At 40.7% G+C, this 71,816-nt stretch overlaps 3 protein-coding genes and 2 non-coding genes across 7 annotated transcripts; 3 read left to right on the plus strand and 2 right to left on the minus strand.

Annotated features, from left to right (window-relative positions):
* The first annotated feature begins 27,293 nt into the window (after positions 1 to 27,293).
* Positions 27,294 to 38,395, plus strand: LOC127571650 (eukaryotic initiation factor 4A-II). 2 transcript variants are annotated; one of them, XR_007956497.1, is made up of 12 exons: positions 27,303 to 27,521; positions 28,208 to 28,256; positions 28,344 to 28,476; positions 28,891 to 29,030; positions 31,950 to 32,118; positions 32,484 to 32,593; positions 33,165 to 33,308; positions 33,417 to 33,554; positions 34,147 to 34,236; positions 34,491 to 34,570; positions 34,802 to 34,996; positions 38,287 to 38,395. XR_007956497.1 is itself a non-coding variant. In XM_052018230.1 (11 exons), exons 1-11 carry the CDS (start codon positions 27,496 to 27,498, stop codon positions 34,944 to 34,946), a joined length of 1,224 nt encoding a protein of 407 aa, XP_051874190.1. In that variant the 5' UTR covers positions 27,294 to 27,495; the 3' UTR covers positions 34,947 to 37,073. The 2 variants fall into 2 exon arrangements, 1 of the variants encoding a protein (XP_051874190.1); XM_052018230.1 differs by lacking the exon at positions 38,287 to 38,395 and having other exon boundaries at positions 27,294 to 27,521; positions 34,802 to 37,073.
* Positions 28,604 to 28,677, plus strand: LOC127572169 (small nucleolar RNA SNORD2). Its single transcript, XR_007956598.1, has one exon. It is a non-coding gene; the product is annotated as a small nucleolar RNA SNORD2 (small nucleolar RNA).
* On the plus strand, positions 32,701 to 32,867 carry LOC127572168 (small nucleolar RNA SNORA81). Its single transcript, XR_007956597.1, has one exon. It is a non-coding gene; the product is annotated as a small nucleolar RNA SNORA81 (small nucleolar RNA).
* rfc4 (replication factor C (activator 1) 4) lies at positions 37,669 to 59,255 on the minus strand. 2 transcript variants are annotated; one of them, XM_052018235.1, is made up of 11 exons: positions 59,090 to 59,255; positions 56,413 to 56,538; positions 51,279 to 51,357; positions 49,913 to 49,992; positions 47,569 to 47,688; positions 46,355 to 46,498; positions 43,374 to 43,494; positions 42,925 to 43,050; positions 39,937 to 40,017; positions 38,727 to 38,843; positions 37,669 to 37,995 (listed from the first exon to the last, which is right to left on the minus strand). In XM_052018235.1, exons 2-11 carry the CDS (start codon positions 56,529 to 56,531, stop codon positions 37,900 to 37,902), a joined length of 1,083 nt encoding a protein of 360 aa, XP_051874195.1. In that variant the 5' UTR covers positions 56,532 to 56,538; positions 59,090 to 59,255; the 3' UTR covers positions 37,669 to 37,899. The 2 variants fall into 2 exon arrangements, with proteins under 2 accessions (XP_051874195.1, XP_051874194.1); XM_052018234.1 differs by having other exon boundaries at positions 37,676 to 37,995; positions 59,086 to 59,253.
* A 1,554-nt stretch (positions 59,256 to 60,809) lies between these two features.
* LOC127571649 (zinc finger protein 639-like) lies at positions 60,810 to 68,145 on the minus strand. The gene is made up of 3 exons (XM_052018229.1): positions 67,827 to 68,145; positions 67,025 to 67,096; positions 60,810 to 66,107 (listed from the first exon to the last, which is right to left on the minus strand). The coding sequence occupies exons 1-3, from the start codon at positions 67,882 to 67,884 to the stop codon at positions 64,954 to 64,956; spliced, it is 1,284 nt and encodes a 427-aa protein (XP_051874189.1). The 5' UTR covers positions 67,885 to 68,145; the 3' UTR covers positions 60,810 to 64,953.
* Positions 68,146 to 71,816: the final 3,671 nt, after the last annotated feature.

A 71,816-nucleotide genomic window follows, 5' to 3' on the forward strand; every position in this document is an offset into this window, starting at 1 on the left:
TTTATCACCTGATATTTCAGGTTTAAAAATTAGCTGTTCTGGTATTAAATTACAGGCAGCTCCTGGGATCAATGCCAGGATATTAAAAAAACAAAATGGCTGTGTTCTCATGTTCTAATTCTGGGTCTGAGACCTGCACTGGCTGAGCTGTGTGCAGTGGCAGCGGTTCAAAGGTGCTCTACATTTTTACAGCCGTTTTCTACACACCAAAACAAGGCTGTGCCACAGTCCCATAAGTCTTGTGCAGCGATGCTAGGATATTCATATATTTGAAACAGAAAAGTTTGATGACGGTGGACTGGAATCCAGCCACAGTTAGTGCGATCATCACCCATGGCATCCTTTCCTTCATTTGTGTTACTGTAAAAATAGTGGATGCCACACATGGGTCCAAGTGTAATATAAAACTGAGACAGCTAGTGAGCCCAACAACATGAGGAATGAAATGACGTGTGTGCATTGCACATTTGATTCTATGACTTGACTAACAGCCATTTCATATGGTGGTGCTGCTTCCAATGCAGATCTGTCTTCAGTGGACCAGCTGTTATATAAATGAGATACACTAATGTTTAAAAAGCATGGAATACCACCACAAAATTGGCCAACATTTTGCCTTTTGTTGCTAGAGCTAAATTGGAGCTGGAGCATCTGCTGTCTGCTATAGGCCCCTCCATTAGGGAGCAGAATATCAAGAGAAGAACAACAGGCAGTAATACTCTGGTGTCTGCTTCCCGTAACCAAAGACATTTGGTTGAAAATGCTTTAAAATAGTGTGGATGCCATCGGCAAAACTAACATTTAATTTAAGGCACTGAGAAGGTGATAATGAGCTGACTCCTTGAACCACAGTGAAGGTATGTCCATGGCATCGTTGGGTTGGATGTTGCAGGATATTGACACAGCGGCGATGAAGGAATGGTGATACACTTTCACATCAGGATGGTGTGATCTGGAGGGGAACCAGGAGGTGGTGGTTTCCCCATGCTCCTGTTATCCTTGCCCTTGGGGGTAGAGGTCACAGGTGTGGGAAATGCTAATGAAGAAGCCATGGTGAGTTTCTGCACTACATTTCATGGCTGATACGCACGAAATGGAGGATGTGACTATTTAGGGTGATGGACGAGTTACCAGTGGAGTGAGCTGCATTGTCCAGGACAGTGTCAAGATTATTGAATGTTGCTGGAGTTGTACTCATCCAGACAAATATTCGATCACACCTCGCCTCTAGAGGTAACTATTTGTGGCTGCTTCACATGAGAAAATTGCACCAAAAACAAAGGTCTTCACACACGTTTCGAATTGTTTGCCCCCATTTCCTGTTCAAGTCCTGCCCAACTGGAATTTGGACCAGCCACTTCCCTTGTGGGTGTCAATTCCCTTTTGTATTTCATGTACGTGATGACATGAAGAGCGTGCTTGGCATCTATCAAATTGTTTACTAAAAGGAACTGAATCTAAAGTTTGAAATCAATATCCATCATTCCTGATTCTCTATAAAGGAGTACATCGCATAGAAAGTAATGCTCAATTTAAAGTGACACAGCATGTCAGTATTTATAAGCCCCTGTCCCAGTCTTTTTAATATATTACAAACTTTAATGACAGCATTTCAAGTACAGATAAAGCAGCTACTTCCCCTCAACCATTCAGTCCTGAACCAACCGGAACAACTCTAATCAATAGTGTTTAGCAACACTATCACCATCTTGCACTTAAATGGACTTTGTTTCTTTTGTTCTAATTGTGTTCTTTCTAGTAAAAATTGTTTAATTTCTGTTTTTTTTTGTGAATGCTGCTTATATGATGCTTTGTGCCTGTGATGCTGCTGCAAGTAAGTTCTTCATTGCACCTGTGCACACATGTACTTGTGCCTATGACAATAAACTCGACTTTGACTTTGAGACTGAAGCACTCTAGGCACTGATAGCAGCCGAATGATGCTCCATGTATTGGGGGATTCTCAATCTAGTGATCCATGCCTTTTCTCCCCACTCCTCTTCTTCCATTTTCCGTGATTCCCAACCCACCATACGTTTTGCTATAATTCCCCTACATCTCTCTCCTGCTCCATTTTCTCTCATTTCCATAACTCCTTCCCATGTGTGGGTGCACAAATAACACGTGCTTAATTATGCAGCTCAGACTTCATCGTTTCATTGAGGGAAAAAACTATTTTTTGAAGAAAAGAATGTCCCAGTTTCATGATTTTTGGGTGACATACGATTTGGCATCTGGGTATTTAGCGCACTAAAATTAGCTGAAATCTAACCAGTGGTCACAATGCAACAGGAAAATAGGAAATAGGAAAATGTTAAAATGTAAAAAATAAATATTCTTAACTGAACATTAAATTAATGATATAATAAAGGTAAATGGATTTGATCTAGTAGCTATTAGAACAATATGGTTGCAAGGTGATCAAAGGTTGGAAATGGACATTCGAGAGTACATGACTTTTCAAAAGGATAGGCAGAATGAAAAAGGAGGGGGTGGGTAGTTCTGATAATCAAGAATGACAAGAGGACAGCAGTGAGTAAGCCTCTTAGATGAGAAAATCAGCAATGGATGGAGATAATAATTAAAAGGGGCAGTAAACAAATTGGGAGTAAGTTACCAAACAAGGGCTATACTGTTGGATAGAGTGTCAACCAGGAGATGTTGAGAGTGTGAAACAAAGACAATACCTTATCATGGAGGACTTTATTCTTCATATTTAGTGGGCAGATCAAATTGGAAAAGGCAGTTTTGAGGATGTGTTCATAAAATGCAGATGAAACAATTTCCAGGAGCAATGCATTGCCTGTCTGAACAAGGAATAGATATGGTCATGTGTAATGAGGCAGCATTAATAATAATCTCAAAGTGAGGGATCCTCTGGGGAGGCGTTATCATATCATAATAGAACTTAACATTTAGTATGGGAATGACAAACTTAGATGTAGAACTAGCAGCTTAATAATAAATAAAGGTAATTGCATGGCTTTGAGGGGTGAGTTGGTCAAGGATTGGGAAATTAGAGTGAAAAGTATGATGACAGATATATAGTGACAAACACTTCAAGAAATGGAGTTAGCAGGCACACAGTGATGTGCCTGGTAAAGTCATCTGCCTCACAGCTCCAGTGACCTGCATTCCATCCTGATCTCCAGTGTTATTTGTGTGAAGTTTACACATTTTTCCTATGACCACGTGGGTTTCCTGTAGGTGCTTGGGTTTCTTCCCACAACCCAAAAATATGCAGATTGGTAAAGTACAATTGATCATTGTAAATCCAGTCTTAGCCTCAACATATCTCTCTCGCTCTCTCTCTCTCTCTCTCTCTCATATATGTCTGAAGGGACATAAAAATCTATAAATTACAAAAATAAATAAATAGTGCAAAAAAGTGGATCGTTCAGAATCTGATGGCGGAGGGGAAGAGGCTGTTCTTGAATCATTGAGTGGGGGTCTTCAGGCTCCTGTCTTGGTATTGGTATTGGTTTATTATTGTCACTCGTACCGAGGTACAGTGAAAAACTTGTCTTGCATACGGATCATACAGGTCAATTCATTACACAGTGCAGTTACATTGAGTTAGTACAGAGTGCATTGAGGTACTACAGGTAAAAACAATAACAGTACAGAGTAAACTGTCACAGCTACAGAGAAAGTGCAATGCAGATAGACAATAAGGTGCAAGGTCAAACAAGGTAGATTGTGAGGTCAGAGTCCATCTCATCGTATAAGGGAACCATTCAATAGTCTTTCTTTCTTTCTTTTTCAATCTTTTTATTAGTTTTCAAATTAATACAGATTGATATATAGCATCAATATTTATACATGTAATACAAAGAGATCAGAATAACAATCATAGCATAGATAATCATAAAGAATACAATATAAAAAAACTGTAGATCCAACGATCTCAGTAAATGAATACAATATAAAAGAAAGGAAAGAAAAAGATTTATTATATAAATTTTTTTTAAAAACCCAAATCAATAAGAAAAATTGTAAACAATATAAACTAAACAAAAAAAATTCAAAAAAAACAAACAAAAAAAAAAGAAAAAAAAACTGGGCTAAAATTTCTCAGTAGAAACAGAGCAATATTATGTCGTCAACTCCGTTCCTCCAAGTTGGAAAGTTATTGAAAGGGGATCTACATCATGTGAAAATATTGAATAAATGGACTCCAATAGTCTTATCACAGTGGGATAGAAGCTGTCTTTGAGCCTGGTGGTATGTGCCCTCAGGCTCCTGTATCTTCTACCTGATGGTATAGGAGAGAAGAGAGAATGACCCGGGTGGGTGGTGTCTTTGATTATGCTGGCTGCTTCACCAAAGCAGCGAGAGGTAAAGACAGTGTCCAAGGAGGTGAGGCTGGCGTCCGTGATGTGCTGAGCTGTGTCCACAACTCTCTGCAGTTTCTTGTGGTCCTGGGCAGAGCAGTTGCTGTACCAAGCTGTAGTGCATCCAGATAGGATGCTTTCTATGGTGCATCGATAAAAGTTGGTGAGAGTCAAAGGGGACATAGCGAATTTCTTTAGCCTCCTGTGGAAGTAGAGCTGCTGGTGAGCTTTCTTGGCTGTGGCATCTATGTGATTTGACCAGGACAGGCTGTTGGTGATGTTCACTCCCAGGAACTTGAAGCTCTCAATCCTCTCGACCTCAGCACCGTTGACGCTGACAGGCAGCTCGCCCTTCAAGACTTGCCATCCCTTCAAGGCCTACACAGATGCAGCAAGACTTCCTTACTCCTGGATTCAAATAACAAGAACACAAGAAAATAGGAGCAGGAGTAGACCACCTGACTCCTCGACCCTGCCCCACCATTCATGGTTGATCAGCTTCTCTTCAATGCCAGTTCCCCATCAGCCGTAATTCCATTTATTTCAACTTGATACCATCCTTGACTTCCTTGGTTAGCTACTTTTTCTTACTGGAACATACCTTTGCTGAGGTTTATGAAGCATCCCTTTCAATCTTTGATTTAATGTCATCCCCTTTAATCTATTCTTCCAGTCCAGTTTACCTAACGTTGTCTTCTTGCCATTGTAGGTGCCTGTATTTTAGGATGTGAGTCTCAGAACCAAATTTCTCACTGCCAAGCTGAGCTTGAAATTCTATCATGCCACAATCATTTTGAGAAGATTTGGATGGAAATGCAGGATGACCTTGTAAATTAACAATGGCATCTCTGCTATCATGACGAGCTAATGAATGAAGATATGTTAATGTGTACTTTCCCTGCCTCTGTGTGAAATTTAAGTTTTATTCTTTCTTCTCTATACTTCTGGGGAGGGCATTTTACAATCTTTTTTTTGTATGCAAATCACTACTATTCAATGGGAAGCTAATAATTTGCATGTTACATTTAGATTATGTGAGCTACAAAGTTATGGATTAGACCGCAACTTATTGTTATCTATCTTGTCCTAAAGGTTTTGAAAAGAGATTCAGGAAGGTGCAGAGAGATGTCGATTGTAAAAATTATGTCAAATAGTCCAATAGTCAAAATATTCCTCCATTCTTAGCTTGCTGTGTCTAGATGTTAGTTTTGAACACAATACAGTAAATGTTCAGTCTTCATAGACTGAAAATCAAACTAGTATCTTTGGGTGTTCTGGAATCTCGAACAAAGGATACATGGGAATTGTGAGTGAACAGATCAACTCTTCAGATAATCCAATACCTCAAATGGAGACAGTCGGCAGAGTTTAAAATAGAAATTATAAACAGAAGCACAATGGAAATTGGAAGGAACCCAGTTTACAGATGACGCATGTGTGGACACTTCTTTTCCACTGTAACAAGTTTCCAGGTGTCTGGCACTTGGAACTATAACAGTCGATAATGCAAACTTATAAACATGTAGGCAGAATCTGCTTTTCAAAATTTCCATCTCTAATTCTTTCTTGTCTGTTTTCCTCCCCCATTCATGGTGAAGTTGTTGTGAAGATGGGGAGGCGGAGAGTGGAGGGTAATATATTTCTTAACCATGTTTAATGCGATAATGGTCCATAAATGACACAATGAATTAGTTCGGACGGCAAAGTCCAGTGCAGATTTGCTCTTTTTTGCACTATTAAAATGCTTCCTCCATTCTTTTGAGTGCTCCAATATACTCTACTGTTCTCATTGGCATGTCAGAGTAGGGGGGGGAAGGGAGGGTGGGGCCATTGATTGCCAGGGTTTGCACTGCTGACACATGCTGGGTTACTGAGAGTGATGTACAGGAGATACTGTACATGACAATGTGGAACTGAGAGAGTGTTTTAAGCTTGAAGAATCTGGAGAGTTTAAGCTTTGTTATCTAAAACCTGATAAATGCTTAAAAACCTGGATTGCTTGTTACTGCTTCTAACAAGCACCTTTTCAAAACACCCTCTCTTCATCCAGTCCTTTGTTGGTATATGACTTGTATTGCCAAAACTAGAATATTAGGTATCATCTGTAGGTAATTATGGATTAATTTTAACTTAGAGGCATAGCGATGATCTTTACTTGCAACCATTTTGTATTAACATGATTGATTAAGTTATGCATTGCTTGGGAAAAGCTGCAGGAAAATCACTTGAAATAATTGTAGAAATTTGAAATGTCATGGGAAAATACAAAGATATGACACTCATTCTTTTAAATCAGCATCAAGAAAGGAGATTTTTAAATACGCCTCAGGCTGGGAAGAAAATAGCCCTGTTGGTCACAAGAGGGAATAAAACTTAACAGATGTTCATTTCTGCTATAAAATAATTATACATGCATGACAAAGAAAGAGTCAGGAAATCCATGAGAAAACAAGTGAAAGATAGTTTATAATGGAGAGGAAAGGGCAACAAAAACCAAATATAGATTACATAAACAGAAAGTTAACGAATGTGACAGTCAGGTCTTTGTTGGACCTTCTCAAAGAATTCTGTTTACATGAAAGGCTAGTAGGGCCCACAGGAATTTTACAAAAAGAATTGCAATGCAAAGTCAATAGCTGCTAAAAACAACTTTGTAGATGGAACAAGGAACAGTTCGTTTATCTGGGGCAAATCCGTGAAGGGTTGCAAGAAAGGCAAGAGGTCACATGATTGTACTGGCAAAATATACGTGCTGTAAAACATGTAGGGTATGGCCAAAATGATCACAAAATAAGCTATGAAAACCCAGCAAAATACAGGTGGTGAAAGAAAAGACTTTCAGAATGGTCTTTGGTATAGAACCTGATTGGTTCTAAGTAAAGAGCAAGATTAATGAGCCGAGGCTAGAAACTGGATTAGAGAAGATTCATGTGTTCCAGTTTTATGTGTAAATAACACATGACACATGATTTTGGACAAGTTCTGTAGTATTTTTTGGACCAACCAGCATTGGACCAGGCAGTTCCTTTTACAATTCTACATTATACCAATTCTGTTCATCACCCTGTCTTACAGATATGATGACATTAACAATATGTGCATTGTGTATGTGACACAAGAGGCTGCTGATGCTGGAATCTGGTGCAAAAAACAAACTGCTGGAGGAACTCAGTGGGTCGAGCAGCATCTGAAGAGAAGAAAGGAACTGTCGACGTTTTGGGTCAAGACCCTGCATCAGGACCAACTGGGGAAAATTTAAGTAAGTATATTAAATTAAAGACATTGGCAATAATGTCCTGATTCAAGATCTTGACCCAAAACATTAACAATTCCTTTCCCCCAACAGATAGTGCTCGACCCACTGAGTTTCTCCAGCAGTTTGTTCTGTATGCAGTGTGTGTTATATATTTAAGAAAGTAATTCAATTAAGACATTGTAATCCATGGCCTATGTAATTAACAAGCAGTTCAACTTGGAGTACACCATGTGCAATGTAGAGAAATTTGCATATTTAAAGTGTCCCTAGGATATTGATTTTATGGATTTTTATGTATAGTTCTCTGAGGAGGTGACGAAGATGATTGACAAAGGTAAGATACTTGATGTTGTCTACCTGGACTTTAGTAAAAGCATTTGACAAAGTCCCTCATGGTAGGTTGGTCCAGAAGATTAAGTTACATGGTACCCATAGTGAGTTGGTAAGTTAGATACAAAATTGGTTTGCTCATTGAAGACAGAGGGTAGTGGTAGAGAAATGTCTCTCTCATTGGAGGTTTGTGACCAGTGGTGTTCTGCAAGGCTCAGTTGTTCCTCTGTTGTTTGTAATATATATAATTGCAGTGGTTGAAAATATAAATGGTCTGATTAGTAAGTTTGCAAATTACAAAACATTTTGGTGGAGTTTTGGATAGTGAGGAAGGTTATCAAAGGATACAGCAGGATATAGATAGGTTAGAAATTTGGGTGGAGAAATGGCAGATGGAGTTTAATCCAGATAAATGTGAGGTGTTGCATTTTGGGAGGTCAAATGGAAAAGGAAAATATACAATAAATGGCAAGACCTTTAGGAGCAGTGATGTACAGCAGGATCTTGGGGTTCATGTCCATACCTCTATACACAAGTGGATCAGGTGGTAAAGAAGGTGTATGGAATCTTCGGTTGGAGCATTGAGTATAAAACTCAGGAAGTCGTATTGCAACTGTTTAAAACTTTAGTTAGGGCACATTTGGAGTATTGTGTGCAGTTCTGGTTGCCTCACTATAGAAAGGATGTGAGGCTTTGGAGAGGGAGAAGAAGGGGTTCACCAGGATGTTGGTTGGATTGGAGAGTATTAGCTATAAGGAGAGGTTGGACAAACTTGGATTGTTTTCACTGGAGCATCAAAGGCTGAGGGGGAACCTGATTGAAGTATATGAAGAATGAGAGGCATAGATTGGGTAGATATTCAGAGACTTTTTCTCAGGATGGAAATATCAAATACAGGAGGGCAGAGCTTTATGGTGAGAGGGGGAAAGTTTAAAGGAGATTTGCAAGGCAAACTTTTATACAGGGAGTGGTAGATGCTTAGAACATGCTGCCAGGAGAGGTGATAGAAGCAAATATGATAACAACATTTAAGAGGCATTTAGACAGACACATGAACAGGCAGGGAGGAGAGGGATGCAGACCATGTTCAGGCAGATAGGATTAGTTAGATTCGCATCGTGATCAATGCAAATATGGTGGGCTGAAGGGCCAGTTCCTGTGCTGTACAATTCTATGTTCTATGTTAAAAATCATCCCGTCCTTCTATAAGAAAAAATCAGTTGCTGGCAACACAGAGGATATTCAAAATTGCAATCAACAATTAAATTATGGGTGCAGCAACAAATACAGCAAAAGGAAGATTAAAGATTGCTTAAGTTTCAGCTGTGTGAAAGAATGACTGAAGTTAAATTTTGATTATTAAAGATAATTGATTCCTTTGTTTAAAGATCTGCCCTGAAGAAGTGAAAATGTTTGTTTGTTATGATTGGGTGCATTACTGACTGTCATGAAATGCAAATGTGCCTTTTAAGCATTTGCATTTTTGCAATCAAATGGGGGAAATTTAAGTAAATAATTTAAATTAATGACATTGCCAATAACTCTATTTTGACTAGGCAGTTATTGTATAACTGCAACTATGTTTGTCTATTAAACATAAGTTTAAACCTAGAAGGACTACAAGTTGCAGTTGCAGGATTTGGGTCAAAATCTGGGTCAAAAATTAGCTGGGTGATAGGAGGCCGGGGGAGGTGGCGGATGGGTGTTTTTCTAACTGGAAGTCTGTAACAAGTGGCATAACATGGCGATCAGTGATGGATCTTTGTTGTTCGTAAAATATATATCAATGACTTGAATGAAAATGTAGGAATATGATTAGTAAGTTTGCAGATGATACAAAAATTGGTGGAGTAGTAGATGGCGAAGAAGGTTGTCTAAGAATCCAGTGGGACATGGATCAGCTGGAAAGTTGGGCAGAGCAGTGGCAGATGGAATTTAATCTAGACAGGTGTGAGGTAATGCACCTTGTGATGTCAAATTCTGATAGGACATATAGAGTAAATGTCAGGGACCTTAGGAGTATTGATGGACAGAGAGACCTTGAGGTGTAAGTCCATAGCTTGCTGAATGTGGTGACACAGGTGGATATGATAGTGAAACACACATTTTGTTGCTTGTTCTCATAAGCTGAGACATTGAGTATAAGAGTTGGGACGTCATGTTGCCGCTACACAAAACATTGGTTAGATTGCACTTGGATTATTGTGTACAGTTCTGGTTGGCACTCTACAGGAAGGATGTGGTGGTAATAGAGAGAGTGCAGAAGAGATTCACCAGGATGTTGCCTGGAATGGAGAGATTTAGTTATAAGGAGAGATTGGGGAGGCTGGGCTTATTCTCATTGGAATGTAACAGGCTGAGGGGTGATAGAATTATGGTTTATAGAATTATGAGGGCCATAGATAGGATAGATGGTCAGAGCCTTGTACCCAGGACAAGGGAGTTTTGAACTAGAAGGCACAGGTTTAAGGTGAGAGGGGAGAAATTTAAAGGGTCTGAGGGGCAAGTTTTTCACACAGATGGTGGTGGATATCTGGAATGAGCTACCAGAGGAAGAGTGGAGGCAGATACAATTACCAATGCTTAACAGGCATTTGGGCAGGTACTTGGATAGAAAAGGCACAGAGGGATATGGGCCTAAAGCAGGCAAATGGGATTAGCATAGATAGGCATCACGGTTGGCATGGACAAGGTGGGCCAAAAGGGCCCGTTTCTGTTCTGTACGATTCAATGATTCTCTCTGATTCAGAAATTACTTCAGACCCATGACTGATCGAAAACACATTCACACTGTGTCTGTAAGTTCATTCTGAAATGGATCAGACTTGGTATTGACACATCCCTCACATCACTTTGAAACTGACTCCAGTCCATCTCAATCAGGATTGATCACCAACAGCTGACGCTGGTGGAGGGCAAGGAACGGTCAAACTTAGTGCAGTCCATAGCTCATCTCTCCCTATGCAGTGTCTCATCCAAAAAACCTACTCATTTTTAATGTGCAAGCTTAATGGTGGTGCACCCAAACTATTGGTTAAAGGGAATATCATTGCCAATGGTGGGGCAAAGGACACTAGGGATACACAAGAGGACAGATTTAGAAGAGACACTGCGCTATATAAGGAGGGCCAAGCCCACAGAGGGATGTAGGCCCAATGAGACGTTATTAAGTTAAGCCAATTTCTACTGGATCATCAAAATTTAAAGACAAAGCCTTTTCTATTGGATCATTCAAACTGGTTTCTAATTATCACGATTAACCCATAATTAAAATTTTTAATTGCTTGGCAACCATAACTCCAACCAAATGATGCCCAACCCATGTTGTAACTGTGCTCCAAGCTACAATCGCCAATCTTTTCTGCATCAAGCAAATGAATATCCAAAAGTCCAAAGTTTACAGAAATTTGTTATTGTGTTATTTGAGCCATAATTGCCTGTAGAAATGGATTGTAAAAATTCAGAGCACATTTGAACCTTTGCCACTGCACACAGTTCAGCCAGTACAGGTTTCAGACCTAGAATTAGAACATGAGAACTCAGCCATTTTAAGATCTAGGCACCAACCCTAAGAGCAGCCTGTAACATAATACAAGAACAATTAACTTTTAAACATGGTAAAACCTGGGCTATTTTATAGCTTAACTATGATAGTACAATGGCTCACCTGATGTAATGAAGGAATAGGCACAGTGAATCACATCTCCTCAGTATATTCTGCATCCCTTTTCATTTCCCACCACTGACTAGTCCCCAGCTTCCCAGAGGAAGCTTCTGTGCCAAAGCAGAAAATTACATCAATTGCTACATCCTGATGAACAAACTAGAAAGAACCCTGAGTGAACAGCAAGCTCTTTCTTTCTCTGTGGAATTTCAGTCACTACTTTTCTCAACTAATTTCTTGATCTGATGAAAACTTTGTTTCCCCCTTCACAGTTAGTGCCTTCTAAGTATTTTCAGCAAGTTCTGACTTTAGTTCAAATTTTCAGCATCTAGATTATTTTGCTTTTGCTCACACAAGAAAACACAATATCTGGTTTCAAGATGCACCTCCCACCTGGCCCCTGACCCCAGCCAGTCCCTTGGTTTAGGAGGTAGAGTAGGGGGGAAGGTGACAATATTTTTTTTTGCTTTACACTTAGGGTTCATTGACTCTCAGATGAACCCCAAATCCTGTTCTCACCACCGGCGAAACAGGTAAAATAGCTCCATTAACTATTTGAACCTGGTGTCATGATCTGCATGTTCGATCACTTACCAGCTAATTGCATAGGCATTCTGGATTTTAAACCTGAGTTGTTCCTCTGCCACTAAAGCACTGAACAGGCATCCCATGAATTTGGCATTGTCACGAGCCAAGTGATGGGAAATACATGAACTGATATCTTTCCAAAGTTAGAAAATAATTTCAGTTGCCTGCCACACTAGGGCAGATATATAGAAGAATAGAGCTCCTCTCCCAAGGTAATTGGAAAGAAATATAATAAGGGAACAAAGGACACAGCAAAGTCCAACTTGCAAACAAAATGAAAATCAATTTTTGGAGAAACTCTATATAAGTGAAACAGTTTATCATTGGCAGGGCATTAAATCATGATGGAACCTGAAATAAAAATTATGGGATTAACATCACATGAAGAAAATTGTGTGCAATTTGATTACCTGTGGACTGAAATACTCGCATATCTTATTCAACTTCCTGGTGGTCCCAAACCCTAGAGTCATCAACAATTACACATGTTCGGCACAGACATCGTGGGCCAAAGGGCCTGTTCCAGTGCTGTACTGTTCTATGTTCTATGGAGAGGCAGCCACGTCATTAATGGATTGACTTCAGTGCCTCTGAGCCTGGTAAGGGGAATTCTTGCCACAAGGAGTCAGCAACATGCAGAGAATTCGACCCAATAAGAAGCTTCTTTCTGACAAGAAATTGTTCCTCTTTAAAGCAGGCTGGTAGTTTTTACAGCAGACAATCAATTTACAATCACCTAGCCCAAAGAAGATGTTTAAATTGTGTGAGTCCCATTTCTATCATGATGTACTTCTGGTTGCAGATTTGCACTTGCATCGGTATTTAGGGGCTATCTTTCAACATTCCTACAGTCCTGTCTCTCTTTGCCAAACATTGCATTAAAGCAGTCACTGGTTTTCCAGGAGTGATAATCTCCTCGTCAACACTGATGCCAGAGGAGCTTGTTTGCCAGCAGTGAAAATTGAAAAATCTAGAGGAATCTGGAGACTTGTTAAAGCAGAACAGGACATTCTAAATGTATCCATAGAAAACACTGTTGTGACTGACTGAACTGAGCCACACGAAAGCTGTAACTGGGAGATATAAGAGGTCTTTATTCAACACAGCAGATCTGGAGAGAATCTGAGGAGAGTTCTCCTCACACAATGTCTTATACTTTTTGAACATAAAGACAATAATAAATGATTAACTGCAGTTTCCATGACTATAATTGCTCACTTAACTTCAACATTTTGAATATAGGCAGGTAACTTTGCAGAATTATGTATTTACAATGGGAGCACATCCCAACTAGCAGAACTAGAACTCCTTTGAATATTAAAGTACTGGTGGTTGGTCCGAGAGCTTCTGAGCACACCCAAAATATACTTGTTTTGATACAGTATTGAAGGATGACTCCCTGAATATACAACTAGTTAGAATATTAAGTGACAAAACAGACCTGTCCTGAACTGTGTATTAAGTGGCAGGGATATGTCTTTAACAATGTGTTAATACAAGAGATGACCACTTAACACCTTCCCTGATCTCATCCTGAAGTTTTCAACGACCAGCAATTAATATGAACAATCATCTGTTGTCTTCCCCTGTGTAGTTTCAATGGTACAGAGTCTGAATGTCCCACACTCAGTGATTGGTTTCAATAGCCTTAAAGTATCAGTTGAAGTTAAATTGTGAATAGGTTTTATTTCCTGAAGACTGGTCCTAATTTTAATTGTTCCACAATTATGCCATCCATAATTTCATAACTTCAGAATAATCGTTAACAACACCATGTTTGCAGAGGGAGAAGATCCAGAAAAGGTATTTGGTATTTTCATGAGGATGGAAAGTTACCACACTTCCCATGTTCATGTGTTTGTTAGTCAGAGAGATGGTTTTCAAAACACTTTTATTGCTTTGGAAGAAAGAATTAGAGCAAATGGAATAAAGGGAATGAGTGAAATGAAGCCGAGGGAAATAGCAAAACATGAAAGACATTGCTGTGTTTTCTGTTTATAACACTTCCCAACCTTCAGTTTTACCCACATTTAATCATGGATTGTGCTGCTTCAGGAAAGATTTGACGCTTGTGATAGAGCTAATGAGTTTGGATTGACTCTGAATTATAACTTCAATTTGGAAATACAGCACAATTTCAAAAGGTAACTTCACAATTTCAACTAATTTTGAAATTTGCTGATGATTGAACTACTGAGTGACTTAGTATGAAGTAGCACTTCCTAATTATACTTTTATTTAAAACGTGGATACAGAAGCAGTAGGCATACTTCCAGTAAGTTTAAAGTCCATGTTTATGTGAAAGGGACTTGGATGTGATGCAGTGCAGCAGTTGCAAACTTGAACAATTTAAGTAGTCCAGGAAGGAATCAGCTGCTAGTCAGAACAACATTCATGTGCTGTAAAGCTACACTAAAAAGCAACGTTTTTATTCACCGATCAGATCATAAGACTCTTTCCAGCAACTTATTTTATTGGACCTGATAAAAATTTAACCATTGAGCACATGTCTGGGGACAGCGTAACACTTTACGGCACCAGCGACCCGGGTTCAATTCCAGCCACTGTCTGTAAGGAGTTTGTGTGTTCTCCCCGTGTCCACGTGGGTTTCCTCCGGGTGCTCCAGTTTCTTCCCACTTTCCGAAGACGTACAGATTAGGAAGTTGTGGGTGTGCTATGTTGGCGCTGGAAGCGTGGTGGCACTTGCAGGCTGCCCCAGAACATTTTACGCAAAAGATGCAATTCACTATGTGTTTTGATGTACATGTGACTAATAAATATATCTTATGTTATCTATTCTTAGTTATAAATGAAAAGGGGAAAAGGATCAGCACTGCTAGGTTTGATTCATGTAGCATATGTAAACATTACTGGAAAGAATTACTGATTTGTTCTTTATTCCTGTAAAATGCCATTCAATTATCGCACACATAACACAGCAAGCTGCCGATCAAACTCTGGCTCAGTTCCACACCGTGTACCATGGTGGCAAAGGGAGAGCTGCACAAACAGTATGATTACATGGCAGGTTGCCTTCAGCTGGTAACCTTTACAGTGTCACTGTGACAGAGCAGAAGCAAGTACAAGGAGTTGCACCCACATGACCACACTGACTGCTGGCCTGTTCTAAACTTTCCCCAAAAAGTGGGCTGGAGGAAGAGGATAGTTTCTGGATAAAATTGGTTCTGAAAACATAATGTTCCACCAGAGCCAATCTGATCAGAGCAATAATCACAGTTTAGCAAATGATCAAAAAATACTGAACACCCTCTCGCTCTTGATATCCCACCATCCCCCTCGAGATGGGAATACTGGGGACATGGCATCCTTTTTAAAGTTTTCCTCTGATGGGTATGCAAAGAGATCTTGAAAAATCCAGCAACACACAAAGTGCTGGAGAAAATCAGCAGGTCAGGTGGCTTCTATGGAGAGAGACGGACAGTTGACATTTTGGGTCGAAATCTAGCATTAGCAACAGTAATGTGCACTTATACAATGAAGCCCTTTATTTGTATTGGATACCTGTTAAATGTAGGTGCTTATTGTAATTTGAGAAGCTACACTACCACACCCAACCATATGATTGCAATAAATTAGTCCAGAAAATATTCAGAGCCATTGTAACAAGATCCAACAACAAATATTTAATATTGTAATGATTAGGCAAATACTTGTAATTGCCATTCTGTGAGATATCATTCTCCTTAAGCCTTATAACTCTGCTTGGTATATGCGGGGACGGGGGGAGCGGTTACCGGAAGTTAGAGAAATCGATGTTGATGTCATCAGTCTGGGGACTACCAAGACGGAATATGAGGTGTTGTTCCTCTAATCTGCATTTAGCCTCAACTTGGCAGTAGAGGAGGCCGTGGACAGACATGTCACTGTGGGAATGGGAAGTGGAATTAAAATGGCTGACCACCGGGAGATGCTGGCTGTTCCAGCGGATGGAACGAAGGTGTTCAACAAAGCGGTCCCCCAATCTGCGTCGGGTCTCACCGATGTACAGGAGGCAGCACCAGATGCTATAAATGACACCAATGGATTCACATATGAAGTGTTGCCTCACCTGGAAGGACTGTTTAGGGCCCTGAATGGTGGTGAGGGAGGAGGTATAGGGGCAGGTGTGACACTTAGCACTGTTGCAGGGATAAATGTCTGGAGGATGATCGGTGGGGAGGGATGAGCAGACAAGGGAGTCACACAGAGAACAATCCCTGGGGAAAGTGGAGAGGGGAGGGGAAGATGTGCCTGGTGGTGGGATCCTGATGGAAATGGTGGAAGTTCCAGAGAATGATATGTTGGATACAAAGGCTCGTAGGGTGGTAGGTGAGGATAAGGGGAACCATATTCCTATTAGTTGGGGGGGTGATGGTGTAAGGGCAGACATGCGAGAAATGGAGGAGGTTGTTTGTTGCTCCAGATTCCAGCAGCTGCAATCTCTTGTGACTCATAATTTTGAAACCTCAATAAATTTCTCCTTGTTGTTCGAATGAACAGAAGCCCTTCAGTTACTTCTGATAATTTAAGCTCTGACCCCAAAATTATCTAGATACAGCAGCCATTTCACAGTGTTCTGCTAGCTCACATGAAGATGTACATTATCTTTGAAAGCAACCAAGTGCAAGGGTGTGATAAGGGACCTCCTCCAACAGTGTTCAGATCTCAAGGAACCACTCCTCTCCACATATCATCTACTGCTCTGCCTTATGATCATTGGCCACTTCTGGGTTACTGTAAGTTATACATTACATACAAGTGCTGTGGGATTATGTTGAACACAGCCTAAAATTATGGTGTTATAGCAACATCAACATTTTTGACTGAGTTGAATTATAATAGTAATCTATTTTATCATTAACATTAGCAATATTTAATACAATGTCCAATTGATTATTAGGTATTATGGATACTTTGAGATTTGAGGTTAGTGCAGGAATTTGGCACTGAGGTAAAGGATCAGCCATGAATTTATTGACTAGCGGAGCTTCAGTTGTCACATCGTGCGCTTTCATGAGCAAAATAGAAAGACTGAGAACAGAGTACCTGTTGTGAAAATAATAGAAGGCAGAACCAGTTAAATTCCTGTAAAAGACTGTGATAAGTTAGTCATGTGGCAAGGGCATAAGACAAACCACAGGTGAGTTGTATCACATCATAGTGTGGAATGAAGGAACTTTCACTGTCAACCAGGAGGAATACACACAGTGACAAAGGAACACAATTCCATGACGTAAAATGCATGCAGCAACATCTCTAGAAAGGTATTTAAAAACTGGTGCAGTGTTATCTAATATATGGCTTGATAACACACTGATGGCTAGCTGGTATAATTACACTTTTATGTTAACAGCATACAATTGATCCAATGTGTTATAAGAAGTGAACAAAATGTCTTTACAGAATTTCAGACCCAGGAAGCAGTTTTGACTTTTTTTTTGTGCAATAATTAATCCCAGTCTATTGGAAAACTACAAGCTGATATTACTATGGTAGAATTTCCAAGTGAGCTGCTGAACTAATTTTACACAAGGATGGTCATATACTTGTACTGACTGGTGTCTGTCATTGATGGTCCACCTTTTGTGTCATCTGCAAACTTACTAACCCACCCATCTACATTTTCATCCAAGTTATCAATCACAAAGAATGGAGGTGACAGCACTGATCCCTGTGGTACACCACTGGTTATGAACCTGCAGCCAGAATAAAACCCTTCCATGTCAACCCTCTGTCTGCTATGGAGAAGCCAATTCTGAATCCAAGCTACCAAGTAACCGTGAATCCCATGCATCTTAATATTCTGGATCAGCCTACTATGCAGGACCTTGTCAAAAGGCTTACTGAAATCCATTAGACAACATCCATTGCCCTACCATCATCAATCACCTTCGTCACCTCCTCAAAAAACTCAAGTCAAGTTTTTAAGGCATCGCTCAAAGCCATCCTGACAGTCCCTAACTAGCCCATGCTTTTCCAAAAGCACGTAAATCCTATCTCTAAGAATCCTCATCAGTAGCTTCCCTCCCACTGATGTGAGGATCACTGGCCCATAATTTCCTGGATTATCCCTATTTCCCCCCTTGAACAAAAGAACAACATTGGCTACTCTCCAGTCCTCTGAGACCTCGCCTGTTGCTAGTAAGGAGACAAAGATCTTCGTCAAAACTTCACGTAATATCAGAAGAATGTTTTAAATCTTACTGAATCATGAAATTAAGACCTACTCCACTCTTTCCTACAGTATATCACAATTGTACTTCCCTTAGCCTATCAAAGACAGTTAAGAGGCATTTAGGTTGGCACTTGAAAAGAGAAGGCATAGAAGGATATGGACTTAATGAACGCAAATAGGATTAGTGTGGGTGGGAAAAATGGTTGGCATGGATGGGGTGGGCTGAAGGGCCCGTTTATGTGTTGTATGATTCGATTAATCTATCTATGAATCTAAATGAGAATGTAATATCATCAATCTTCTACTTCCTTTATTATTTCATTGTCTTCTTCTCTGGAGGTTTCCTGTAGACTGGGTCTTGACTTCCATCTGGACTCTCAGCAAAAGAAAACGAACATAATATTTATCACCTGCAAAATATACTGAAGCAGGAAACCTAACAATCTGAGAGACTTTGTAACTGTCAGATGTTAGCAAAGTAGCGACTCTATAGGTCTTGCTGATGCAATGATTTTTAGATCCAGCATGACCAGTTGCAAAGTTATATATGGTTTTATTTTGCCATGCCTAGTCTATGGGACTTTGCCGCAATAACAGCACTCTCTCTTACCAGAGGACTTCAACCTTTGATTCAAAGTTGGCAAAAAAGCAATCAAATGGGGTCAGTGGTCATCACTGAAAATATGTTGCCATCTGAAAATGAGACATACCTCGCAGAATGGATTTGAAGGTATGTAGAATTCTGCAAATCAACATTTAACTATTGTTGTCAAAATTCCTCATCAAGTTGTATTGGTCAGGAAGGTAGAGTCTATGCCCATGGACTTCTTTATAGAGAATAGCTCCATTCCGTTGCCCAGGTTACATACTTGAAAGGGTTCTAAAACTGGTGAAACAACAAATCACGTGGTGATAAGGTAATTTTTATCATTCCATTCCTTCTACTTTTGATTACTTTTATTTTGCTTTATTAATCTATTAAGATAAAAATTGTTGCCAAGTAACAACGAATGCCAACAGTCTATCAATAATTGTCTGTATGCTGAACTCTTGGTCACATTTATCGGGATTGCAAGGGTAATTACAATGTGCAAGGAAAGCACAGCCCAGAAATGAAGATTTCGGAGGTGGAGCAACTCTTCCATGTTTTGTTGCATAAACCTGGAAATTATTTATTCAAATATTTTGGGTGATGGCCAAAAGCGGCTCTTGTAACCATCAGCTGCTTTCCCATTACTGGTTCTACAGGCATTGGTATGAGCAATAAGGGAATCATTGAGCTTTATCATCATTCCTAGTGTTTTAATCTGTGAATATTGTTTTTTTTTGAAACAATATTGTGATTTAGTTTCATGTTTCTGTCTATTTGTTCCAATTAGGATTTGATAGCTACTATTCATACTGACTGGTGTCTGCCATACAGACATCCGTTAAACCCATTGCTCATTCCTAAGTGGAGTCACCCTCACCAGAGAATTGTCAGAGAGCATGTGGCTGATGTAGTTCCAGCAATAGGTCATCACAACAGTACACACAGCTTCCAATTACCCTCACTATTTGCAGCTTTAGCCAATAGATTAAGATCTGACATGAAGTAGTTACCCTTTCACCACAACAAATGTCATGAAGTCATATGTGCCAGGTTCAGACTGAAACTGCTGTGACATCAGCTGTTAATGCTGGGTATTGATGTTATTAACTTGAGCCTTCCCACCAATTGTGAAAACCCCGTCAATTAACACAATGGAAAAGTGCGCTTGCATAGTGACTTCAGCATTCATTCAGCTTTAGAGGTTGGACTCCTTTGTGCATGGCAAAATATGAAAGTTGCAACTTAATCTGGCAAATTTTCTTCATGTTCTCTTGAATAGGAGAGACTAACCAAAAGTATCAAGACCTTCCAATCTATTCCTGGTTTATCAAGATATTCTGAAGATTGTTTCTTTTACAGTCTGTAAAAAGACTCAGTAATTTGTTTCCTAGGTAATCATTAGATTAGCACAAATTCTATGCAGGTTCAAAATCATAACAATGGAAATTATACTTGTGTTTGTGTTATGTTGATAAGCCCAAATTTTGTTGGAAATGGAGATTGAATGATGCCGGATATTCTTTACTCTTTTGTTTCCTTATTCACTAACCTTCTCTGGGATCTTACGCTGGGACTATCAGCTTTCAAAGAACCAAACCACTCTGCACGGGGTCTCCATAGTTGAAGTAAAACATCAACATTTGCAGATTCCTGTTATTATCCCTGGGTATTTTGGTGAATAACCATATTTTAATCTTATTTCAGCTCCTTTACCTTACAGGTTCATTAAATATTTCAAATTCCAGCAAATTCCTGCTATTTCAAATGACATGGAAAATATAATAGCACAATTTTGAAGAGAAGAGCAAGGGAGTTATGCCCCATATTGGTTGGATATTTATTCCATGCTCAACAATACAAAGCAGAATATCTGGTCATTATCACATTGCTATTTGTGGGAGTTTGCTTTGGAAAAAAATCACTGTCACATCAATGAAGCATATTGCAAACTTCATTGGTTTTCCAGTGCTTTGGTATGATCTGAAAACTGCACAAAGGCATGTAGTTCTTTTTATTCTAATTACCCCATGGAATTACCTGAATCAATGGTTTCATAAAAATATTGCACATAATAGAGAAACAAAGGACTACAGATGCTAGAACCCAGATGAAAAATAACAAGATGCTGGAGGAACTCAGCAGGTCAGGCAGCATCCCTGGAGAAAAACAGTCAATGTTCTGGGTCAGAACCCTTCTTCAGGATTGAAGATAGGAAAAGGATAAAGCCTAATATATAGGGGGGAGAAACAGAAAAGTGATAGGTGGACAAAAGAGGGGAGGCGGGGTGGGCACAAGGTGGTGATAGGTAGATGCAGGTAAATGATAGTGATAGGCAGGTGCGGGGGGAGGAGGGGAGATCAGATCCACCAGGGGATGGGTCAAAGGTATGGGGAAAGGGGAGGAGAGGAAAGAAAATAATATTGGTGAGGAGAATATTGGTGAGGAGAAAATGTGTGTATAATAACTTGAAATATACATGAAATGTACATGAAATGTAATCATACTTCTTTCCAAATTCTTCACTGATTTTTACTTAGCTGACTCATTAAGCCTAAAAACATGCTTCAGTTATAACATAGTTTGGACAATTATTATTAATACCAAGTCCAACACAAGCAATTTATCCCTACTGACTGCCTCTTGCACAAGGCCATCTGGTGGCAATTTCATCCTATCCTTTGGACTGAGCACCAGCTCATTAAAATCAAGGATTTGTTTGCAATAACAAGCCACAATCTCTGGCACAGTCAGTGAATTACTATCATAATGGTCCAGATTCAGAGAGAGATGACAGCGCTCCCTGCTGACCCTGAAGAAAACTGCCAGATAAATTTGTTAATCTCAGTAGCACGCACTCTCTGTGTGCTAAAGTCAGTTGCTGTCAGGCGTTATTCTCTTTGGAGAGAGGGAGGATGAGAGGTGACTTGATAGAGGTGTACAAGATGATAAGAGACATAGATCAAGTGGACAGTCAGAGACTTTTTCCCAGGGTGACAATGGCTAACACGAGGGGACATAATTTTAAGGTGATTGGAGGAAGGTATAAGGGGGATGTCAGAGGTAAGTTTCTTACACAGAGATTGGTGGGTGCGTGGAATGCACTGCCTACAGAGGTTGTGGGGGCAGATACATTAGGGACATTTAAGAGACTCTTAGAAAGACATATGAATGATAGAGAAATGGGGGGTTATGTGGGAGGGAAGGGTTAGATAGATCTTAGAGCAGGATAAAATGTCGGCACAACATTGTGGGTGGAAGGGCCTGTACTGTGCTGTAATGTACTATGTTCTATGTTATTCCTGGGGATCTGTGATGTCACCAGGCTGGCTGAGCAGCTAATTAGACTGAATAATTCTCACAAACAGCAAACCAGTGAATAAATAGCACAATTTTTAACTAAAATTTTAGAGATCTTACTGTGTGCAAACTGAAGATTGGAATATACACAAAGTAGAAGTTGAAACTACCTAAAATATAAAAACAAATTATTTTAAAATTTATAATATTTTTTAAAATATCAAAGGAAATTAGAGTATGCACATTTATAATTGAATTTTAGCACCAGAGAATTTGCTAAGCAGTAATTATGGTTCAGTATGCTATTTAAAAACTCACAACTCATGCAGCAAAACATATCAATTTACCTTTTAAACACTAAAAACAGTTCATAAATATCTTAGGTTATCTTGAGATCAATGATTTCTGAATATTTTGTTGGAGAGTTTGTAGATGAGTGATCCCTGTCAGGAAGCAGCAAATCACTGACAAGTGTTTCTGGTTTTATGTGTTCAACAGAGCATGTGCAAACTCTTTAACCTGGTGAAGGTTTCACAGTGAAATGACGGTAAATAATGACAGTTTTCTTTTCATTACAAGTTTTAAATACAGGCCAATCGTTTGTTTGTTTCCACTTCTTCTGAGTCCACAACAGGCACTGAGTTATTTGATTATTTACCTATAATAAATCTCAGAGAAAGAAAAAGCGTAATGGGTTCACTGGCTAAACATGACTCGTTTTGCACTGTCAAGCAAATTTATGGAACATGTATGCCCTATTACAGCTCTGTCTGTATGAAACCTGTGAGTCAAAGAGTGTCAGTTATTGCATCCGGTGTCCCGGTGTAGCCTCCTGTACATCGGTGAGACCCAACGCAGATTGGGTAATTGCTTTGTCGAGCACCTTTGATCCGTCCGCCGCAACAGCCAGGACCTGCCAGTGGCCACCCACCTCAATTCCACATCCCACTCCCATACTGACATGTCTATCCATGGCCTCCTCTACTGCCACGTTGAGGCCAGACGCAGGTTGGAGAAACAACACCTCATATTCCATCTTGGGAGTCTCCAACCTGACCGCCTCAACATCGATTTCTCTAACTTCCGGTAACCCCTCCCCTTCTTTTTCTTCACCCCCCCCCCCCAAGTCCTTTGTCTTCCCTTATTCCTGTGGCTCCCTTCCCCCGCCTTGATGACCTGCCCATCTCCTCTCCTCCCCTCCCCCATCATTTACTCCATGGTCCACTGCCCTCTCCTACCGGATTCCTTCTTCTTCAGCCCTTTGCCTCTTCTAACTATCACCTCTCAGCTTATTACATCTTCCCCCCTCCCCCACCCACCTACCATCCCCCTCTCACCTGGACTTGCCTATCACCTGAGCTCACCTATCACCTGCCTGTGTGCGCTCCTCCCCCTTCCACCACCTTCTTATTCTGGCTTCTGCCCTCTTCCTTTCCATGATGAAGGGTCTCAGCTCGAAACTTCAACCGTTTATTTCCCTCCATAGATGACGCCTGACATGCTGAGTTCCTCCAGCACTTTTTGTGCATTACTCCAGATTCCGGCATCTGCACAATTTCTTGTGTCTCTGTCTAAAGGTCAACTTTACTGTGGCACCAAGCTTGCACTTTAACTTTGGACTCTCATATTGTTTCCTCTCTGATATACATTAATGATAAGGACATGACTCTCCCAATCTTGCCACACCTATATACTTTGAATTCCTTCAGCTCCTGGTCTTAATGCCAGTTTGTGGCCAGTTTGAACCCACAGAGAATCTATACTGTGTTACTATGAGCAACAAATGATCTACCTAACTCATTCACTGATGTCTCCTAATAATATGCCTAACTGGAGGTAATCTTAGATAAGATATCTTTATTAGTCACATGTACATCAAAACACACAGTGAAATACATCTTTTTGCGTAGTGTTCTTGGGGCAGCCCACAAGTGTCGCCACGCTTCCGGTGCCAACATAGCACGCCCACGACTTCCTAATCCATATGCCTTTGGAATGTGGGAAGAAACCAGAGCGCCCAGATGAAACCCATGCAGACACGGGGAGAACGTACAAACTCCTTACAGACAGCAGCCGGAATTGAACCTGGGTTGCTGGCACCATAAAGTGTTATGCTAACCACTCACTACACTACCGTGCTTGAAAGCTCATTCCTGGCCCTTCATGTCACAATCCCTCAGATTCATCTAAAAAAGTATGTTCACTTACAAGTAAACATTTTACAATCCTTGGACTTACTGTTTTCACCATTTTATCATTGTAGCTCTGATTGTAGGGGGGCACATATGTGGGATAATCTTACCCCTTTCTGAATTCTTTCTTCCAGCTCCAGCAAACGCCACAGTGATAACGTGGCCTTTTTCATCAAATGCCTCCCTCATCTCCCAGTGTTCCCCTCTAGCACCTCTTGTTCCATTCTTCACCTCTGCCTTAGAATCCTCAACCTTTACTAATACTTCTATTTTTTTCTCTTTAAAACATTGCAATAACAATTTACTAATGTTACCATCATTACTGAGAGACAAATACAGTACCTACCAGGAAAGACTGAATAGCCTGAAAGAAAAATTTTCATTTATATGGTGATAAGATGCATAAACTTATGATCTCTGGACATCTCAGTCACTTCAAGTTCAAGTTTATTGTCACAGGCATACATACACAGGGTATAAATGCCGTGAAAATTAGCTTTTTGCAGCAGCAGTACAGTATATTACAAACATAAGTTAACATAAACTTAAATTAACATAAATCAAACATAACTTACATGACAAAATCAACATAATGACACCAATGCAAGTTGAGAGAGAGAAAAAGAAGTATAGTCCAAGGACTTTATAGTCATCGGAATGCTTTTTGAAGCGTGGTCACTGTCAAAACCTAGGAAATACAGCAGCCAAATTGTTCCAATTGACCCACCACAGACCCAATCCCACTACTGACTGGTGTCAAGCTAGTAAGTGCCATTGGCTCAATACTTTTCTCATCTTTTCTTAGTGCAACATTTCATCTCATGTCCCACAAGATCTTTTACCTACACCCGAAAGAGTAGGCAGAGCCTCAGTTTAGTATCTCGTCCAAAAGACAACTCTGAATAAAACGACATTTGTTAAATGGTGTGAAGTCAGCCTATATTTTGTATTAATTTCTCTGAAGTGGAGCCTGAACTCACAATGAAGAAAGGATTAGATAGATTTGTTAAATGAACAAAGGGCACAGGGAGGCTTAAGGACACATGTATATTGAGCCAAAAGATCAGTTTCTGTGTTGTCAATCTTTTGTAATGCTCTCTCTCCTCTACTCCCTTGGCCTGTGCACTGCACAACACACATTGTTTATTTTAAAATCTATCTAAGCTCAAATTGGCCTCTCTCTCTCTCTTTATCTCTCCGTATAATAGTCCGACATACAAATTCTTCCACTCATATTTACGCTCATCCCTTTGATCTTGGTCCTCACTACGCAAGGAACTTTTGAAACACATGGGCTTTGAAGTAATTCTATAACACATTTTTCAGCCTCTGGTTGCAACTTCAAATTCTCACAATGTGCAAGTGACTCAATATTCTGTGTGTGTGTGTGTGTGTGTGTGTGTGTGTGTGGAGGGGAGAGGGGAACTGGTTTGTGATAATGGTTTGTTTGACAACAATGAATGAGAGTTAATCAGTGAGAATACCATCTGTCTTCTGTTAAACGTGTTGAAGTAGCATCATAGGGTCTTTCTCATATCTTTAAATTTATATTTTCTCATGACAAAGGAGGCTATTTAGTCCATAGAGTCTATGCCAACTCAGACCAATCTCATTACCCCACATATATTTTCCGTGTAACCTATTCTCTCTCACATGCCCATGAAAGCCCCCTACCCATGCCTTCCCACAATTCTCCTACGTAAATTAAATTGTAAATTGGTAAATTGGTTTATTATTGTCACATGTACCAAGGTACGGTAAAAAAAACTTTGTTTTGTATGCTATCCATACAGATCATTTCATTACAACAGTGCATTGAGGTGGTACAAGGGAAAACAATAACAGAATGAAGTGTCACAGTTACAGAGGAAGTGCAGTGCAAGCAGACAATAACGTACAAGGCCATAATGAGGGAGATTGTGAGGTCAAGAGTCCATTTTATTGTACTAGGGGACTGTTCAATAGTCTTATAATAGCAGGATAGAATCTGTCCTTAAGCCTGGTGGTACATCCTTTCAGGGTTTTGTATCTTCTGCCTGATGGGAGGGGAGAGATCAGTGGTAATTCACAGCAACCAATTAACCTACTATGCCTTTTGGCATATGAGAAGAAATTGGACCGTCTTTGGGCGTAAACCCACACGATCATGAGGAGCACATGCAGCTTCCACAACAACAGCACCAGAGGTCAGGATTGAACACAGGTCCCTGGAGCTGTGATTCAGTAACACATCCTGCTGCATTACTGTGCCACCCCATCTTCTACATCCACAGAGGGTATTTGGACCATAAATATTTTACTTTATCCAATGAACAGCATTGAGTGCAGGACTGTCAGCCTTTATCTATTGTACACAAGTCACTGTAAAGGATTTGAACCCACAACCTTTTCAAACATAGATGAGATTGCAAATGAGTCATGGATGACGGTGCCTCTCAAGGACTCAGTGGCAGGTTGCATCGGCTGCATTCGTTTGCTACAAACCCACCTAAGGGGTTGGATCAGGATAATGTACATCAGGTTTACTGGAAAGCTTCACGTTTTTAAGCCCCATCAGATGGTGCTAATGAATTCAAGAGAGGGACAAATTCCTTATAATTGTTGCACATTAAAATAATTTTATTTGCAATTTTTTTGGGGGAAGAAACGTACAAAGGTGATTTATTGCTTGCAATATTTCATTTGGGCCCAGTTGCAAGGACCATTGAGACGGTGGGGGGAGGGGAAAGGAGGGCGGGGCTTATGCAAGGGGCAGTTGGAGAAACCCCGTCAGTGCGGAGTGCTCGGATCGTTTTTTTTCCCTCCAAGGGCGGTATCCCTCCGCTGCGAAAAGTAGGGCGCCGGCAAAAGCTAAGCAGAAAGCAGCTGCCGGGGAGCAAAAGGTGTGGGATTGGAGTCTGCCGGCGGGTTGGCGGCGGCGCCGAGCCGGAGCGGGGCGGCTGGCAGCATTTCGGTGAGGGTTTGGACCCGGACCGGAAGTGGCTCGGCGGCGACGGTATAAAGCAGGCCGGTGCGGGCTGAGCGCTTCCTTTCAGTTAAAGGGCGTGTGGAGGAGCGGTTGGTCAACATGTCGTGCGGCTCGGCCGATTACAGGTAACCGCGGTCCCGGCGCCCGGCCGCCCCCCGACCCATCGCCCCGCTCCATCCACACCGGGGATAGAGCGGCGGCGTTTGACCTGCGTGGCGGCGGCGGTCGGAGGGGGGGGGGAGGGGCGGCTGGGCCCCAGGCTTTTGTTACGCCCGCAGGCCCGAGTTTCCATCCACCACCACCCCCCCCCTCCCCTCGGCTCGGCTCGGCGTGCTCGGGCCCTCCCATTGGGTGTGAGCGGCGGGCCGGGCCTGCGAGGTTCGGACAGGCCCGTCGCCGGGGCTACGGACGGGGGACGGGGCTGGGAGCCGGGACGGGCTTGGGCTACGGACGGGACGGGATGGGCCTGCGGGGCTCGGGGCTCCCGAGCCGGGGGGGGGGGGGGGGGGGGGGTGGGGGAGTGGGTGTTGCAGTTCAAACATTTCCTCGTAGCATCGTTTGAATATCCGTGGCATTGAACTGGCATCACTTGTCTTCCTTTCATCGGAGCAGATTAAGGGATCAATTCCCCACTAATTAGTTTGGGTGGATTCGGAATGAAGTTTCTCTTTTGAATTTCATTGTGAGGGTGTGTGGGGGGTAAGAGATCGTGGTAACCACTCAGTCCTACCTAGTTGGAACTGTTTGCGGAAGCTGCTTCTCAGTAATCTTTGTTTGCAGTAATTAAAAACTATTCTTCTCATCCTTGCAGTACCAAAGACCAAGGCCCAGATGGGATGGACCCAGATGGCGTTATCGAGGTGAGTTTCTTGCTGAATATCCAAATTGTCAAAAACACAAGCGAATGTTCTTGAGTTGAAATTTGTTGTGTTTTTAAACTCTTCTAGAGTAACTGGAACGAAATTGTCGATAATTTTGATGACATGAACCTGAAAGAGACACTCCTTAGAGGAATCTACGCATATGGTTTTGAAAAGCCTTCTGCAATTCAACAGAGGGCAATAATGCCATGCATTAAAGGTGAATGTTGAGTACTTGTTGGGAAAGGTGGCTGTGTTAGTTGGATTGGGTAACATGATTTGTCTAAGTTATAAGTAATGGCATTTAATTGGTTTAGTGTACAAGATCCTGTCTCAGTTTGAACTTAGAGTGAAATGATGCTTTACCATCTTTCGGGACTGACATCCAATGGGGAGATACTTGCTTATTTACTGATCACTCTAGGTTGACTGAGAGGTTTGCTCTCATTTAAGGAGCAGTGGTGTATGGTTATGCCATTTTCTGGACATTTGTCATATCTGAAAGATTGTGCCTGTAACTTTTTTGGGGTGGGGTGGGGATGGACTGTTTTATAGTGGTGTGCAGATCTTCAATGAATGAGAAGTCTGAGGAAGATTTCAGACTCCTAGTAAGTAATTGCATGTCTTAATTCAGGTTTTGATGTCATTGCCCAAGCCCAGTCTGGAACTGGCAAGACTGCTACATTTGCAATCTCGATCCTGCAGCAGCTGGAACTGGATATGAAAGAATCACAGGCATTGGTTCTGGCTCCTACCAGGGAGCTGGCACAGCAGGTACATAATGGTTTGTCGAAAGGGTTTGATCTGATTTTTGCCTTTTAATATTCTCAGGGTATATTGTAGAATAGTTCTGTGACTGTTAGGTGCCAATAGATCTTTAAATGGGTCTGGTTTCCATTACTTGAATCTGCAGTATTTCGAAGCCAGTATATTGGGTTCAGTGTCCAAAATTGAATACAGTACTCCATCTCATCATCCCACCCCGCAGAGGAGTTGCATTTGTAAAAAAAAATGCTGTCCCTGCTATTTTCTGTGACATGGCCTGTTACTCCCTATGGGATGTTATGCCATTTTATTGGGATAGGCAATGTGACCCATTGCTGTTATTTAACAGCTGAGGCCAACATTAGATTTGGGGGTGGGGGGTGGATGGACAAGGCTTGTAGGAAAGAAACATCAAATTTTGTCAATTTTTATTCTTAGTCACTCAATACTGTGGTGGAATAAGAATTGGATATGTCTCTGCTCCGATTGGGTCGGTAGTCACAGTCGAATCTGCCCTTTGCCATACCCTCTCCAGACAGGACATGAGAACTTGCATCAGAGTGCAGCACTTCTGTGCTGTTCACCTGAAAGCACTTTCTCTAACACTCAGCTTGTAAATTAGGAAAGGGCTTAGGAAGTGGGAATATTGGGGAAAGGGATTGGATTTGAGGGCCAGAGTTCATTAAGAGAAAAGGTAGGAGGAGTTTGGGGTGGGTGATAGGTTAAAGTATGGTGACTTTGTGAAGTAAAGGCTGAAGATTATTTTGGGGAGCTGGCTGTGGTTACTGCAGCTCCCTGCATTGCAGCCATCAAAGAAAATGCCTTGCAGATGAAGAGCATGGCAGCCCTGCATTCTTGTGATGTCAGTTCATGTGTCCTCAGACCAGAAGCGACGTGGCGAAGGTGATGTTCAGCTGTAACTGCCAACCCAATCAAAGTGGTGGCATTGAAATCTTATTGGCCCATTGTATTGAGTGACTAAAAATAAAAATTTACAATACTTGTTGTATCTTTTGCGTTTTTTGTGTGGAATTTGAGATGAAATAAAAATTTTTCTTAAACTTTTGGATAGTGATTTGTGAATTCCATAAGAACAAATTTCTGTTAGCAAAATGGCTGTAACGTGAGGGTTGTCTGTATACTTCATTAAATTCTCTACATGCACTGTGCCAGTTAATATTTCTAATCATTAAGAAAATATATTTTCTGAGGACCAAAATGTGGGTGACCTCATCTGAGTTCCTATAGTTCTGACCAGTTACCTGGTCTGTACTCATCTGCAAACATTGTAGTAAACCTTAAGGTGGTGTCCCTGGATATTTGACTCTTAATTCCTTCAAGTAAAGTGTTAAGATGTTAGCTTAATTTTTGATGCAGATCATAAACACTACAAACATCAACCCTATTGAGAATTTAATTTCTCTTCATCTCCAAGCTGATCACTGATCTGTCACAACATTGTATCTCAATTTAAAAGATTAGCACAGTGCACACATTGACTGGTTCCAGGGCTGGCGAGTTTGTGTATGAGGAGAGTGTCTGGTCTATTTGAGTTTTGAATGAAGGGAGATCTCATTAAGCTTAAATTCTTACGGGGCTTGACAGATTGGATCCAGGGTGGCTATTTCCCCTGACTGATGAGTATCCAGTTAGGACTAAGGTGAGAAGTGATTTCTACAGACATGGTGAATCTTTAGAATTCTCTGCCCCAGAAAGCTGTGCAAGTTCAATCACTGAGTTCATTCAAAAGAGATCAATAGATTTCTGCATATTGAAGGATATGGGAATAGTGCAGGAAAATGGAATGGAGGTAGGCGCCAAGCTATGATCTTGAATAGCTGAGCCAGTTCAAAGAACTAGGTGGCTACCTATTATTTTTCACATTCTTATCAATGCATTCTGGATAACCTCAGTATAAGTGCCCCTCATTTTGGAGACTGCTTAAAAATGCAGCTGTATTTAAGTTGCTCTGTGTGACTGGGTTTGTTGGCATTGTGCTGTACTTGTTCAGATCAGTCATCTGAATAGGGTGACTCAGTACTCTGGAAATGATGAAAAGTGACAAAAGGAGACTCAAGGATTTGTGTGTACAGGGCATTAAAATGTCCTGTTGATGTACAGAAAAATAACAAACTTTTCTGAAGAATTGGAACCTAAAGGAATTCAAACTTGTGTATTTTGTAGATTTACAAGGGCATAGTTTAATTACAAAACACTGTTCAATTCTGTGCACTGCTCCTTGGAAAATGTGATGGCGTTGAAGAGAAAGGCAGCTATTCAGAGGAACTACCAGTTTTGCTATCAAATGTATTTTCATTGTTTCTGGGGCAGGACCAAGAGTATAAATCTGAAAATTAAAGCCAGGCCTACAGGAGTGAATCTGTGCAACTGATTTACACAAGTGTTAGAAATTTGTAACACTTGGCAGTGGATGCCTTTTGCTCCTATCAATTGTCAGGTTTAAATCTGAGATTAGATTTTTGTTGACCATAGACAAATTAATTGTGAAAGTACAACGGGCTCAGTCAACTCATAAATATTTGGATCTGGGTACTTAAAGCAGAAGGGTGAAGTGAAGCCAGTTTTTTTCCCTCATTGTACCCAGTTTTGAAAATTTGAATTATGCAAAATATGGCCAAAAACTTAAAGCTGCTGCATTCAGTTTTGGAGTCCTGTGTGCAGGTAACTTTGGATTAACTAAATATAGTTAATTCTAAGTTCTCTTGGAGTTTCCCAGATTATTGAAGTGTGTAGGTAAAATTAATGACCAAATTGCAGCCTAGTCTTCATATTCCATTATTATCTTTCATTGTTCAGTGTAGATAAATGCTGAAAGTATAAATACAGCCAAAGTAGTAAATTTACCAGTTTGTTTGTACATTTGTGCTATTTTAACTAAGGGTTAAGTCATCTATATATCTTTTTTAGATCCAGAAGGTTATCCTGGCTCTAGGGGATTACATGGGTGCTACTTGCCATGCCTGCATTGGTGGCACCAATGTTCGAAGTGAGATGCAGAAGCTGAATGCTGAAGCTCCCAACATTGTTGTAGGAACGCCAGGGAGAGTGTTTGACATGTTGAACAGGGGATATATATGTGAGTACTGACCATAAATCCAAAACCCTCTAGTTCTGCAGAGTGAAATGGTTTTTAACATCTTTCAGGCAGACTTGAAATGGAGATGAGCCACTTGACAATTTTCTTTTTAGTCAGATGTGTGTGCTTGTTATCAGAGATTTGATTGTTGGATCTCCAGTATGAAAGCCTTTGAGGTATTACCTGTGGTCCAAATTAAGAAAAAGCAAGGGAAGATAGCTGGGCATTTTAAGTTTATCAAAGAAAACTTAGATTTGGTCCCTTTTGTCAAAATTTGTCATGATCAGTAGGTTTGTGGTTATGAACTGGATTATTGAAGCTATGTCATGAGTACTGATCTAACTTGGTTAAAATGTTTCTTGCAGCTTCCAGATGGATCAAGATGTTTGTTTTAGATGAAGCTGATGAAATGTTGAGTCGTGGATTCAAAGATCAAATTTATGAGATTTTTCAGAAGCTAAGCACAAACATTCAGGTAAACTGGTCTGTTTTCCGACGGGACGTAATCTCAGCAAGGAGTGGCCTCGTATAAATACACTGGAATGAGGAGCAGCAAAATTTTCCGAATATTACTGGTAGCTTTCCTTCTTCTGAAGCACTCTGCTAAAATTACAAAATTCAGGAGCCCTGCCTTTTGTGATAATGCTAGTAGAGTACACCTGGGAAGGAGAAAAATTGCACAATGTTATGAGGCTAGGTTGGACAACTTTGATGTCCAGTGTCCTTTGTCTTGAAACTGTGCTACAATTTTGGAGTATTATTTCTGTGTTGTTCATGGGGAGTGGAGGTGAAATGTTTCTGGGGAAACAGATTGATGCGAGGATATTTGGACAATAGCTACTTTGTCATGCATTCTGCCCTTATTGGGCTAAAATAGCAGTTTAAACTGTGATAGCTGGAGTAGGTGATTTCTTGATGATATCTCACAGCAGTACCAATTATTTGAATTTATGAAAAGGGTTTATTATTGAAGGTTACCATTCTGATATGCAGAAGTGAGCACGTACAGCTGGATTCGAAGCACGGCTAATTAACTCTGTTCTTAGGTTGTTCTGTTATCTGCTACGATGCCGAGTGATGTCTTGGAGGTGACTAAAAAGTTCATGCGTGATCCCATTCGTATCCTCGTTAAAAAGGAAGAACTCACTCTTGAGGGTATCAAGCAGTTTTACATCAACGTAGAAAGAGAGGTTTGAACACACTTTACGTGCTGATTTTAAAATACCAGCGGGCCAACTAAATAGTTTGGAATTGGTGTGCTATTGGATGCTCATTTCAAACTCGTCTTATTCCAACAGGAGTGGAAGTTGGACACACTGTGTGACTTGTATGAAACTCTAACAATAACGCAAGCTGTGATTTTTCTTAACACAAGGAGGAAGGTCGATTGGCTGACTGAAAAAATGCATGCAAGGGACTTCACTGTCTCTGCATTGGTAAGACTTCCAGATTTTATTTATCAGTTTCCCCTTTGAAGGTGTTAATTCAGGAGTGTAGTTCAACCTACATTACTGTTGTAGAGAAGCTTTTCAGTTGAGATGCTTCATCATTCAGTGTGTATATATTAGCCCACTGTTGTAACTCGATAAACTTCTGAAACAAGTAGAATTGAATTTTGGACGATGCTGAAATTTATTTTCTTTAAAAAGAAATTGGCATCTGGTGAGGCCTGAGATATAAACAACTTTCTGTTTGGGGACCTGGATGTCCTTGTACATAACTGAAGGATGTTCTGCAAGCAATTAAGATGGCAAATATGTTTGCAGTGGACGTGGATATAGTTGTAGCAATTGGGGATTTAAAGGGAACAAATTTGCAATGTCTGTGAAGTGTGGGGGAGTGAGATCAAGTAGATTGCTGTTGTATGTAGCTGGTAGGGATTCTGGGCTGAATGTCAGCCCCCCTGTACCATTCTATGAATAAAATTCTGTTTACCTTTTTGCAGAGGATTTTTTCACTCGATTAATCCAAGTAATGCCCCAAAAGATGTGCTTTCTGGCAATTCTGATGTTTGTCTCTTCATTGCAGCATGGAGATATGGATCAGAAAGAACGTGATGTGATCATGAGGGAATTTCGTTCAGGATCCAGCCGTGTGCTAATCACTACTGATCTACTGGTATGCAAATTGGAATTTGTTGAGGAACCTATTTGCATTTTAATTGAATTGGATATTATGGATAACCAAGTGGAGTTTTACTAGCTACTGTGCGTGTCTTAGTTGTACAACAACGTGCACATAGTTTGTCCATTTTCCTCTGCCTAGGTTGGGGTAATTCTATATTTGCTTGTGAAACTGTTTTGTGTAGATTTGAATGTAAAAAGCCCTGTGAGTGGTTGTATTGCCTCTTAAAATTACACTTTCTCTCAAAGGCTCGTGGCATTGATGTGCAGCAGGTGTCTCTTGTAATTAACTATGACTTGCCTACAAATCGGGAGAATTATATTCACAGGTTAGTATCTTTTTATATTAATGTGCTAACAACAAATTGAGTTCAAGCAAATGCAGTCAGGTGGGTGGTTGTCTTATTGAGTAATAGTGTGGCTCAATGAAATGTGAGAGTAGGTTAGGAGAGGATTTTTAATCTTTAAGATTTGTGGCCTTTTTTTGTAAACCTATTTGCTGGGATATTTTATTTAAGCCTCCAAACTATTGAACACAACTTGATTTCTTCTTCACACAGAATTGGCCGTGGTGGTCGCTTTGGAAGGAAGGGTGTTGCTATTAACTTTGTTACTGAGGAAGATAAACGAATTCTTCGTGATATTGAGACATTCTACAATACAACTGTGGAAGAGATGCCCATGAATGTGGCTGACCTGATCTAATGATGGCATGAGAATTTGCATTTGCAGCTGCTGAATTATCAGGCTACATGGTGCGTTGTGCTGCTTCACCAGAGTTGTTGAATTTCTTCTCCCATGTGCAAACAGGATCAGAAATCCAGCAGTGATAAGTGACTTGAGGAAGGCCTTTGGTTGTAATCCTCTTACGGTGTTGACTGCTGGGGTGGGAAGTTTAAGTCATGGGGTGTTTAAATGTATATGCCCTTCAGTGTTTTGAAAGTTCTGTAGTAGCATTTCTGTTTGATATTCTTTATCACTTAATAGTTTACTTATGGACTAAAAAATTTAAGTGCTGTGTTAAATCAGCCAATTATGTCAAACTGGCATATCTACAACTATTTTAAAATGAAGCTTGCCAATCAACTGGTAATGTATGTGCACTTTTTTCTAGAGTAATCTACTACATGTATTTGTATTAATAAAACATTTGAGTTATGCAAAGATCTGCACAGTTTTGGCTTCCCAGTAGATGTTTGCCCAGGATATGTGTGCAAATAAGATTTGGAACTAGTTTGGAGAGAAGCTGGATGTTGTAACTGCATTCCTGCATTGCATCTTTATTTTTGTAACTTTGTAGTTTTGTTTATTGTATATGGGCTGTTCTAATTTATGTATTCTATCGCTGTCCATCTTCTGAATATTTATGTTTACTCTGAAAGACAACCGACTAGGAGATTGTACAGACTGCTCAATAGTAAAATACAGATCTTTCAACTTTTAAACCATGTCATTAATACTTCTGGAGAGTCAATGTATAGGAAATATTAGCTGTAGATTTGTAATGGTGCATATTTGCACAATTTTTGTGGTATAAAATTTAGCAAAACTAAGCTGATTAAATATATTACAGGGTCATTCCTGCTATGCTTTTTAATAAGTGACACTAATACTTGAGGTTTACATTCAATTATCCCACTAATTGTGGTTGCCATTTAGACAAGCTATGCATGCACCATGGCTCAATATGCAATTAGAATTTGAAGTATTCCATATGCGTCTAACATTTGAATATATAACCTTGGGTCTCTTGGAACAGGAATGTTTGGGTGCTGTAATTGATTCTGCTGAATTGCATTTTGAATTCAAGTTGTTGGCATGTAAAGCTATTAAAGTTGATTTGAGCATGCATTGTTGACCTCTTTGTTAGGAGGAACAAAAAAAGTTGCATGGCTGTTTTGATATTTAACAAGCTCATTGCCAGGAGGGTCATCTGGTTGTGTAAACATGAAGTTTGTGGAAGATTGTGTAGGGATTATACAAAGCTTATTGTAACTGCAGTTTTTGCCTTTAATTTTTGAATAGGATATGACAACTGCTAAATTGATCATTAACATCTCACCAAAACCCTTTTGGATAAATGTTTTTCTTACCAAAGAAAACTAATATTCAGCCAAAATTTTAGGTTAGGCAGGTGTGTGGTTGGTCACTGTATGAAGGTGAAAAAAATTCTAGTCCAGGTTTTAAATGTGGTTCTTTCCTCGGAGTGGTGGATTAAGGTTTTGTTGCCTCAATTGATAAAGATGAGGGTTATTTAGCTGCAGGCTTAAACTTTTAGTGAATGGGGTTGGCCATATCATGTACGTGATGCATGAAGTTTTTTCCCATTAATGAAAATAGTGCACTATTTTGTAACTAATTCTAGATGAACCCAAATGTTAAATTCAAGGGGCCCTTGAAGCAGTGAGCTTAAGCCTACAGCCACCCACCATTCAGTGGTTTAGGAGAGAGAGAGAGAATTTAGATGTTGATCAGATTTATAGAATGCTAGTACTTGCGGATTGCATTTATCAATCCACACAATTATGCATTGATAAGTTACAATATATTTGTTTTCTGATTTTTTCCATGAACCAGCACAACTCCATATCCCTTGTTTTAATAGTTTAAATTTTCTGCTTCACTAAGTGATGTAAACTCCTTTAATGATCTGCTCCTTAGAATCCAGCTGAAAGTAATGAAATGTGGGTCTTTACCTTGAGGGGTGATAAATTGACTTTAGTACAAAATTTGTTTCCACACTGCTCTGAGCTAAAAGGATGCCAATTACATTTATTCAGAATTGTTTTTCCTGCACTTGTTAGCAAATTATTAAAGTTATCTGAAATATGATTTGGTATGCACTGACATGTCTTTCAATGGGGTGTGCTGATGTCACTGAACTTTGGCAGTCTAGACTCAGTAACTAGCTGGCAGATATATCAGCATTCACATGAGTCACAGGTTTGAATTTGAGTATATTTTAACTAGATTATGTACTGTGGGTAATCCTCTGAATAAAATGTAATCAAAGCCATGCTTTTAGCAACTTGGGGAAGTTGAGTTCAGGCATTGAAATTTCTGTACATTCCAGCATCTACCACAGTGCTTCATGTTTTGGCAGTGCAAATAGTAACTTTTGAGTGGAAATTTGAACCTACAACCTTTTTGACTTTAGTGTGCAAGCAATAAGGTTGATAATAGCAGAAGTGATCACTTCTATAAGAGTAGTGTCTGCGCATAGGTCTTGTTGGAACAAGAGGTACAAAAAGCATGTACTAATACTAAAAATAAAAAATTGACTAAAAAAAATTACCAAACAAAATTGAAATACATTTTAGCCAAAGTTAGAACCTTTCACCAAATTAAAGAGAGTTAAGGATTTCGTTCACTGTGCACTGGAGGAATGTGTTACAATCAAATTATATAAAACCTGTGATTCCAAACATGCAGAGAATTTAGATTTAACTTGTACATGTAGTAAAAGTCTTGCTCAGTGCATTGGATATGTAAGCAGCAGTCAAAGGTAACAAATTATTTCATTTCAAACTAACTTTATACAAAGAATTGATCAAAATATCAACAATGTGGTCAGGGTCTTCAGAGTGTAAATTGGCTTTTTGGGTCCTGATTGATAGGACTAACAGGAAATGGGTTTTGTTTGTCAGTCAAAAGCATATTAACTGCTCTGTGTAAATTGTTGCATAATAACTGCAGAAAGAGCAATCATCTGCAGATACTCATCAGCACCATCGGCCAAGCACTTGTCAACTTCCTGAAAAAGAAACAAGCCATTATATTAAAAAAATGTTACACTTAGTAACATCCCATTTAACTGGATTGTTGCAGTTCAATCCATCTCTAGCACTATGATTAATATCAAAACTAAAATCCTAAGGAAGCATGCAGAAACAGTTTCAAGACTCATTTTTACCTGTTCCTCACTGCAAAAGAAAAATTGATTACATTTTCTGATCAGTGCAAGAACACTGGGACTGAACTCAGCAAAATACTGCTGTACAATTCAAAATGCAAAATCTTAATTATTTGCATTTTTGTTTTGCAGGAATTGGTGCTGGGTCATAGAACAGCTGTTGGATTCAGAAATATGAAAACAGGACAAATTAAAAGGACATCAGTTATACTTTTTAATAAAATTACACATACAAAAACAATCAGTGGTGTACTCTGTTAAATAAAGATAGCTAAATTTTCAGAGAAACATTTACCTCGAAACAAATCTACAACACCAGGAAGAGTAGATTGTTGCATGATGTCAAATTATAAACATGCTATTAATGTCAAACTATTTCTGGGGTGAATACCATTAACTTGTTTATTACACTATCATATTTTAATCACTGAAGTGAGGATCAAGACCATTTATAGGATAAAGAAGATTTTGACTTTTTGGATAAGCATATAACTGAATAGAGCTTGCCAATATATTCTGTGAACCCTGTGACGGAGACAAATCACATCTTGTTTATTTCAGTCCATACTTACTGCCAATTTTAGTGTGATGGCTGATTTTTGTTGGTCATTAAGATCATCGTTATCAATGATGACTTCATGCAGCTGGTTGATTAACTGTGTTGCAGCATAACCTTCATTAATCATGTTCTGATAACAAGAAACCATAGATGAACAAAAATGTTCTGTGCATTAATACAAATGCAATAGTAGAAACACTTATGACCCTGCTCCAATTTTCTCCTTCTGGGGTGCCATGCAATAAGTACCAGTGATTAAAGGTGGTGTATTATCACAACTACTGTCAGTAGACAACCACAGTACAGTTAGATCAATTTTCCACATATACAGATAAAAGAGCAAGAGTCCTTGTCAATATTATGATGCAGAAGCTAACTGGAGATTCTGTTAAGGCTATCATCAGCTAATTTAGAATGGTGTTAGAGATTATCCAAAAGGACATAAAAAGAGTTTCAACCAAGTAACATTAAGCATACTTATAACACAAAATAGGAATTTAATTTCTTAGCACACAACTATGGCTTGTGGACTAGATAATTATTTACAAACAGTAAGCACCATCTACCCAATATGACCTTGAGGAGGTGTTAGTGAACTGCTGTAGTCCCTTGTGATGAAGGGATTCCCACAATATGGTTGGGTAGGGAGTTCCAGTGTTTAGAATCACTGAGTGAAGGCATGTACTAGTCAGTATGGTAAGTAACTTTCAGGGTAAGCAGTTTCAATGTGGCAAAAGTGATCCATCATCACAGGGGAGAGTTTATGAGTGATTACTGAAAATGTTATAGATGTTCTCTAATACACTACAAATTTAAGTTAACAGAGGCTACTCTCCACACAGGACACACCGTGAAGTTTTGAATCTGTGCTATTATACACAAGCAAACTACTGATCTTAGTTGAATTAAACAATCATCTATTTTCCACCCAGCCCCATAACCCCCACTACCTCATCATCTACTGCATTAAACTAGAAGCATTTTTCAGCATCACATCCCCCAATCTGATGAGACTTGCTTGCAAGTTTTAAATGTGTCCTTACCATCTTTCCACTTCACTGTATTAGGCCTGCAGTCAGTAAAACTGGTTATTAGCTCAATGTGCTTCAAGCTCTTCAGCATAATTTTTCAGAACACTTAATATCGGGGCACTTTCAACTTTGTTTTAATGGCCCAGGTGTTGAAAGCTCTGCCCAATGTTTGATTAAATTAAGATTTCTCACCTTTACAACAATTTCCAGTTTCTCAAATGAACTACTGTGACAAGCAGCTAAGAGACCATCAATCATATCAGTTGGCACAGTCTGGGGAAAACAATGAAAAATACAAATTAACAGTTCTCTTAATTCACACTATGTTGCAGTGGAAATGGGATGGAAAGAGATTGAATAAATAAATAAGGCAATAGATAAGAAGCTCTCAAAATTTAGGAAATGTGTAAAGACCAACATTTCCAGATACATGAATATTTCTGCTTTACTGCTGATAAAAATAAAACTAAAATTGCAGTTTGAGTCAGTTACCAAATATATGACTTTAAAAGTCATAAGCATTTGAGGGGTTCAGTCTTATCAACTTCTTGAGATGCCAAACCTTCTGCCGGCTCAAGAAACAACAGGAAAGTTTCTCATTGTCGTAATCAATACCCTTAAACCACAGCACAAAAACTGAGCGAGTAATCTTTTATTCCACATGCTGGGGACTTTTTGAGGCATGTCCTTCACAGGTCAAATTTAGTAGTAAGCAAGGAAACCCAAGGAAAATACAAAGAGTGGGCGATCTGGCCTGCCATTCAATTTGATAATGCCACAGCCTCAAGTTTTCTATAGCTCTGAATTCCCCAACTTTTTAAAAAAAACTTAACTTTGGAACTCAAGGTTCCAGCAAGTCATAGTCATACAGCACAGAAACAAACCCTTCAGCCCACCCCGTCCATGCCAACCATCAAGTAGCTATACTAATTTCATTCACTAGCACTAGTCTACTATGCCTTGGCGATTCAAGTGTTTGTCCAGGTGCTTCTTAAACGTTACAAGAGTTCTGCATCCGCCACCTTATCAGGCAGATGGATGGATTCTTGCAAATCTCTTAATGTCGCACATACTCTTTCATAGCGTCCTCTAACTGCTTATCTAGTTCTGGACACATTACAAAACTTCTGGCAGCTTGCACGATACAGGATACACCCAAGTGTCCTTCATGTAAGTGCTTCAGAGTAACTGTTCATTCTTGTGATGCAACAACGCTGGATCCCCAGAAGGATGACATTATTTTGCTTAACTCGTATCTTTTCCTATTCAGTAACAAAATTATCCCCATATTCTCCTTCCCATCCATGTTGAATGGATTCACATATGGGCAAGAGGGCAGGGTAACAAGCAAGCTGTTGGGCTGCAACTGATTACTGTCCTCATAGTCCAGCAATGACATACTGTCACCCAGTATTTAATGTCTCATGTGGAAGTGCACTGACCAGCAGTTGATTCAGCACATCTGCATGCTGATTGGCTGTATACAAGAGTGGGCATTACAACATTAATGTCCATCCCTGTAAAAGTAACTGAGAATGTAAGGGTTAATGTTGTTCAGCCTGTTGTGGCCTAACGATAGTTGAGATGCATGATGGCCAGGTGTCTTGTGTAAATCAAAGTAGTAGTTAGTTAAAGGAATATCCTGTCTTTGCAATAAGTGGTTGTCCTTGGAGCCTGGAGCTGTCTGTGACTTCAGAGTGTAACATGATGAAATGCGGCTGGGTTACAATGTGTTTAAAGATAAGAAAAATAATGGATAATGAAGGAAGGAGTAAATCATTATAATTAAGAAAAAATAATCGTTAGGATAGCTTGGTGTGTGAAACTTAGCACGTAGGTTTCTTTGTTTTAAGTATAAAAGAGGGACCCTGGCATTTGAATCTTTGAGTGAGTTTCAGTACAGAGCTCGGGTTACACTGTTTACTCTTTCTCTGTATCCCTCACTCCCGCTAGCGAGAGAAAAATAAAGAGCTTGTTGTACAATCCTTGGTTCTGTTTGTCTTTGCTTTATTACAGCGCGGAACGACTTTAACATCCCCACATGAACAAAGGCCATCTGAAGATACCTTGCATCCATTGCCTAAGGAGTACCCTGCAGGGATCCAAGGTCCATGAAAATAACCAGCTCCAGAGATACGAGTATATATACAATTTCTTCATTCCATACACAAATAAACCTTTGTTAGGTTCATCATTTCTCTGCTTTGGAAACGAACCTTAATGCAAAACCAATCAGCCTTTTATCTCCCTGCAGTTTGAAATGCTGTTGGCATACTTTCAAGGCAAAGCATCACAGTGATGCTGGATCATAATGAACAAGATCATAATGGATCATCACTGGATCATAATGAACAAGAGCTTTTGAATTCAGTAGGAATTTGGAATACAAATTCCACATTGTCATGTACATATAGGTTCTAAAACCTCGCTTAAAGGCAGCAGGAAACAGGCAGACTAACCTGGAAGTCCCAGGTAGTCTTTCAGCTTCACCATAAAAGCAAAAAAATGGTAGAACTTAAGCTCGTTTTCTCACTTCTTCCAAGTGTTGATGTCACATTTATGACTGACCAAATAGGGGTCACATGCTTCCTTCACTGAATGCAATCTGGCACTTTTCATGGTTTTTGTATTATATCAAAAGACTGGACTAATTGAGCTCAATTTTGCCTCTGCCACAGTGAATCATGAACTCTTGACCCTTGGCTGCTGGTTCAGAATCAAAATCCCATTGATATCCTTTTAGGCATTTGTACTCCTAGCTGACAAATGACTTCTACATTACAAAGTAATTGAGGAAATCTGCTCATTTCTAGGAAGAGAAAGGCAAGTAATCTTTGCTTTGGGCTCATCTTAAATTTTGAAAACATACAATCACTGACAATGATAAATACAATCAGCTACAGTAATTAAAAATAGACACCTTTGGAATATTGATCATTTTTTCAGCTCTAAAATTCAAAACCGATTTTTTTTAAAAGAGAACTTTGGGGAAAAACCAGCACTCAAAAATATTCTTAGATACCAATGGAATGAGAGCTGATTGACAGAAAATCTTTTGTAGTACATCAGGCAGCAACATCAGTAAGAGGACTGAAGATGGCCCTTTGTGGAAATGCTTCACAAGAAAATATAGATTACGCCTGCATCTTATTCATTACATATAAGAAAAATTTTTCTTACTCCAGAAATTTCAACGATGACTTGCTCGGTTATGTCTTTTCCTCCAGTAAGTCTTGTTGCACATTGAAGGTAAGTTATTGCTTTTCTTAGGTCTCCTTCTGATACATTGATGAGCATATTGATTGTCTAAAATAGAAGTCAACACAACACATTGAAAGCATTTGCCAGCTCAAATTTACATTCAATACAACCACACCAAGAACAATATCAAGGCAAGCCCATGTAGTGCAGCTTAATGTTTACAGATTTCTTCCAACAGGAAAATACTGCATGCACAACATAATCCCGAAAAGGAATTAATATATCTTGAAATTGCTATTTGCTACAGTAAATGTTAGTATTACAGTCGTAACCTCTTTAATATAAAGCAAAGTTACAATAACATTGGCTTCCAAATCAAAATTTGAATTTGAAATATATTTTACAATCTGGAGTTGTACAAGACCTACTTCATTGCTGCATTGCACATTCTCCTTCTCACAGATGTCACGCAACCTCTTTTCCTGTATACTGTCTGTCAAAGGTTTAAACCGGAATTTGGAACAGCGAGACGTCAATGGTTCAATTATCCTAAAACACAGGAAAAGTTCAGAGTTTCAATCCAGTGACAAATAAATGAAGTGGTTATAAATAAAAGAAGTTTATGCCTTAATTCCACGATTTGCATTGAAACAAAATACAAAAGACAGCATGGCTTTACGCGGGAGAGGTCACGTCTTACAAACTTGATTGAGTTTTTTGAGTTAAGTGACAAAGATTATTGATGACAAAGGGCAGTGGGTACTATCCACATGGAAGATCCCTAATGGCAATCTGATCCAGAAGATTAAGGCACATGGGATCCACAGAGACTTGGTAGAATTTTTTTCCCACCAGAGGATGGCTGGAGTCTGGAACACCGACTTGGGGTGGTGAAGGTAGAGACTCTCACAGCATTTGAGAATTATTTTTCCAAGGACTTCAATATGGAATGATGGAGATATGATTGGACTTCCAGTGAATGGCCTAAACTGGGGGGGGGGGGGAGAGGCTAATTACAACAGTATTAGGCAAGAGGTGGGGAGAGTAGATTGGGAGCAGCTGTTATTGGGCAAGAGATGTTGCAAATCTAGTTGCAAAGAAAAAGGAAGCATGTGTAAGGTTTATGAAGCTGAAATCAGACAGGTCCCTTATGGAATATAAAGGAAGCAGGAAAGAACTTAATATGAAATCGGGAGAGCTAAGAAGGGCCATGAAAAATCCTTGGCAAGTATGATTAAGGACAATTCGGAGGCATTTTATTTATACATTAAAGACAGTAGCTAGGGAGAAGGTAAGATAAAAAGGACAAAGGATGGAATTTATGCCCAGAGCCAGAGGAGCTGGGCAAGGTCATAAATGACTACTTTGTATCGGTATTCGCCAAGGAGAAGGACATGGAGGAGAGTGAGATCAGGGTATGCTGATATTCTAGGGCATGTTGATATGAAGGAGGTGGTGTTGGGTCTCTTGAAGAACGTTGAGCTGAAAAGTCCCCAGGTTCTGATGGGATCTATTTCAGGTTATTGAGGCAAGAAAGGAGATTGCTGTAGCCTTGATGGAAATCTTTGTATCCTTTTTAGCCACAGGTGAGGTTCCAGGGGACTGGAGAATGGTCGACATTGTTCCCTTGTTTAAGGAGGGCAACCAGGACAAACCAAGAAATTTCTAGGGCAGTGAGCCCTACATCAGTGCTGGGAAATTATTGAAGATTCTTAGGGTTTGCATTTACTCACATCAACAGCATCTTCTCAAACCCCCTCTAAACCTTAAACCTATGTCCTCTGGTTATAGATACCCCTGCAAAATAGAAAAGCTTATCAATACCAACCCTATGCTTCTGTCAGAATCCCCCTTCAGCCTTCTCTGCTCAAAGGTAAACACACCCAACTTATCCAGTCTCTTGTTACAGCCAAAATACTCCATCCCACAGCTGAGTACTCCAGCTGTGGCCTGACTATTACTTTATATAGTTGTACCACACTTCTTACTCTTATATTCTGTGCCCAAGTATGCCACATACTTACTCAACTACCCAATCTACCTCTGCTGCTGTCTTCAGGGATCCTTGGGCACGTACAAGTGTACCAAGGTTCCTCTGTTCCTCATTCTGTATACCCTAATCTTAGTCGTCCTCTAAAATGCAACACCTCATATTTTTCAAGATTAAATTTCATCCGTCATCACTCTTGCCCAACTCACCAATATCCTTCTGAAGCCCACCCTCCTCACTATCATCAACACCACCAATTTTTGTGTCGACTGCAAATTTACTAACCATACCTCCTACATTCACATCCAGATGACTTACATATATAATAAGCAGCAAGGGTGCCAGCACTGATCCCTTCAGTAATCCCCTGGGGACAGGCTTCCAATCAAAGAAACAACCCTTGACCCTAACCCTCGACCCTAACCCTCTGTCTCCTATCACCACGCCAACTTGGACCAGTCTCCCACGTGGGACCTTCTTGAAGTCCTTACCAAAGTGCACGTACACTATATCATTCATACCACCCTCATCAGCACACTTGGTCACCTCCTTGAAAAATTCAGTCAAACTATTCAAGGATCTCTCCTGAACAAAGCCATGTTCACGATCCTTGACTCAGTGGCCTGTAGTTATATGTGTGGATTTTCCACATCTTCCCCGTGACCTTGTGGGTTTCTCCCAAATACTCTGGTTTCCTCCTGCATCTCAAAGATATGCTGGCTGTTAGGTCAATTCACAACTGTAAGTTACCCCTCGTATAGGCGGCTAGTAGGAGAATCAGGGGGAGCATTAATGGGTATGTGTGAGAGAATAGGTTACAGGGAAATAGTTCTGATGGGATTGCTCCGAGAGCAGGTATAGACTCAATGGATCAAATGCCCTCTAGGTCAAAGTGATGCACCGACTAAATGACATTGTCACATTCATGACCAAACTTATTTCAGATAATAATATTTTACTCCAAAATAAAGATTCATAGAACTGCAAGTTCAACTTAATTTAGGCCTAAAATTCAAAAACTGATGAATTTTACCTGGTTGAATATCACATTACTTGTCTGCTACATACTAGTGAATGGAAATGGATAATTACAAATCTCCTGGAAGATGCTATAGGTTACAACACCCAACTCTGACCAAGACCCTATTAGTGATGCTACTTATCCAATAATTATCTTTTTCCATTAAACAGCAAGATTGTCAGGAGTAATCCCAGACTAATTCAACACTAGTATTACATTTTGATTATGAAAAAGAAACAAACTCTCTGCTTTCAGAATTAAACGTTTGAGTTCAGTATAACTCCATGTTAGAGTTCTAGCCTACAAAGACAGAAGCAATTACAACAGGAATAGTAAAAAGTATGTTACTCTGCCTGCCACCCCTTTGAGGAGACACTTAGCTATTACGGCTCTCTCACCTGCTGATGTAATTGCAGATGAGACAAAAACGTGTGGTTTTTGACTCCCTTTCCATTGTGCGGCGAAGGGCAGCCTGAGCAGCACTTGTCATGGAGTCAGCTTCGTCCAAGATGATGATCTTAAATGGAGGAGCAGGTTTTCCACTGGAAGAAAAGGCATAAATGGAATGATTAAAAACCTTCAAACTGGGAACACTTTAACAAAAAAAGAGTCAGATTCACAAGGGGAACCATTTTCAGTGGCATAGAAAGCTGTAAAACGATGAGAATAAATGTATGGGATTGATGAATGAGATTGTTTAATTTTCTTTCCCCCACTGAAATAATTGGAAGTTAATTAATCATTTGCATCATGAATGGCAGGTTGTAATTGGCACCTCTGTAGAATGCAACAGAAGACATTAATGCAGCAATATAGAAGACATTATGACATTTAATTGCAAAAGGTTTAGTAAGGAAATGGGTAGTTCACATAGTCCGGGGGGGTGGAAAAGAGTCTAAATAAAATAGAGGAGCAGAGCAATCTAAACAGTAGAGATTTGCAAACCACGTGGAGTAGAGAAAGATCTTTTAATATAAACAAATGAGGGGATAGAAATGAAAATCAAAGGGAGTGCATTAAATTTCTTCATTTGGATGTGTTAGGCACACCTCAGGTCCTCACATTAAGAATGTTGAGGTACTACAAAACATGCAGACAAGATTTGTTAGGATACTAGAACACTAAAACTGAGAGGTTAGGTCAGAAAAGACTGCACAAGCTGAGAATCCTTTCACCAGTAAAAAGGCTAAAGAATCATGTGATAGAAGATGCTAAGATTATGAAAGGGCTTGACAGATTATATCTGGAGATGCTTCCACATGTGGGAGAAACTAAAAAGAGGTCATAATATTGAGGAGTGACTCATATGGCCAATAGGAAATTCAGGCGAAACTTCTTTACCAGGCTTAGTAGGTTGCAGAACCTTAATGTCAGGGAGTAGCTGAGGCAAATGGTCTGGATGCACTTAAGGGAAACCAGATAATCAAGTGAGGGAAAAGCATAGGAGTTTACGCATAGCTTTAGAGAAGAGTGGGGGAGGCTTCTAAGGAACAGGAACCTGATGGGTCTGTTATAATGCTGCAAGTTCAACATAATTTTTTTTTAGAAAACAAAGTAATAAAACTATCTTTTAGAATAAGTCTTCAGTCTTCACAGGAAACTTAGTACTTACTCTGGACGAGATCCTGCTACTGCCAACTGTGCAAAGTTTTTCACCTTTTCTCGCACAACCTGGATACCACGTTCATCGGAAGCATTAAGCTCAAGAACTCTCTTGCGGTACAGTTCTGGTCTGCAAGTGGGATGTGATCAGAATTAATGCTGTGGTCTCCAGGCAGGTGTGATCACATGGGTGACACATCATGCAGGTTATAAACCCACAAAGTGCTTTACGAAATAGAGAGTTGTGCTATTACAAACAGGACAGGACATCAGAGCTATGTGCATTTCAACAATATTATTGACCTCCAATCCAAATGCTTTTTGCTTTATACCCCTTTAAACACCAAATAGCTTAAAAATATAATTCAAAATCAGGGAATAGATTTGGAGAAGTTACTAAAATACCTTGGAATGGAAATACCACAAAGAGATCTATGATCATTTGATAATTTCATACTAACACACATGGTGGATTATTTTTCTATACAATATACAAAAAATGATTAGCAATAATGTCATACTTTATAATAAGAAAATTTAATTATACATAACAAAGAATACCATCTTAAGGCCACTTCCTGATCCAACTTCCCCAAGAAGAATAATATCCTGTATTTACACAAACAACCTTTAAAAAGGGATCATTAACTATTAATTTTAAAAAGTTGATTTTTATTATATTGCTTATGGAGGTGTGACCTAGATGCAACTTTGCTCCAATCAGAAATCCAAAATGTATGTTGTTTATAGTATAACCCTATATAACTGGTAAAATAGGGTTCCCTTATACCATATAGAATCCATATAGAACTTGTGGAAAGAGAAGAAAAACAGTTTCAAGTCTATGGCCTTTCACCAAACCTGGGAAACATTAGAAATAAAACAGGTTTTAGGATGTAGAAAAAGGTAATTTCAGATTCTTATTCTCCTATTTACACTTTCTCAGACCAAACATTCGTCAACATTATCACCTTGTACTTTCATCCTTTTTGTCATTTAATCATCCCTGCCTCCTTTTAGAATACAGAACAGCACAGCACAGCAACAGGCCCTTCGGTCCATGATGTTATGCTGAACTAATTAAGCTAATGAGGTCTAATTACACTAATCCCTTCTGCCTGCACATGGTCCATATCCCTCCATTCTCTGCATTAATGTGCCTATCTAAGAGTCTCTTAATGCCTCTATCGTATCTCCCTCCACCACCATCCCTGGCAGTCATCCCAGGCACCCACCAATCTCTGTGTGAAAAAAACTTGCCCTGAACATCTCCTTTGAACTTTCCCCCTCTCACCCTAAATGTATGCCCTCTAGTATTAGAGATTTCAACCCTGGGGAAAAGATACCAGTTTACTCTACCTATTCCTCTCATTACCTTATAAACTTCTATCAGGTCCGACTCAGCCTCCGATGTTCCGGAGAAAACAACCCTAGTTTGTCCAATCTCTCCTTATAGCACATGCCCTCTAATCCAGGCAGCATCCTGGTAAATGTCTTCTGCACCCTCTCCAAAGCCACCACATCCTTCCTGTAATGAGGCGACCAGAATTGAACGTCTAACCAGAGTTTTATAAAGCTGCAGCATAACCTCCTGAATCTTGAACTCAAAGCCTCAACTAATAAAGGCAAGCATGGCACACGCCTTCTTTACCATCCCCTCAACTTGTGAGGCCACTTTCAGTGAGCCATTGACTTGGACTCCAAGATCCCTCTATAAATCAACTCTGTTAAGGGTCCTTAACCATGTACTTTCCCTTTACATTAGACCTCCCAAAGTGCAACACCTCACACTTGCCTGGATTAAACTCCATCTGCCATTTCTCTGCCCATATCTGCAATTGATCTATATCCCACTGTATCCTTTGGCAATCTTCTACGCTATCCACAATGCCACCAATCTTCATGTCATCTGCAAATTTACTAGCCCGCCCGTCCACGTTTTCATCCAAGTCATTTATACAAACAGCAGAGGTCCCACTACGGATCCCTGCAGAATACCACTAGTCACGGACCACCAACCAGAGTAAGACCCATCAAGCACTACCCTCTGTCTTCTATTGGCAAGCTAATTCAGAATCTAAACAGCCAAGTCACCGTGAATTCCATGCACCTTAACCTTACCATCACGAGCCTCCCATGAAGGACCTTTTCTCTCCTCCATGCCCCTTTCTCTGCATCTCAAAACTTCTTCTAACTTTTTCCAGTTATGATGAAAGGTCATCAGCTCAAAACATTAACTGCTTCTCTCTCCACAGATGTTGCTTGACCTGCTGGGCACTTCTAGCATTTTCTGGTTTTACCTCTACAATGCTCAACTCTTTCTTTTAAATCTAATAAGATGCATGTTATCTTACCCAAAGAGTTCTCTTGCTGCAGCTAATATCGTAGAAGTTTTCCCTGTCCCAGGAGGTCCGTAAAAAAGCAGGTTGGGAAGCTGCAAAAAAAAAATTCAAACAAAAGTATTTTCAGATTGGGTGGCCACTGCACTCGGTTATCCTTTTACCTTAGATTATCCTTTTCCCTTAGATGTGTATTCTGCTCTATGTCCACTTACAATTTACTGAGGACTTTCAGATTAAACCCTAGGAGGGACTGGGCTAATTTTACATAAACGGATACACGCCAATTGGTCTGGGAATTGCTAATAGCATTTTATATAGCACTGAGTTACTCAGAAGTGTGGCCCAAGGATCAGATAGCACAACAGAGAAAAAGGCTATTTGGCCAAAACAGTCCTTTAGTGCAATTTTACATTAACATTAATGGAGAAGGATGAAAATGAGGGAGAACACCAAAGTTCAGGTGACCACATTTTTGACTTTAAATACACTTAAGTAATCTAAATAATTACTTTTGTGTTTTCTGTTTCATAGAACTTTACAGCACAGTACAGGCCCTTTGGCCCACAATGTTGTGCCGACATTTTATCCTGCTCTAAGATCTATCTAACCCTTCCCTCCCACATAGCCCCCCATTTCTCTATCATTCATGTGTCTATCTAAGAGTCTCTTAAATGTCCCTAATGTATCTGCCCCCACAACCTCTGCCAGCAGTGCGTTCCATGCACCCACCACTCCCTGTGTAAAAAACTTATCCCTGACATCTCCCTTATACCTTCCTCCAATCACCTTAAAATTATGCCCCCTCATGTTAGCCATTGTCGCCCTGGGAAAAAGTCTCTAACTGTCCACTCGATCTATGCCTCTTACCATCTTGTACACCTGTATCAGCCTTCCTGTAAGAACTTAAGTTTCAATGAGATGTTTCTTTTAAATTTTGTTTATACAATCTCTACACCTTAAAAAAAAAGTTGATTTAGACCCTCACAAACATTCAAACTGATAGTTTATTAAGCACAAGAGTAGAGGTAGGTGCTTAACTGAGTGTTAAAGCAATACAGGGGAAAGACTTGCTCAGATCCTGTTCCGTAATGTTAATTATGCCTCGAAGACCCTGAAATGTACACCAACCAACTAGGTGCAAGTTCCACGGAAAAAGTTGCCATCTAAAGATCCACATAATCTAAATGCAGATCCAGTGCTTTCTGGAAAACATCAGGCCACTATTTAAGATTTTATCTTGAAACAGTTCCCATAGATTTAAGGAGCTTATGCAACTAAAAACATAATAGTGATATGAGTGGGTTAATATTCCCATCTACCAAGGTGTTGAAATATAAATGAACACTATTTCTGTAGCTGAACTATAAATGCCACTCACATCTGCTCCTTCGAGGGACTTCTTTAGCACGGACACAACTTCCTCCTGAAACGCAACTTCAGCCACACACTTTGGCCGACTGTATGCAAAAGACAAGATTACCAAGACAAACTTTAGGGGGAAATTGTAGTATGAACACATATACGTTGCATTCCACCTCCAGCAAAACGAAAAGCAAGCACTGGAAATCCAAAACAAAGAACAAAGTGCTGGAAACACTTAGCAGCTCAGACAGAAAATGTGGAAAGAGAAACAATTAATGTTTCAAGTTGAAAACCCTTTGCCAAAACTGCAAAACTGATAAAGTTAGATTTAAGTTGCAGAGAAGGGTGGATACTACTAGAGGAATACCTGTGATGAGGCAGGGCCAGGTCAAAGAGGTTAATGGGGTCAGTTAGATGGTGATTATGCTTCTTTATCTGTGTTGTGTGCTGCTAACAGCAGGACTGTGGGACATGACAAGTAGGATCAACTGATCATCCTTCCCAATTTCTGCCAATTCCAACAAGACTCCATCATCAGAGGCACCTCCCCCTCCCTTTTCATTACTTCAGAAGCATCGCTCCCTTTGTGACTCCCTGATCCGCTCCCTGCCTTATGGGACCTTCACATGCAATCACAGGAGATGCAACACCTGTCCTTTTACCTCTTCCCCTCCACCATCCAGAGACCTAAATATTCTTTCCAGGAGAAACAAAAGATTCTCTTGCAATTTTTCCATTTGATGGTTACCTCTACATTGGAGAAGTCAAACACAGATTGGGTGAGTGCTTTGTGAAACACCTGCATTCAGTCCATAGGAGTGACCCTGAGCTTCCTGTCGCTTGCCACTTTAATTCTCCACCCCAGTCCCACTCTGATCTTTCTGAGACTTCCTGCACTGTTAGAACGTAAGCTTGAAGAACACCACCTCATTTTCCATCTGTGTACGCTGCAGCCTTCTGAACTCAGTATTGAACTTTATAAATTCAAGTAACTCCTTCCTTTGCCAGTATCAGAATTGGCCATTTCTGCTGCTAGTCATTCATCTGTGACGTTGGCTCTGTTTTCCTTTCTCCATTAGTACAGTCTGATCTGTTTTCTAAACAAAAAATTCCCTCTTTCCTAGTTCTGACAAAGGGTCTTTAACCTGAAATGTTAATTCTGTTTCCCTTTCCACAGATGCCATTAAACTGCTGAGTATTTCCAGTACATTCTGTTTTGTTTCATATATAAACTGCACCTGTCTTGATGCAACGAAGATTAAAACCGTGAATAAGCAGACGGGTTTTGCAAGTATTGAAGGCTGCCATGTGTCCAAACACCATTTCCTCCTCAAGTGACCTCTGCAACAGTTAAACTACTGAATTTTGTGGGGCCGTGTTCAGATATTAGTAAGGTAAAGAATCCCTGAGGGCTGGAAGTGGGGTGCAGGAAGGAAGATGTTTCATGGATATAGTGGAGAGTTAACAATTGGGAAGTCAATATTTTTAAAAGAGAGTCATAATTATATATTTGGTGTTTCAGTCAGTGGCTTTAGATAAGGCTTCAATGTTATGATTTTCAGAATATATCTTTTGACATGGATTAGCCCTCAAGGAATTTCTCTCATACAATGTACAGCACAGCCCCACTTACACAACCAGAAACATTTTTACTGCAGGGCAATGGAAAATGTTAAAAAATGCAAACAATGGGATGTGTTTACATTCCTGATAAATTTCCTTATGAAAGCAGGTTGAGGGAACTTGACCTTTTCTCCTTGGAGTGACGGAGGATGAGGGGGACCTGATAGAGGTATATAAGATGATGAGAGGCATTGATCAGGTAGATAGAAGCTTTTTCCCAGGGCTGAAATGGTTGCCACAAGAGGACATATGTTTAAGGTGCTGGGGAGTAAGTACAGAGGAGATGTCAGGGGTAAGTTTTTTTACTCAGAGAATGGTGAGTGCATGGAATGGGCTGCTGGCAACTGTGGTGGAGGCGGATACAATAGGGTCTTTCAAGAGACTTTTGGATAGGTACATGGAGCTGAGAAAAATAGAGGGCTATAGGTAAGCCTAGTAATGTCTAAGGTAGGGACATGTTTGGCACAGCTTTGTGGGCTGAAGGGCCTGAATTGTGCTGTAGGTTTTCTATGCTCTATCATCTTCCATAAAGCAAGTTCCTAATATCTCCATGTTTTCTTCACAATTTACAGAGCGGAAACCAGGATGACTAGAGTGAAGGTAGGACCGATCAGGGATAAAAGAGGAAACGTGCCCGGAGTCAGAAGAGATAGGAGAGGTCCTTAATGAATACTTTCATTCAGTATTCACCAGTGAAAGACACCTTGATGTTTGTGAGGATGGCGTACAACAGGCTGATACACTAGGGCATGTCAACGTGAGGAAAGAGGACGTGCTGGAACTTTTGAAAAACATTAAGATAGATAAGTCACTGGGATCAGACAGGATATATCCAAGGTTATTACAGGAAGAGACTGCTGCGTCTTTGGCGATGATCGTTGTGTCCTCACTGGCCACAGTAGTGCCAGATGACTGGAGGGTGGCAAATGTTGTTCCTTTGTTCAAGAAAGGAAGTAGGGATAACCCTGGGAATTACAGACCAATGAGTCTTACTTCAGTGGTGGGCAAATTACTGGAGAAGATTCTTAGAGACAGGATTTATGAGCATTTGGAGAAGCATAGGTTGATTAGGGACAGTCAGCATGGCTTTGTAAGGGGCAGGTTGTGCCTCATGAGCCTGATTGAATTCTTTGAAGATGTGACAAAGCACATTGATGAAGATAAAGCAATGGATATTGTGTACATGGATTTTAGTAAGGTGTTTGATAAGGTTCCTCATGGAAGGCTCACTCAGAAAGTCAGGAGGCATGGGATCCAGGGAAACTTGGCTGTGTGGATTCAGAATTGCCTCGCCCATAGAAGACAGAGGGTCGTGGTAGATGGAGCATATTCTGCCTGGAGGTCGATGACCAGTGGTATCCCACAGGGATCTGTTCTGGGACTCCTGCTTTGTGATTTTTGTAAATGACTTGGATGAGGGTGCGGAAGGGTGGGTAAGTTTGCTGATGATACAAAGGTTGGTGGTGTTGTGGATAGTATAGAAGGTTGCTGTAGATTACAACAGGACATTGATAGGATGCAGGGCTCGGCTGAGAAGTGGCAGATGGAGTTCAACCCGGAAAAGTTAGATAAAAGTGATACACTTTCAAAGATAGAATTTGAAGGCAGAATACAAGGTTAACGGCAGGACTCTTAGCAGTGTGGAGGAACAGAGGGATTTTGGGGTCAATGTCCATAGATCTCTCAAGGTTGCCGCGCAGATTGATAGGATTGTTAAGATGGCATATGATGAGTTGGCCTTCAATAGTTGGGGTATTGAGTTCAAGAGCCACGAGGTAATGTTACAGCTCTATAGAACTCTGGTTAGACCACTCTTGGAGTATTGTGCTCAGTTCTGGATGCCTCATTATAGGAAGGATGTGGAAGCTTTAGAGAGGGTGCAGAGGAGATTTACAAGGATGTGGCCTGGATTGCGAGCATGTCTCATGAAGATAAGTTGAGCTTTTCTCTTTGGAGCAAAGGAGGATGAGAGGTGACCTGATAGAGGTGTACAAGATGATAAGAGGCATAGATCGAGTGGACAGTCAGAGACCTTTTTCCCAGGGCGAAAATAGCTAACACGAGGGGACGTAATTTTAAGGTGATTGAAGCAAGGTATGGGGGGTTGTCAGAGGTAAGTTTTTTTTTTACAGAGAGTGGTGGGTGCGTGGAACACACTGGCAGCAGAAGTGGTGGGGACAGATACATTAGGGACATTTAAGAGATTCTTAGATAGACACATGAATGATAGAAAAATGGGGAGCTATGTGGGAGGGAAGGGTTAGATAGATCTTAGAGTAGGATAAAATGTTGGCACAACATTGTGGGCCGAAGGGCCTGTACTGTGTTGTGTTGTTCTCCAAATGTTTTTGTACAATATGTGACAAAGTATAACTGGACAAGAAAATTATGTTCAAAGACCTCTACTTGCTCCCTAATTGCTGCAGTAGCACACAGAAAAAAACATGAGAACTTGCAATGGCTTGCTGTAGCAAAAGTCTACTGTCCAATGGTTTAATTTATGGTGTATTATGTGGAAAACCAGGAAATCCTTAAGAACTCTGCCTAGAAAAGTTGCACAGGCAAGCAGTGTGCGTTCACTAGTTTCCCCTCCAGGCAATGAAAAGAAAGTTAGCATTACACATCCATCACCCTTGTGCTTGACCTACAGCGGGTCCCAGTTAATCAATGACTCAATTTTAGAATTTCCATCTTCATTTTCAAATTACTCCACCATCTTACCCATCAGATTCATACAGCACTGAAACAGGGTCTTTACCCCACCTTGTCAATGCTGACCATTGTACTTATCTATAATAACCCCATCTACCCACATTTGGTTCACACCTTTCTATGCGTTGGTGATTCAAATGCTCATCTGGATACTTCTTCGAGTGTTGTGAGAGTACCTTCGTCCACCATCTCCTCCCTCATCCCCTCCGTAATCTTCTTCCAGCCCTTTGCACACCTGATTGCTCCAATTGGCAATATCCTAAACCGCAGAAATGTAACACCCCCACCACCCACCCACTAAACCTACCACTTTGACCAGCCTTTTGGTCATCAGCAGTAATATTTCACGAATAGTAATCTGGTGAAACACGTTGGGATGTTCTTATCACATTTCAGGTGGTATGTAAATGGAAGTTATTAGCAGTCAGCTCTGGGGGCGGGGGGGGGTGTGGGGAGTGAGTGGGAAGAAACATGCATGATTATAAATACCATAAAGTCTTTATTTTTATTACTACAGGTTCTCCTGACGTTACTTGCAGGGTTCCATTCCTGTGAACTGCTTGTAACCTGGACAGTTTGCAGATCAGAAGTGCGGCCATGAACAGAGTTCCCACCCGACACAAGACACCTACAGCCCCACAGCAGCCTGCAAATCCATACACCGGTCTCACAAATGCTTATTTGTACGTGTACGCTGTACACAAGTCGGGTGTTTATAAGTTGTGGAGGACCTGTATTTAGAACTATGAGGGAAAGGGGCACTCGCTGCCGTGGGGAAACGGTACATAAACCATCATCTGGGGTCAGTTTCTTACTATTTTTCCACCCATGGAACCGATTTTTGCTTCTTGCCCTCGCCACTGGTTCCTGCTGCACTTTTTTCTTTTGTTGGTTTTGTGCCAATCGCACCGGCTCCTTTTAGAAAGGCTTGCATCTTTCACCTTTAAGCAAAAATTACAAAGATTTAAATTTCTCTTCTTCAAAGAAATTCAAGAGGCAAAAAGAAAAGCAACAACACAACTGATGGGAACAACACTGAAAATAGAGGCTGTTAACATCAATACATAACAAATCTGGTCTCAATTCAGTAAGATATCAATACAGATTAATGATCCCTCTGCACTCTTCGAACAAGACTATAGATGCTCATCTATGGCCCCGGCCTCATTCAACACCATCAGAAACTGATTAACTGGTTAGTCAGTTGTTGCTGTGCACAAATTGGCTGCTGTATTTTCCTATAAAACTGTAATTATACTTCAGATTAATGAACAAGAAAGTTTGTGGAGGTGCCCATGGGCAAGAAAAGTCTGTTTTTCTTCTGGCAAATGATGCACGTTACATTTTGCAAAATATTTCAGATTTTCCCATTTCTACATTTCCTTCTATTGCTCTGATTTCCAAACTGAATGCCCCTTACCAACACGATTTGAAATCAAACAGTTGGGACGTCCAGCACTGCAATTTGTAGGACAATTCACCTTTTTGTCTGCCATGAAAGAGTATGGTAGTACAATAGGCATCCATCTAAATTTCTAGTGATGTGAACTTATAAACTACAGGATACCGGTTTAAATCTCAATATGATGGCTTTAAGAATTTGAAACAAGTAAATAAAATTGTTAAAAGAATCAAAAACCTTTATATAGTAATTTTAACATTCTGAAAATTCCGAAGTACTCTAAGCAGTCAAGTAGGAAACACAAAAGTCAATCTGTGCACTGTAAAGTCCCACACAGCAACTGTATAAAGACCAGATGAATCAGGTCCATTTTTAAAACAAAATATTGAATATTGGCTGCTCTACTTTGGAACAGGGTGATGAGATTGTGCTTCTGAGAGGATAGAGGAGAATTTGCTTTAACATCACATGTGAAATACATAACCTTCACACTGTGATGAATGTTGCATTTTTGGCGAATGAGTCTTGAATCCCCCAAATTGAGTCAAAGGGATAAATGTTCCACCAGAGAGTCTCAGCAGACAATACAAGAGTGACCAGAAAATCTAACTGTCTGAAAGGGTCAGGTGGTTCCTTAATCTGTTTTAAAGAACAGAACAATGTTCTTCACTGGCCAAAATGTACCAGCAGCCCAACATCAATGCAATTCACTCCTAGATTGCCAGGCCAGGTCAGAGGCCAGTTATGCAAATGAAGCAATCCTGGGAATAAACATGATTTAGGTAGTTTTTCTATATGGTAAGTCCAGGAAACATCTAGAAATATGTTGCGGAGGCAGTGTATGGTGATACTCTCTATAGCTTCAAGATAAACTGCGGATGGATTTTTTTCAAAAACACATTTTGTTTGCGAATGACTAATGAGAACTAAATAATAAATACTACCATTCCCAGCAGCACCCACAATCCAGGAATTATTTAACAAAGTGATTCCTAATTCCTACAGTATCCACTGATGAGCCCTAGCAACTGCAGACTGTTCCACATAAATCAACCAACCAACCACCAAACCAAGACCACAAAACAACAGAAAATGCTGGAAATACTCAGTAGGTTAGACAGCATCTACAGAAAGAGAAACAAAGTCAACGTTTCAGGTCAAAGACACTTCTTTAAAGTCTTGCCTGACTGAGTGTTTCCAGCATTTTCAGTTTTGTTTCAAATTTTCAGCATCTGCAGTTTTTTTTGGACTTCCAACTAACTGTACACTCTGCCCGATGCCAATAACTGTACAGCCAGCCAGAGCATCCAATAACCCTTGATCCCATAAACTACAGTGTGTCCCAATCCCAACCCTCATATCCACTGGCGACCTGACCCCAGTAACTACTGTACCAGCCAGAGCATCCACTGAACCTGGACCTTCAACTACAATACCTCCCACTCCCAACCCTCACATCCACTGGTGCCCTGAACCCAGTAAATACACAATGAGCCCCACTTTTACAGCTGCCCGACCCCAGTAACTGTACTGTCTAGCTAAAGCATCCCCTGACCCCATAAACAACACCATGTGCTCCAACCAGGAACCCAATCCCCCCCAGTAACCACCACCCCTGAGCACCCCTTACCCCAGTAACCACCACCCCAGGCACCCCATGCCACCAGTGACCACCCCCAGGAACCACACCTCCCACCCTGAAGCATCCAGTTTCTCCAGTAATCACTCTTCCTCCCCGACTATTCAGGGCGCCCAGCACCCACCCCTCCCCAGCACCCAGTGCCCCCAGTACCCACCCCAGCACCCAGTGCCCCAGTACCCACCCCTCCACCCAGTGCCCCCAGTGCCCCACCCCTCCCCAGCACCCAGTGCCCCCAGTACCCACCCCTCCCCCCAGCACCCCAGGTACCCACCCCTCCCCCAGCACCCCCAGAAACCCACCCCTCCCCCCAGCACCCAGTGCCCCCAGTACCCCACCACCCTCCCCCACAGCACCCCCAGAACCCACCCCTCCCCCCAGCACCCAGTGCCCCCAGTACCCACCCCTCCCACCATCCGGCAGAAGACGGGTGACCAATCGACCAACCTGCCTCGGGCCCGGGGCGGTGAGCGGGCCGGACTGTGGCCGCGGGGCGGGTGATGGGCCGGGGTCCCAGCCGCTCCGCTCCGGCCTCCCGACCGTTCACCGGGGCTGAGGAGGCGCCGGCAAACTCCCGCCAACCGGCTGAACCCCCGCCGCGTATTTCCGTTTCCGTGCGGTGTCTCACGGAGAGGTGTCCGGGTCCTCAAGGGCCGTCGGATTCTGATTCCCCGCCCGCAGATTCTGGTCATCCCAACGAGCTCAGGCGCTTCTCTCAGTGCTTCTCACAGGAGCGTTCCCGATTCCGACCACCTTCTGGATGAAAAATAATCTTCCTAAAATCCTCTCTAAATATTCCTACCCCTTAAACCTATGCCATCTGGTTTAAGGCACCTCTACCATCGGGGAAAGCTTCTTACTACCTTATAATTGTCTACCCCCGTCAGCTCATCCCTCCGCCTCCTCTGCTCAATAGAGAATAAACTCTTGCCCTTCCAAGCTCTTCTCATAGTTGAAATGCTGTAATCCAGGCAAAGTCTTGGTGAATCTCCACTGCACTCTCTTCAGTCCAATCACATTCTTCCTAAAATGTGGTGACCAGAACTCCAGCTGTGGTCTAACCAATATGTTATAAAGTTATGTCATAATTGATCTACTTTTATATTCTATGCCCTAGCTAATGAAGCTAAATTCCTTCTTAATCATCTTATTCCACCCCCCATTGTCACCTTCAGAGATGCTTGGCTCACGATATTGATCCACTGCCGGCATTGTATTTCAAAAATCAGGACAAATACTGAGCCAAGCAGCTTGGCCCAGGCTCGACCCTTGATGGTCAGGTACCCAGTCTGCAGAATGATGTGAGAAATAGGGTGTCCTCTGCTAGTACTGTAAGGGCCAGTGAGACACCTCCTCCCCATCTCTACACTCACTTTCTCAAACGGGAGCCAGCCTTCAAGAGTACTTCATTGGCTTGGAGTGTGCTTCATTGTCCTGATACGAGATTCAATTTTTCATTAATTGTTGGCCTGGATACATCAGCTGACTTAACACAGACCAAGGTGTCTTTTGAAGTGCATGGCATATTGCTTAATTACCTTTTTTTTTAGTTTGATATGTGGACATTTTGGACATCAAGAAATATGCAGATGGGGGCAAAAAAGCAGATTTAAAAAAAATAGAAAATCATATTGAATGGCATAACAGGGTCAAGATCTGTATGGCCTATTCTTGCTCCTATTTCTTGTCTTCCCACATGGCCAATGGCTATTTCGGCAAGCAAATATAGGTACCTTTCTGCCCATGCTATTGTTCTTTATAACATAGGGCACATAACTTAGATCAGTTTCTGAACTTCTGGTTGCACATCCATTTTGCAATGTTTATTCAGTCATACAGCACATGGACCAGCAAGTGGGTCTCAGCTTTATGGTATTAGTCAAAGCTCATGAGGTAGCACTTGGACCCATATTTCTATTCCAGAAACATGCACAATGATCTACACTGAGTGTGCAATACTTAGGGAATCCTGCATTGTCAGAGGTGAATTTTTCCCCCCACATGTGCTATTAAATCAAAGCCAAATCTTAGCTAGAAAAGATCCCATCGCACTATTTCAAAGAAGACCAGCAGTTATCTTCCCAACCAATATTTATTCCTCTCTTGACAGCATCACAAAATAAAATGGTAATCACCACATTGCAGCTTTCTATATCTCTCTTTATTCTCTTCCAGAATACACCAAGTCTTTCATCATCTGCCCTAACATCTCATGTAGCTTGGTCACATTTTGTTTGATAACATTTCTATGAAACACCTTGGAGTGTTTAGCTATAATAATGGCACTTTATGAATACACTGTGATAAGCAAATATTTGAAAGGAGCAACAACAATGTAGAACTTCTAAACTGACTGTGGTAATTAAAATGAAGAATCATGTCAAAGTGCAAAAGTTATTTTAATACCACAATCTTATAGTACTACAATATAGCTTCCACAATAAGTACAGCATTAATTCCTGCTCACACTGAAAATACCTATACCACCACTTTGTCAGTTACTTTGATAGATTGCTATGCAATGCTACAATATTTTACATGCCTTCTGTCATTTAAACACAATCAAAAGCAGAGGTGTACAAAAATAATTACAAGATACTTGCCAGATATTTACAAACTCTGTCAAGTAATATTGCATGTACAAGTTATCTGAAGTGTTTCAGTTATCAAATACTTTAATGGCGTAAGGCAGTTGTCACTTTTCAACAGAAATTCAAGAGAATCCATGACTCTGTGAAAATCCAGATTTACATTTTGCATATTGTGTGTTTGAGAGTTTGAGAGTATAATCGCTTAATATAATGAAAGTAACCAAAGATCAGTAACCAAGCTGGCAGGGTTTATTTCAAAATTTATAGCACTTCCTTCATCAATAACTTTACACATCATTTCCACTACAACATTAAGCTTCCCCTTCAAAGGTAAATGTGATTCCAGAGGATGTGTGTTAAGTTACAATGAATCACTGCATCATACGAAGTTTTACATAATACTTTCATGGATGTGTATTAAAAGATTTATTTTTTTCTCCTAGCTGGATAGCAAAATGATTACATTTGGGAATAAAAATTACATCAGCAATTTAATCTAACAAGATCAAATCATGTTTGTCAGCTCGTCCAGCCAGTATCTACGAGATAAAATTCCAGCTGAATTTGATAGTCACTCAGAAGTGTACAAATTGAAATTTTCTGTAACTTTGGGGAGGGTCAGATTTTTAACCAGCAAATTTTTAGCTCAACTAAAACATTATGGCAAATAAAAACATTCCAGTCTTCTGTTAACTACTGCAAGTCAGATTTTGAATTGGATTTTCAATACAAGTTGACACTTTTTTTTAAACATAGTTTTAATATATTCACAGATGCAGTCAATCACATTCAGATAAAATTACTGTGCATGGTCTGTGCTTAAACTGTAAATGCCATACTGGTTTTGAATTCTCTAAAACTGACTCCAATTGTTACTCTGCAGTTTTTACTGCAGAGAGTAAACAACTCAAAATAAATGATTTGATGAACTTTTTTCTCTTCACATTAAATGGTGTCAGTGCCAAGAACATTTTCTGTTGGCAGTACCCATCATAAGAGCATTATTTTTGTGCGATAATTTCATTTTCTGTACTGGTTATTCTTCTGGCTTCTGCCCAACTAGTAAATTATGATTCACTTTGTGATGGGTACTCATACTTATGGAGCTGGACTTGCTCTTTGTAAAATCTTGCCCAGCTTTAGAAAATAGGAAGGTGTAAGCTAGGCTGATCCGAGGTCCTGGTAATGAAAATAGTATTTTAAATGAGTTTATGGTTTTGTCCCACGTTTTGTTAAAGAACTAACTTCCCATACCTGATTTGGCACAGTACATGCATGATTCAATTCAGCTCAATTAAGTACACAATTGTGTAGGTATGTAACACCAAATCCTTAAGAATGGGTTACTTTTCCATATAAATGTAAAGAATCTAAAGGCAAATTGAATACATTGTATGTGTAACAGCATAATCACACTGAATACAACAAATCATAGTAACCATAATGTCCAACTGCGCTGAAGTTTATTTCAAAAGTGATATCATTTACTCCATCACTGTACAATTAGCTCACTTAATCATATCAATATGCAATTTAGAGGAAGAAAGCAAAATTTACCCAAACCACTTTATAAACAGTGGTACAAGGTCCGTCATACTACACTACAGCCTGTGAACTAAATCCCATCAAAATAAATAATAAATGACTGTCAGCAACTTATAGAAAATGACCATAAAACTACCCTAAATGCTCTGGTGAACCCCCTGAAGCCACTAGAGGCAGACATTCTTTATGAGTACGTATATTACCATTGCATCCACACAGTGAAGGTACATTCTGACCATCTGAATTTTGTTTAGGAAGCACCATTTCACACTTACACCAAGGGGGCACACACAGGGGGAAAATGCAGGTCATTGGCCTAAAGTAGATTTACTTTAATTTAGCTTTGATTCTCTATAAAGATGTGACCAAATCCAAATGATTTCCCTCCACTAGAAATGATGCTTCTTAAACTCCACCACCACCCCCAAGGAAGAAAAAAAAATGTTTCACATTGCACAACTGTTTTTCAGCAGTAAGCTTATGAAGTGTGTATGGAAAGTTAAAAAAAGAAAGCGAGTTAGAGATGCACTGGACATGTACTATACAAGAATGCACTCTATCCCTATTCTCAAATAGCAGGGCACAGGTCACTAGTTACAAAGTGAGCCTTTGGTAAAGGAACTTTATGCTTAATGGTGCAACTGTAGTATTGAGGTGGCTGGTAAAGGACACAAAATGACATGTCTCTGCATTGGCAGAAAAATGATTCCTAAGATGTCTAGAAAAATAGAAGGGTAGAGTATCACTAAACAGAAAAAAATAGCACTGATGGATCGGAATAATTAGTTTTATGTAATAAGACAACACAAGTTTTGTTATCACTCCTGGGATAATTAAATATTGTTGAGATGGAATTATGTAATATTGTTCCATAATCCTACAAATTTATTCAAACCCCGCCCCAGCAGTACCCTATTTGCTATTTTTGGTTAGAAGGATAGCCTGCGAACAACATCACCAAAATTACTCCATGATCTGATTTGAGGTTCACTTCTTTCATTTAATCTTATATTTGCCAACACTCATTCCTTTTTCATCAATGCAACGACCACAAACATGCATACGTCCTGTTTCCCAAATCAAGACCAATGGAAAAGTAGAAGCTTGAAGTAATCTGAAGGCACCCCATGATTTTACAGGAAGATGGGCCTGGAATCTCTGCTCAATTGTGCTAGTCTGTATATCACAATACTGCCAAGTTAGTATTAAAACAAGGAAAGCCAAGAGCAGATTAGGACTAGCCAAAATCTAGTTTTTGCAAGCTTTGGTGCTAGTTTAAAAATCACTGCACTATAAGCCAATACTGCCCACAAAATGGGTCACACCTACAGGACAAATTAATCACTACTGTGAGCTTCTGCCAATTGGTTCCATTTATGGGCCTTTGAGACAGCTTTTAAAATTAAGCTGGTGCTCAGTATAGAGCTATAATGCACAGGTTGTATATGATTTTGAGCACAGCAATTTATTAAAGACCAACTTATGTACAACATTACAACCAACAAATGATTCTGGCTACTTTTATAAATGGTTAATTGCTTAGAACCCAGTTACTTGCAGGTGGTAAAGAAACAGATTAAAATGCTTATTTTTGTCTTAAATCCGCAGCCATATTAATGAATCTGCATTAAGTTACCACTCAACCATAATAAAAGAACATAATTTAAAGCAAAATTTTAAGAAGCTCCCACTGAAATACTGTGCTGTATCTGATGATACTTAAATAAATTTGAGGAGAAACTTGAGAAAATAAAACTAGTGGAAATGGCATCTAGATCACCAACTGCATCCAATGCAGAAACTCTACCCCCAGCCATTTCTACTTTCTGGATACAAGAACAAAGACTCCATATTTAGTTAAATTTTACAATGTTAAAATGTTCACATTTGTAATGTGTTGGGATTTGGAATGATCTCAACCTTCACGCACCATGCTACAATCACCAAAATTTGACCAAAATTCAAAATGCTACACAACTTTAAATTAAGTTACCCATGAAGCTGACTGCATAAGCTCACTTAATGCACAGGGTAAAACACTGGACAAAATTCATGGCAATCAGAAGGGCTTGTGATGAATTACATGGTATTCTTCCAAACATAAAAAAACTAATTGTGTTTCTCACCTTTTTGTTTGAGATTCTACACTTATAGACAAGATTCCAAGTTTAAAAGATGTTTAGTCATAAACCTGATACAATTGCAGTTCATTGTTCTGTTTGTGTTTAGCAAGATGCCACATGAGCTCACTGTTGCTTGCAAATCTCAACATGCACATCTCACATTTGTACGGTAGAGCAGCAGTGTGGCCCACATCTATGTGCGCTTGGAGGTTTGCGATTTGCTCAGTAGAGTAATCACAGTACTGACACAAATAGATCTCCTGAGATGTGTGCAAGTTCAAGTGTTTGTCATATTCGGCTGTGTTGCAAAACCCCTTCCCACAATCATCACACACGTATGGAAAGAACCGAGCATGTTCAATCGCTACATGCCTGTTGACATTGGCGTACAGCCGGCTCCTGTAGCCACAGGACTGACATATAAAGAAATTTCGGTCCCGGTCAAAGCACACTTTACTCAGGAAACCAGCTGCTCCGTGAAGTCCATCTTCAGAGGTGTCATTCATCTCCATGAGGCTGTACGCATGTTCAGCAAGGACATGGCCATGCAGCTCAGCAGCATCACCCGTGCCATACTCGCAGAACTGACAGAGGTACTCCTCATCACCATCATGTTGCTGCAGGTGCAGGTGGAGCTCGCTGGTACTGCAAAAGTGAATGTTGCACTGCTCACACCAGTACAGATACTCACCAATGTGGGCATCTGCTACATGTAACTCAAGCTCCCTTGGGTTTTCAGCACTGTGGCTGCATAGCTGACAAGCACTTGGCTCCTCTGTTTCGTGGGCCTGCAAGTGCTTATGGAGCAGACTGTATGTTAGGAATTCACGCTTGCAGACTGGGCAGATGTTGGACAGAGTGTCTGTGTGCCTGAGAATAACATGCTGCTTCAGCTCCAGCGGGTACTTGCTGTTGAATTCACAGTGATCACAGCTGTAGAGTCCGTCACAGGATGGTTTTCGCAGAGGCCACTTGTGTTGGTAAAGAATTCCCATGCAAGGAGATTTGTCCCGTCTCTCAGAACCATCACTAACTGAACTTTCTGTTGTATCATCCTGGTGCTTATTGGAGAGAGAAATATTCTGTTCAGAGTGGTAAGTGTTGAATTTTCCATCTTGGTCATTAAAAAGGCTCCAGTTTTCAATCCCGCACTGCCTCTTGTTAGTTCCTTTCAAAACAGTGTTTATTGGTCTCACTGTCATATAAAGGTCTGAAAAGCAAACAGGAAATATTCTGATGTGTTTAAGACTTTATTTTGTAAGATCCATCCTATGTCTCCTCTCCAAATTTTTAAGAACAAACCCATACCCCACAACAGTCAGTGGCAATCAAGGGGAAGTGGGACAAAGATAATGTTTTAAAAATTAATGTGAAAACAGCATGACTTTTAGAGTTGTAGAGTCATACAGCACAGAAGCAGGCCCTTTGGCTTACTGCGTCTGCACCGAACATCAAGAACCTTTTTACACCAATCCAATATTAATCCCATTTTATTTTCCCCATTATCGCATCAAGTGCCTCCAGATTCTACCACCCACCTACACACTGGGGGCAATTTACAGTAGTCAATTAATCTACCAAGCTACATGGCTTTGGCAATGTGGAGCATTAGGAGGAGAGCCACACAGTCACAGAGAGAACATGCAAACTCCACACAGACAGCATTCAAGGACTGAACCCAGATCACTGGCGCTGTGGGGCGGTACTCTACCAGCCGTGTCAATGCTCCATACTTCTAAAACAGGTTGCCATTCTGCAATAATACTTTTATACCTGGGCAGTAATCTGAAAGCCAACCCCACCATTATCTTGATTCACGCACAGAATCCAGAGAAGTGCCAACAATGTTAGAAATATACCCCAGCATGATGCACTGCTACAAAACAATGATTCAGTGAGAAAATTTTGGGAAAGGGAGAAAGGAAAAAAAAATCTCTCAGGTTTCACTGGCTTCTTTTGGTTTGTAGTGTGCGTCTTTCCCAGAATTGTTGTAATTGAGAAGCATCCAGTTTTTATTTCCCTTCCACAATCACAAAAATACAATTGAGAATAACAGAGGGAGTGCAAAATTTCATCTCATGGAAAGACAATACTCACAAATATTCTTCATTAACAATTTTATCCTACCTTGTGAATCACTTGAATTTGTACAGTGTTCGGGACTGCTTTCCCCTTCATCTTCAACTGTGGAGTCAAACCCTGAAAAAGAGACAATAATACTTTGAGAATGAATCCTATCAAGGGTAGATTGCCTATCAAAGTTTTCCTGAAAATGAATACATATGGGAAGTCACTATTCTACTGCTTCGCACAAGTGCTTATTCTACTTGGAAATTTGGATAGTTGTCTTCAGGCTACTCAAAGCTCTTTTTTTTTAATGTGCTCCTCTTCTGTAGCCTTTGGAAGATATTTGTTTTTGTCAACGGAGACTAACTAACCACAGGAAAGTATTGAGTAGGAGACCCACCATTGCTGGCTCTATTTCCCCAGCTGCCACCTACCCATCTCCACTTTCTGGGACACTGACCCACCCCCACCGAACAGGGTCCAGTTTCTGGGGACTACTTGCTATCTCCCACCCTCACCTCCTGGGCCAAGGACCAGCCCCCACCCTCAGTTCAGGCCAAGCAGGCAAACCTCAAACCATGACTCCTACGCACCCCAATACCTGCCAACCCGAGTCCATGCAACGCCATCCACCTCCACTTCCCCCCCGCGCCCCTCCCACCCTCCCCACCCTCATATTCCGCTTCCAGCCCCACTCATATGGCAATCCCCCCAACTCCCACAGCCCTGTCCCTACCCCCTACCCCCCCAGATATACTGTCCTGCCCCCCTCTTCCCTCCAGTCCACTGTTCTTCACAGCCCCCCCCCACCCCGGGTTTATTTGTAATCCTGAGCCTTTAGCTCTCCCCCTACAACCTATACCTGAATAACGCGAGGGGTTTAAACTCTTCCTCCTCTTCCTCTTGCCACTCTCGCTCATCCTGCCCCCGTGGGATGCTCCGCTTGCCCGGCCTTGCTCCGCTCCTCACAAGGGCCTTACGGCCTCCAGGCTCGGCTCGGCCCAGCCCGGCCCGTCCACGGCAGCCACAGCGGGTAGCAGCTCCCCACGCAGGCAAGGCCCCGAGATGCGATCTCTTCGCTCGGTCAAGGCCGTAGGCGGTGGTCTCCCCGCTCAGCTAAGGCCCCTGAACCGCTGTGTGTCTCTGCTTCGCTTTCTCGGTCACAAATGGAGACGGTCCCTAACACGATGACGTCAGCGCCGCTTCCGCCCGGCTTCCAACGCAGCTTCCAAAGGGAGCGTCTATATTTTCCAATTCAGGGCTAAAAGGTTGAGCCTCTGCATGGCATGGTCATCTTATGTTTGCAACCCCTCTGCCATCTATATACGACTTTCTATGTTGCATTGCAATGACTTGTACATAAAACCAAGGGTATATTTTTATATTTCATCCCAGCTCTCTTCTTAGGCAATCTCTTGGGGTTGAAGATGACTTGCTTCTATTTAGTACATCAATTCTTTTAATGTGGGATGGGCATTAGATACCAGCTACCACCTGGTCTTGGAGAGAACGAGATCTTGGTCCAACGATGAGAAGATTCAAGATGAATGGACGTCAGTTTCTACTGCCCAAACTTAGCACATGCACATACAGTCCAATGTATCTGAAATAAAAACTGAAAATATTAGGAAAACTCATCAAGTCAGGCTGCATTTGTGGGATTGAGTTTTTCCAGTATTTACTGTTTTTATTGGGGATCTGAAAGTTGCTGGCCAGAGTATAGTGTGGGAAAAAGTGACATTATCCACTTCACAAGGAAGAATGAAAAAGCAATTTGTTATTTAAATGAAGTGAGGCCACACAATAAAAACATAAAGTGTTAGAAACAATCAGGTCGGGTGGCATCTGTGGAAAGAAAAATTAAGTTAACATTTCAGGCCCATTTTAGCATATCCTGGCCTAAACAGCTGGCACAAGGTTGATGATCTGATATCCTCATTTTATTGTATCATTCAACTGTGTAAACCTGGTTCTCCCGTAGTTGAAGTGTGATCAATTTTAAATTATCGCTGAGAACAGATGAGAGGTTGAACCAAATTTATTGAAATGACAGTTTGATTAGAGCCTAGAGTATATTATCACATTAATCAGTTGAAGTACCTTAGAAGGCTACAAAGTGGAGACAATATCGAATGATAGTAAGACACAAGAGAATGCAGATGCTGTAATCTGGAGCAAAAAACAAACTGCTGGAGGAAATCAGTGGGTCGAGTAGCATCTGTGGAGGCAGAGGGGTGGTCAGTGTTTTGGGTCAAGAATACAGAATGCAGAGTAAAGTGTCACAGTTACAGAGAAAGTGCATTGCAGGTAGACAATAAGGTGCAAGGTCAAACAAGGTAGATTGTGAGGTCAAGAGTCCATCTTATTGTACTAAGGAACTGTTCAATAGTCTTATAACAGTGGGATAGATGCTGTCTTTGAGCCTGGTGGTATGTGCTTTCAGGCTTTTGTATCCTCTGCCCAATGGGAGGGGGGAGAAGAGGGAATGTCGGGGGGGGGGGAGTCTTTGATTACACTGGCTGCTTTACTGAGGCAGCTCGATTTAAAATTTTTTGTCCCCAACCAGCTCATCTTTACTATGCAATTACAATATCTCAACACCTCCATCCAACACCAGGATGGTCTGAGGGCCACCCTCTTCTTCTCTGAACAGAGGCCCAACTAATTCCCATCCACCAATGCACTCATTCTTACATGGAACAATTTCTCCACAACTCCACTCACTTTGTCAGATCAAATGTGTAACTAAAGGAGATTGCGTGGGCCCAAGCTGTGCCTTTTTTGTGGGATATGTGGACTCTTCCCTCCCCTTTCTGTATTTTGTATCTTTGTGGGAGCGATTAGTGTTGAAGATCCATTACAAGCCCACAGACTCCCATAGCTACCTGAACCATACACCCTTCCACCCTGCCTGCTTAAGGACTTCATTCTCTCTGTTCCTCCATCTCCATTACATCTGCCCTGATGACGAGACTTTCCACATATTTACCTCTGAAGTGGCTTCCTTCTTCCTGTGTTATTAGCTTCCCCACTACCATTGTTGACAGAGTTCTTAATGGCTTCTTATCTATTTCTGACAACTCTAACATCATCCCCTCTCCTTCTCGACAGAGTGAGGATAGAAGTCCCTCAGTCCTCGCTTTCCACCCACCTGCCTCCACATTAAATGGATTATTCTTTGCAATTTCTGTCCATGTCAATCCTTCAGTTCCAGCTATACTAGTCCCTTTTACAAACGCTTGGTTTGTAGCCTTCTACGCCTTAGTAACTCAAGCGTGCATCTAGATAGATGCTTCTTAAGGGTTAGATAGATAGATACCTTTATTAGTCACATGCACATCGAAACACACAGTGAAATACATCTTTTGCATAGAGTGTTCTGGGGGCAGCCCGCAAGTGTCACCACACTTCAGGCACCAACATAGCATGCCCACAACTTCCTGACCCGTACATCTTTGGAAAGCGGGAGGAAACCGGAGCACCCGGAGGAAACCCATGCAGACACACGGGGAGAACGTGCAAACTCCTTACAGACAGCGGCTGGAATTGAACCCAGATCACTGGCACCGTAATAGCATTATGCTAACAGCTACACTACTGTTGTGAGAGTCTCTGACTCCACCATGCTCTCAGGCAGTGCTTTTCAAATTCCGATGAGATTCCATCATCAGACATGTCTTTTCATCCCCTTTCAGTATTCCTAAGGAATTGTTTCCTCGGTGACTCCCTGGCCTGCTCTTCTATCTCCACACTCCCATTCTCACAACACTTCCCATGCAACCACAGGAGATGCAGCACCTGCTCTTTTACCTCTTCCTTTCCCACCATCAGGGGCGATAGTCCTCTCAGGTGATTCACTTCGACTTCTTCCAATCTAGTGCACTACTCAGTGCTGACATTGTGGTCTCCTCTGCACTGGAGAATAAAATATATCTTGGGTGACTGCTTTGTGAAGCACTTCTGTTTAGTTTGCAGGGGTGACCCTTAGCTCACAGTTGCCTGTCACTTCACTCTCCTATCTCCCTGTGGCCTCCCCCTGCATTGTTCCACCAAAGCCCAATGTTACCTTGAGGAACAACAGCTCATTTTCTGTCTGGGCACGTTGCAGCCTTCAGGACTTGATATCGAATTCTACAATTTCTGGTAATGTGCTTTCTCTGTTTGTATCAGAACTGACCAGTTCTGCTGTAACATTATCTACCTGTAATACTAACTCACTTTTTCTCTCTCCACTGACACTTGGCCTGCTGGACATTTCCAACATCATCCTTTTGGTTTGACTTCTCTGCAGCAGCTTTGACCTGCATTTCACAGGTTTCACAAGTCTCTTTGTTTGTTGTTTGTTCTTTGTTCCTCCTCCCTCCAACTTCCTTCATTAATCTATCAACCAGATGGTTTCATAAACAGTGCATCACCACAACAACCCTGACCTCGCCCTATCAGAGATATTCCCTTTATCCTATCCCCCCTCTTCCCTGCCCTGTGTGTAACTTAAAACTAACTTGCTTCTCACTGTTCCTCTTCTTATTAAGTCTTTGACTTAAAATATTAACTTTGTGTCTCTTTTCACACATGCTGCCTGCCTGCAATTTTAAGTGTTTCCAGCAGTTTCTGCTCTTATTTCAGGTTTCCTGTCTGCAGTATATATATTTTTTTATTTTCCATTCCATTGGGGTAGGTTACATCAAGTGCAAGTGGTCAGTCCCCAAAGGTCAGTGATGTTGAAACAAATTGTGTTTAGACATCTCTAAACCAATTGCCTAACATCTTATGTGCATCATTGATGATGAAAATGAGCAAATAACTGCACAATTACCACATGGAATGGTGGTGCTGCAGGCTGGACAGCTAT

The sequence above is a fragment of the Pristis pectinata genome, chromosome 6 (genome assembly GCF_009764475.1).
Source record: "Pristis pectinata isolate sPriPec2 chromosome 6, sPriPec2.1.pri, whole genome shotgun sequence".
Taxonomy (NCBI): Eukaryota; Metazoa; Chordata; class Chondrichthyes; order Rhinopristiformes; family Pristidae; genus Pristis; species Pristis pectinata.

Bases quoted from the DNA above. Each gene is read 5' to 3' on its own strand.
- LOC127571650 (XM_052018230.1), top strand. From the start codon at position 27,496: ATGTCGTGCGGCTCGGCCGATTACAG. The intron at 27,522-28,207 runs GTAACCGCGGTC...TCATCCTTGCAG, and splicing joins TGCGGCTCGGCCGATTACAG to TACCAAAGACCAAGGCCCAG. The intron at 32,594-33,164 runs GTAAACTGGTCT...CTCTGTTCTTAG, and splicing joins AGCTAAGCACAAACATTCAG to GTTGTTCTGTTATCTGCTAC.
- rfc4 (XM_052018235.1), bottom strand. From the start codon at position 56,531: ATGCAAGCCTTTCTAAAAGGAGCCGGTGCGATTGGCACAAAACCAACA. The intron at 43,495-46,354 runs GTGAGAGAGCCG...CCTGTGTTTTAG, and splicing joins ATCTGCAATTACATCAGCAG to GATAATTGAACCATTGACGT. The intron at 43,051-43,373 runs GTAGGTCTTGTA...CTTCTATTTTAG, and splicing joins ATGTGCAATGCAGCAATGAA to ACAATCAATATGCTCATCAA.
- LOC127571649 (XM_052018229.1), bottom strand. From the start codon at position 67,884: ATGAGCGAGAGTGGCAAGAGGAAGAGGAGGAAGAGTTTAAACCCCTCG. The intron at 67,097-67,826 runs GTATAGGTTGTA...TCTCTTTTTCAG, and splicing joins AAACCCCTCGCGTTATTCAG to GGTTTGACTCCACAGTTGAA. The intron at 66,108-67,024 runs GTAGGATAAAAT...TTTGCTTTTCAG, and splicing joins AAATTCAAGTGATTCACAAG to ACCTTTATATGACAGTGAGA.